The following is a 66,778-nucleotide window of genomic DNA, read 5'->3' as shown; positions in this document are numbered from 1 at the left end:
GCCACTGTGGCTGCCATGGCTGCTGGACATGGTGGCCCTGAGGCTCCTGGGGTGGCCCAGGAGGCTCCTGGTGTCCCCAGGGCCACCATGACCATGCAAGGAGGTCTTGGCACCCCCAAGGACCTGATGGCAGCGGTGGCAGTGGCCGAGGCGCTGTGGGACGCCAGCGCCCGCCTGGCCAAGGGCCACCTCCTGGAGACACTGCGGCTGGCCCGGGGACTGCTGGCCACCCCTGGCGTCCCGGATGCCACCGCGGCCACCACAGTGGCCCAGCGCTGTCGGGATGCCACCGCCGCCCTCCCAGGGCTGCTGCTGGGGGGACCACGGTAGGGGACGGTGGCTTTGTTAGGGACCAATGGCTTCACCGGGGACCAGTGGCTTCTTTGGGGACCAGTGGCATCAACACGTCGCTGCTGCAGTCCTGGTTCTGTGTCACTTTGTCCCCAACGCGTGCCACGCCCTCCCCCATCCCGTGTGTCCTTTGTCCCCAGGTCCTGTTCCGTGTCCCTTCTCATACCGGTGCCTCCTCCCATGTCACCTCCTACACGTCCTCTCCATGTGCCTATGTGTCACCTCTTTCATGTCCCTTCCATGTCCCCTTTTAAGTGTGCCCGTGGGGGTTCCTGGTGTCCCCCAATGCCATCATGACCACGTAACGGGGTCCTGGTGTCCCTATGGGGAAATCCGGTGTCCCTACGGGGAATTCCAGTGTCCCCAAGGCCACCACAGTGGCCCAAGAGGGTCCTGGTGTCCCCAGGGCCACCACAGCCATGCAGAGGGATCTCCTCCCCCATGTCCCCCTCCATGTTTCTGTCACCTCCCGTGTGTCCCCTCCCACGGCTCCTCCTGTGTCTCCTCCAATGTCCTCGTGTCCCCTCTTTGTTCCCTTATGTCCCCATGTCCCCCCAAAAGCAGGGGGCACTTGGGGTCCCCCACCCCTTGAGGGAGGTGACACCCCTGTGTCCCCCCCATGTCGCCCTCAAAAGGAGGATTGGGGTTTGCCACCCCACAACTCTGTGTCCCCCCAAAATGGGACACCTTGAGGGAGGTGACACCCTTGTGTTCCCCCCAAAAAGGAGGGCTTTGGGGTCCCCGAGCCCCACCAGGCAGGTGACACCCCTGTGTCCCCTCTGTGTGCCCCCAAAAGTGGGGGCCTTGTGGTCTCCCACCCCACCAGGGAGGTGACACCCCCTCATGTCCCCCTAAAGAGGCGGGGGAGGGGGTAGAGGTCCCCTACCTGGGAGGTGACACCTCTGTGTCCCCCCAAAATGGGGGATCTGAGGGTCCCCAACCCCACCGGAGAGGTGACACGCCCCAACAACCCCCCCAAAAGGGGCGGGGGGGGGGGATAGGTTGGGGTCCCCAACTCGATCAGGGAGGTGACACCCCCCAAAAGGGGGGGGAATTGGGGTCCCCCTCAACCCACCAGGGAGGTGACACCCCCCAAAATTGGGGGGGATTTGGGGTCCTCAACCCCACCAGAGAAGTGACACCCCCCAAAAGGGGGGGATTTGGGGTCCCCCACCCCATTAAGGAGGTGACACCCCCATAGCCCCCCCCCCCCCCAAAAAAAAAAACCCAAATCACTCTCTTTTTCACTGCCAAAAAAAACCCCTTTTATTGGCGGGTGGGGGGGGCCGCCGGCCGCCGCCGGGTGCCGGGGGGGTCCCGGGGGGTGTCCCGGGGGGGTCGTCTGTTCCTGCTACGTCCCCCCGTTACCTCCCCGGTCCCCCGAAGGGTCCCGGGAGTACCGGGGGGTTCCTGAGCATCAGCGAAGGGGTGAGGAGGGACCCCCGGAGGGGCCGTAGGAACCCCGGGGGGGGTCGGGGGTGACGGGGGGGTGGCGGGGGGGGGCAGGAGGAAGGGCTGGAGCTGGAGGCGCTGGCGCAGGAGCCCCGTCAGCAGCAGTTCGGCCGAGGCCAAGGGCAGACGGGCGCTCAGCGCCGGCCCCCAGCACCCCGCGTCCGCTGGGCACGAGATCACCAGTCGCCGCGGCTGTAAAAAAAAAAAAAAGGGGGGGGGGGACGGGACGGGACGGGACGGACAGACGGACGACAGGATGGGACACTTGGATGGGGTCGTTAACACCCCCCCCCCGCCCCCCTCCTCCTCCCCCGGAGCCGCAGGGTGCTTTGACACCCCCCCCAGGGGACCCCAACCCCACCCCTGACCCCTCAAACCCGGTAGGACAGCCCCCCCCCCCCCCCCCCCCCAGTTCTCCCCCCCCCCCAGGATTGCATCAAGCCAAGCGGGAAACCCCCGAGACCCCCAGGATATCCCCCCCCCCCCCAGGGGTCCTCAACCCCAATGGGGACCCCCAAGACCCCCAGGATGCCCTGACCCCCCCCCCAGGGCACCCTGACCCCCCAGGAGATCCCAGTGTGACCCCCCAAGACCCCCAGGATGCCCTGACCCCCTCCCCCCAGGGCACCCTGACCCCCCAGGACCCCCCCCCAGGAGATCCCAGTGTGACCCCCCAAGACCCCCAGGATGCCCCAAGCACCCCCTGGGCACTCTGACCCCCCAGGAGACCCCCCCCAGGAGACCCCAATGGGACCCTCCAAGACCCCTGAGATGCTCTGATCCCCCCACCCCCCCCCGGGTCACCCTGACCCCCCCCCCAGAGCCCCCCCCCCCCCAAGACACTCCAACCCCAATGGGGACCCCCTAAGACACCCGGGATACCCCGACCCCCCCAGGGCATCCTGACCCCCCCCGAACCCCCCCCCGGAAGACCCCAACCCCAAATGAGACCCTCATGACCCCCAGGATGCCCTGACACCCCCCACCCCCCCCAGGTCACCCTGACCCCCCCAGGAGACCCCAATGGGACCCCCCGAGACCCCCAGGATGCCCTGACCCCCCCCCCCCCCCCCATGTTCCCCCCAGTGGCTTCTGGACACCACCCACCCCCCCCCACTCCTTTGGTCCCCCCCCATGTCCCCTCATTCCCAACCCCGATGGCTCTGTGGTCCTCAAGTGTCCCTCGATGTCCCCTTTGTCCCCTCCCCACTGGCTCTGGGACCCCCATGTGTCGTCATCCCCCCCCGTCCCCCCCCGTCCCCTCACCCCATAGGTGTGGGGCATGGTGGGCAGGAAGGTGCCACCGCTGCAGGTGACGATGTCCCTCATGTGCTCGGGCTCAGGGCGGACGTTGGGGGTGACGTGGACCTCGTAGCCCTGGGGACACCAGCAGGGGGGACACGGAGGGGACACAAGGGGACACGTCCGTCAGTCCATTCTTGAGACTCTGGAATGTCCCCTGGGGCACAAGGACACCTTGGGGACACAGGGAACATCTTGGGGACAGTGTGAAGACACCAGGGGACGCTAAGGGACAGCAGAGGACACCCCTTGGGGCTGTCCCCGAGTCCACCACGCTGGACCAAGGCCACATGGGGGTGACACAACTTAGGGGAACAGGGTCACTCTAGGGGACAGGGCTACCTCGGGGCCACCTTGGGGACACCAGCAAAGGAGGGGACACCCCTCTGGTCATCCCTGAGTCCCCCTGATGGGACCAAGGCCACATGGGGGTGACACAACTTGGGGGACCAGGGTCACTCTAGGGGACAGGGCTACCTCGGGGCCACCTTGGGGCCACCAGCAAAGGAGGAGGACACCCCTCTGGCCATCCCTGAGTCCCCCTGATGGGACCAAGGCCACACGGGGGTGACACAACTTGGGGGACCAGGGTCACTCTAGGGGACAGGGCTACCTCAGGGCCACCTTGGGGACACCAGCAAAGGAGGAGGACACCCCTCTGGCCATCCCTGAGTCCCCCTGATGGGACAAAGGCCACATGGGGGGGACACGACCCAACTCAATGGGGAGCAAGGACACCTGGGGCCACAGGGCCACCATGGGGCCACCAGGTGACATTAGGTGGCATCAGGTGACACCTCCTGGCCACCCTGTGCTGAGTCCCCAGTGGGTGCCCCACTCGGTGGGGGGACGGGGACACCCGTGGGGAGGACAGGGCCCCTCGGGTAGGGTTGGGGACAGTTGGGGACGGTCACCTGGAGCAGGGGGTGGCTGCGGGCGCGGCGCAGGGCCTGGGCCAGGCTGAAGCCGAAGTGACGTTCCTGTTGGCTGTCACGCACCAGGAAGGGACCCGGCAGCAGGACACGGCCACTGCGGGCGCTCTGGGGACACAGGGGACACATGGTGGCACCCCCGACACCAGGGACTTCCCCAGGTCCTGTCCCCTCCATCCCCCCCCCCCCCCCATCCCCAAAGCCCCCATGTCCCCCAAACATCCCACTGCCTGTCCCCAAGGTCCCCCCCCTTGTCCCCAAGGGCCTCTTCTTTGTCCCCAAGGGCCACCATGTCCCCAAACACCCCTTTTCCTTGTCCCCCACAATGCCCCTAGCCCCAAGGTCACCCCTTTGTCCCCAAACACCCCGCTTTTGTCCCCAAGGACCCCTTTGTCCCCAAGGATCCTTTCTTTGTCCCCAAACGCCCCCCCTCTGCCCAAGGACTCAGTCCCCTGTCCCCACGGACCCCTACTTTGTCCCCTCGAATCCTCTCCTTTGTCCCGAACATTGTCCATGTCCCCAAAGATCCCATCCCATGTCCCCAGCGACCCCCTTCCCTTGGCCCCAAGGATGTCCCTGTCCCCAAAGACCCCCCTCCTTTGGCCCTGATGACCCCTGTGTCCCCAAGCACACCCTCCCCTGTCCCCAGGGACCATCATGTCCCCAAAGACCACCATCCCATGTCCTCAAGGACCCCCCTGTCCCCAGTGACCCCTCCCCATGTCCCAAAGAACCACCCTGTCCCCAAGGATGAACCTTGTCCCCAAAGACCCCATCCCTGTCCCCAAGGCCTTTGTCCCATGTCCCCAAGGGCTCTCATGTCCCTAAGGACCCTCTCCTTGTCCCAAGGACCCCCGTGTCCACAAAAACCCTCTCCTTGTCACCAGAGACCCCATGCCCTGTCCCCAAGCACCCCCATGACCCCAAGATCCTCCTTTCTGTCCCCAAAAACTCCCCGTCCCCAAGGTCCCCCTCCCCCTCGTCCCCATGGGACCTTATGGAGCCACTCAGGGGTGACGATGGGGACGCCGCGGGCCACCGCGCAGAGGAACTTGACGGTGCGTCGGACGCGGTCGGTCACCAGGTGGGTGCAGTCAAAGACGGAGGTGGCCATGGACCCTCCCAGTGTCTTCAGGGCCACCTCTATGTCTGGGGAGGCCACCACCCCTGTGAACAGCACCTGAGGACACGAGGACACCACGTGGACATATTGAGGACATCTCCGGGGAGGCCACCACCCCCATGAACAGCACCTGGGGACGTGGGGACATGCTGGGGACATCCCTGGGGAGGCCACCACCCCTATGAACAGCACCTGGGGACGTGGGGACATGCTGGGGACATCCCTGGGGAGGCCACCACCCCAATGAAGAGCACCTGGGGACATGAGGACACCATGGGGACATGTTGGAGACATTCTTGGGAAAGCCATCGCCCCCATGAAGAACATGTAGGGACACCATAGGGACATGTTGGGGACATCCCTGGGGGGCCACCACCCCTATGAAGAGCACCTGGGGACTTGGGGACACCATGGGGATATGTTGGGGACAACCCCGGTGAGGCCACCGCCCCTGTGAAGAGCATCTGGGGATGGGGGGGACACCACAAGAACATGTTTGGGACATCCCTGGGGGGGCCACCACCCCCACAAAGAGCACCTGGGGACTTGGGGACACCAGGAGGACATGTTGGGGACACCACTGTAGAGGCCACCACCCCCATGAAGAGCACCTGGGGACACTCCAGGGGGACCATGAAAGGACATTGGGACACTCCAGGGTGACACCAGGGGGGGACACACATGGGGACACCCCTCCGTGCTGCCCCCCCCACTTCCCACAGTACCTTGAGGGGGGCGGAGCCAGGGGTCCCCCGGGGGCGGAGCTGGGGACCCACAGCCTCTGCTGGCTCCTCCTCCTCCTCCTGGGGGGCGGAGCCATGGCATGAGACCCCGCCCCTTCCCAACAACCCCCACCCACCCCCTTTAACCAACACTCCACCCTGCGCTCCACCAATCAGCAGCCTGGCCCCACCCAGAAGCTCCACCCACCCATGCCCACACCCTGGACTTTGGCCACACCCACCCAGCACAGACACGCCCACGACCCTTAGGCTCCACCCACAGAGTACAGACCCCCCCCTCAAACCGCACCCCCACCCACCTGAGCTTGCTGCTGCGAGGGGGCGTGGCCTCCTCGCCGGGGGCGTGGCTTGGCCGGAGGGCGGGGCTCTACCTGACCCCGCCCCCTCGTGGCCGGCGGCTCTGGTGGAGGGGGCGGGGCCTGCAGGCGGGGGCTGCGCCGCACAGGGGCAGGGTCAGGAGTAGCTCCGCCCCTTGCCCTGCTGGCCACACCCCCGCCAGAAGCTCCGCCCCCTCGGCTCCTGGCCAGGCGCTGGCTGCGGCGGGGGCCCTCCCTTACCTGGGGGATTTGGGGGGGGGGGGGGTCAGTGCATACATTCCTGGGACCCCTTTTTGGGGCGTGGGGGGACCACCCCGACACCGGGGCCCCCTCGCACTCACCTCCCCGCCGGGGGCTGCTCTGGTCCCTGTCCCCTCCTGGGCTGGTGGCACCGGCACCGGCTCCGCTGGGGGGATCGAGGTGGCCCGGGGGGGCTCCGGGGGGGGCTCCTCCTCCTCCCTCGGGGGGAGGAAGGGCTGGGTGGGCTCCTCGGGGTCCCAGCCCTGGGCTGCCCTCATGGGAGAGCCACACTGGGGACGCAGGTGTCCTGGGGGGGGATGACAGGCATCCGGGGGGGCACGGGGGGTTTTCGGGGGGGGCTGCTCTTCCTCCTCCTCCTCCCTGGGGGGGAGGAAGGGCTGGGTGGGCTCTTCGGGGTCCCAGCTCTGGGTTGCCTTCGCGGGAGAGCTGTGTTGGGTTCCCAAGCGTCTGGGGGGGACACAGGCATCGGGGGGGGGCACCCAGGCATCCGGGGCGTCCACGGGGGGCTCTGGGGGGGGCTGCTCTTCCTCCTCCTCCTCACTGGGGGGAAGGAAGGGCTGGGTGGGCTCCTCGGGGTCCCAGCTCTGGGCTGCCATCGCGGGAGAGCCACGCTGGGGACGCAAGTGTCCTGGGGGGGGGACACAGGCATCCAGGGGGTCCCTGGGGAGATCCCGGGGGGGCTCCTTCTCCTCCTCCTCCTCCTCCGGGAGGAAGAAGCGCTGGGTGGGCTCCTCAGGGTCCCAGCTCTGGGCTGCCACCGCGGGAGAGCCACGCTGGGGACGCAAGTGTCCTGGGGGGGGGACACAGGCATCCTGGGGGTCCCTGGGGAGCTCCCGGGGGGGCTGCTCCTCCTCCTCCTCCTCCTCCTCCTCCTCCTTCTCCTCCTCCGGGAGGAAGAAGCGCTGGGTGGGCTCCTCGGGGTCCCAGCCCGGGGCTGTGCCTGCAGGAGAGCCATGTTGGGGACCCAAGCGTCCCAGGGGGGACCCCCATGCGTCCTGAGGGGTCGCAGGCATTCGGGGGGGGGGGGACACGCAGGTGTCTGGGCCACCTACCCTTGGCCACCGGTGGCAAGAAGCTCTGGGTGGGCTCCAGGAAGAGGTCGGGGTCTTCTGAGGGGGGGGGGAGGAGAGGAAAGGACCTTGAGAAGGGGTCCCAGGGGTCTGGGAAAGGGGACCCACGCGTCTGGGGCCGCCCCACTTACCCTCGGTGTCGGGGTCACTCTCCGTCACCGCCGTGGCCATGTCCCCACCAGGGGTGGCCCTGTCACTCCCGGGTCCGCCATCAGCATCGCCAGCCCGATTGGGGTCCAGATGTGGGGAGTTAGGGGTGGAAACATCTGGCGGCCCAGCTGGATCCCTGCCCCTCGCTGGGGTCCCCCCGAAGCGTCGCTGGGCCCCAACATCTGGCTTCGGGGCCAAAGCGTGACGGTTTGGCACCATCCCTTCACTTTTTGAGGGGAAACGCGGCCTTTTTGGGGACAAATTGCAGCGTTTTGGGTCCGCCTTCTCCATATCGATATTGCTGCTTGATGCGGGGCCCGCAACATCTGGATGGGGGGGATTTTGGAACCGGACTTGGCTCCGCAGGCCCCGAACATCTGGAGTGGGGGCCACCTCCTCCATGTCGGTGTCACTACTATCCAGGGGCCCCGCAGGAGGGGACACATCTGGATTTGGGGGTGTCATCGTCACATCTGGCTCACCAGGTGCCCCTTGACGGCCTTGCACTGGCCCGACATCTGGAATGTCACCATTGTCCTCAACATCTGTATCACTTTCCACATTCAGGACTGGAGAGTGGGCTTTGGGGCCTCTCACATCTGGATGTGGGAATGTCACCTTCACATCTGGATCATCATTGGTCCGTGACGGCCCCTCAGGGTCAACATCTGGAGCAGCTTCCACCTTAGCAACGGTATCCATAACCTCATGCGTTGTCCCATGAGCTCCAAAGTTGGGAAGGGCATCGAGGTCCTCCACATCTGTATCGCTGTCACCATTGGAGGCCACCGAGCCACGGCTGAGGCCACCAACATCTGGATTTGGGGTCTCCATCACCACAGTTGGGTCCTTCCGGGTGTTTTGGGGTGTTTTGTGGCTTTTTGGGTGAAGGACACGTTGACTCAGGTCGTCTTCCTCCACATCCGTCTCACTGTCCGCTTCCAGGTCACAACACTTATTTTGGGGGTTTTCAACATCTGGATTTGGGTTCCTTGCCTCTGCATCTGGAGCTTTGCGGGTTTTTGGGGTGGTTCTATGGGGTTTTTTACACCCAACATCTGGATTCACCCCATTCTCCTCCACATCTGTATCGCTGTCCACCACAAGCGTCCAATCTTCTTTCTGGGGTCCTTCAGCACGTGGATCTGGGCTCTCTGTCTCCACCAGTGGGTTTCTGGGTATGTTTTGGGTCGCTCGATGGGTTTTTGGAGTCCCAACATCTGGTTTGGAAGTGTCCTCCTCCACATCTGTATCACTGTCCACCATGAGAATCTGACGACCCTTTTGTGAACCTTCAACATCTGCATTTTGCATCTCCATCTCATTAATTTGGATTTTTGGAATGTGTTGGGATGCCCGATGGGTTTTAGGGTGCCCAACATCTGGATTGCCTCTATTCTCTTCCACATCTGTATCGCTGTCCACCACGAGCATCTGATGTCCCTTTTGCGAACCTTCAACATCTGGATTGTTGGTCTCCACCTCAATATTTTGGGGTTTAGGTACATTTTGGGTCGTTGGTTGTGTTTGGGGGATTCCAACATCTGGGCCGGCTCTCTCCTCTTCCACATCTGTATCACTGTCCACCATGAGCAGCTGGTGTCCATTTTTGGACCCATCAACAGCTGCATTTGAGCCCTCCAGCTCCACATCTGTATCGCTGTCTACCAGGGTCCGGCAGCCATTTGGGGGACCCCCAACATCTGGATTTGGGGTACGCATCTCTACACCTGGGGTTTTGGGCATGTTTGGGGGCGTTCGACGTATTTTTGGGCACCCAACATCTGGAAGGAACTCAGCCTCCTCCAGATATGTGTCACTGTCCACCACAAGCATCTGACGTGCGTTTTTGGCACCTCCAGCACCTGGATTCGGACCCCTTTCCTCCACGTCTGGTTTGCTGCTCACCACCAGGGCGGTCCGGTGACGGTTTGGGTGAAAAAGAGCAGTTTTTTGGAGCGCCTTGACATCTGTCTCGCTCTCAACATCAAGAGGCAGGTTGCTGCCTTCCAGATGTTTCACATCCGGATCCGCAACCTTGTCAGGGTCCAGAGAGTGATTCGGGGGCTGAACATTTGAAATAGCCACATCTGGCTCTGGGCTGGATCGGGGGCCGGAACGGCGCTTTTTGGGTCCCCTGATGTCTGGATCCAGGCAGGGCGTGGCCACATGCAGGCGGTGACCTGGCGCGGGGGTGCGACGGCGTTTTCGGCGGCCCCGAACATCTGGGCGCACATCTGGCTCCTCCGAGTCACTGCGGGAGGGAGATGATGTTGAGATTCGGGGTCTGCCTGATGGAGCCGGCTGTCCTGAACCCCCGCATCGAGGTCCCACCTACCTCTCCGGCACGATTCGGGGTGAGGCAGCGTCTCCGACCGCAGAGCCTGGAGGAGCAGGGCCCAGATTGTTATTGTAGGACCTACAGTAACTCCGGCGGGTCCTATCAGACCCAGGCTCACCCCCTTCCACTCCCCGCTTCTGCGTTGCGGTGGTTCCTACAATAACACGCCGCTGGTGGTTATGTAGGTCCTACCGTAACCATCACCCTGTTGTGTTTCTGTAGGTCCTACGATAACAGCGTGTTTCCCCCCCCCCACCTCCCGCCACGGTCCTCGCACACTCACGCCAGGGCAATTCGTCGTCCTCCGAGTCGCTGGCGAGGGGGAGCCCCGACTCCGACCTCCGCCCTGGGGACGATCCAGGAGTCTGGGGGGGCTGCAGGACACCCCACTCCACGGGGTTGTGGGTGTCCAGGAGCCCCCCTCCACCCCACCTCCCTCCAGAGGACCCACACATCTGGGAGGGGACCCTGATATCGGGGGATGGAGGGGAGGGGGAATCCGGGAGGGGAGGGGGGGGAACGCAAGGACCTACCTGTGCCCCCTGCGGTGCCGAGGCCTCGGTGGCGCCTTCGCTGCATGGCCTGAGGGGGGCGGGGAACAACTGCCCCACGGAAACAACTGCCCCCCAGCCCCAGCTGCCCCCCTTCAGCGATAACTGCCCCCCTCAAACGCCCCTTGGTAGTCACCACTGACCCCCCAACTGTCCCCCTGGGTCCAAAGGAAACCCCCAACTACATCCCCCATCCTCCAACTGCTGCCCCCAAACTGCCCCAGGGCTCCTGATGCCTCTCTGGCTTCTAACTGCCCCCCCCCACACCTCCCCCGCCTTGTATCCTGCCCCAGGGACCCCCAAACTGCCCCGAGGCCTGTCCAAACTGCCCCTCGACCCGCCCCAACTTCCCCAGGGACCCCCAAACTGCCCCAGGGACCCCCTAAACTGCCCCACACCCCTTGCAACTATCCCTTGAGCCCCCCCAAGTGCCCCAGGGACCCCCAAACTGCCCCAGAGACCCTCCAAACTGCCCCAGGGAGCCCCAAACTACCCCACACGGCCACCCAACAGCCCCAGGGACCCCCAAACTGCCCCTCAAGAGCCCCCAAACTGCCCCCTCGACCCCCGCAAGTGCTCCAGGAACCCTCAAAGTGCCCCAGAGACCGCCCAAAATGCCCCACAGGGCCCCAAACTGCCCCTCGACCCCCAAAACTGCCTCACAGGGCCCCAAACTGCGCCGAAGACCTCCCCAAACTGCGCCGAAGACCTCCCCAAACTGCCCCCCACCCCTCCCAACTGCCCCTCGACCCCCACCCCCCACCCCGGTGCTCCAGGGACCCCCCAAACCGCCTCACAGAGTCCCCGCACTCACCCCTCCCGCGCCACCGCCCCCATGCCCCGCCCTCCCGATCCTATTGGCCGCCACCGCTTCGCGTCACCGCCCATCAGCCGCTCCCATTGGTAGAGGAGCGCGTCCGTCCAGCGCGGACCATAGAGAGGGGCGCGGACGGTCCTCCGAGCGCGGCGGCGCCCGCCTCCAGCCATAGAGAGGTGGCAGAGCGCCCCCTGACTGGGGGCGGTGCAAGCCGAGCGGTGGGGCGAGGCCTCCCGCCCGCGCCGCCCAATGGGAGCGCGGCGAGCGGGCGGCGCCGTCCAATGGGAGCGCGGGGCCGGCCGCCGCCGCTTTGTCTATATGAGGCGCCGCGGGGCCGCGGGAGCCGCCATTGTCGCCGCTGCCGCGCTCGCAACAGCGCTCCCGCCTTAAAGGGGCCGCGCCATCGAATCGCCCAGCAAGACCGGGTGGGGCCCACCGCACCGACACCGCGCCCAGCCCGACCCGCGCCGCCACCATGAGGGAGATCGTCCACATCCAGGCGGGCCAGTGTGGCAACCAGATCGGGGCCAAGGTGAACAGCGGGCGGGCGGCGGCCGGGCGGCGGGGTGGCCCCCCCTCCTTCTTCCCTCCCCCCGCGGCGCGGCCCCCTTTAAGAAGCCCCACCCCCCCCCCGGCGCTTAAGACAAAGGCAGATCCCAATCGGGGCGATTTCAGCCTAAAATCGCTCCTTTTTCGCCCGTTTAGGGCCCAGAATGAAAAGCGCGGCCTCGAAATAAGGGGGTTCGGCTGCCAAATGCGGCGGTTCGGCCCCAAAATGGAGGTTTCCGGCCTCAAAATGGGGGCGCCCCGCCCCTCCCCCCCCCCTTCTTCTTCTCACGCGGCCCCAAAATGGCGGTTTCCCGCCGCGCCTGAGGGGATCGGCGGCGGGATGCGGTTTTTCAGCCTCAAAAGAGCACTTTTTACCACAAAAAAACGCTTTTTTTTTTTTTTTTTTTTTTTTTTGTCTCCCTAAAATCCCCCGTCACGATATTCGGCCCCAAACCGGCTTTTTTTTTTGGCCTCGATTCGGGAATTTTCAGCCCTAAACGTAGGTCGATTAAAGCCCAGCAATTAAGAGGTTTAGCCCCCGCATAGAGGTCCTCACACGCGCCTTCCCCAAGCGATGTTTTAAAAGCCGAAATTGTGCTATTTTTACCTCAAAATCGCGGCGTCCCGTCCCTTGTAGCTTGTTCTTCGGCCCCAGAATGGTGGGTCTTGCCCCCCCCCCCCCGGCCCCCCCAAAAAAAGGATTTTGCTCCCTTCTATTTAGCTCTTTTGACCACAAAATAGGTGCTTTCCGCTCTAAAGTGAGAGTTTTATGTCCTGAAATAAGGAATTTTTGCCTCCAAATCGGGGCGTGCCGCCCTCCGCATAATCGGCCCCAAAATGGGGGGTTCCCCGCCCCTAAAGAAAGGGTTTCTGAGCCCAAAATACGGCTTTTTAGCCCCAAAGATGGGCGTGCCGCCTCTCAGGAGGCGCTCTTGGCCACGAAATGGATGTTTTTCACCCCGTAAATGAGATCTTTGTGCCCCCAAATCGGGGCTTTCTTTTACAGACGTTAAAGGGGGGGGGGGGGGGAGAAGGTTTTTAAACCCCAAAATTAAGGGGTTTGGCCTCAAAATCGGTATTTCCGGCCCCAATATAAAGGTTTTCGGCCTCGAAACAAGAGCTTTGTTCCCTGAAAAGGAGTTTTCAGCCGTAAAATGGGGGATTTAGCACACACACACCCCCCCCCCGACTCTCTGGCATCGAGGGGGAGGTTTTTCAGTCCTAATATAAGATATTTTTACTCCAAAAGTGGATTATTTCACAATTAAAATGTGGCTCTCTGCCCCTATAAGGGTTTTCCAGCCCCAAAATGGAGGTTTTTTTTCAGCCTCAGAGTGTGATCTTTGTTCCCTGAATTGTCATTTTTCAGCCCCCACGTGTCTTTTTATTTCAGCCCCCAAATGGGGTTTTGAGGACCCAAAAAGCGATTTTCGGCCCCAAATAGAATGTTCTTAGTTGCAAATGGATTTATTTTTTATTTTTTTTTTTTCCCCACAACTAAACCGGGGGGGTTTCGGCCCCCAAAATGGAGGTTTCCAGCCTCAAAATGGAGGTCGTCAGCTCAAGAATAACATCTTTGTGCTCTCAAATGCCTTTTTTTTTTTTTTTTTATGCTGCAAATGAAGGGGCTCCAAAATTGATGGAGTTTTTTGACCCCAAAACAAGGGCTTTTTTGTTGCACAATGGCAGTTTTTGCCCCAAAAAGGATGGGTTTGGCCTCACAGTAGGCTTTTACTACGCCAGAATATTTTTCTTTTTTTTTTTTTTTTACTGCACAGTAGGATTTTCCCGCCCCTAAAGATTTTTTTTCAACCCCCAAAAGCATTTATCGTGGTACCAAAATCGGGCTTTCCGCACCCAAACGGCGATTTTGGTCTCAAAATGGACGTTTTCAGCCTCAGAAAAGGATCTTTGTTTCTCCAAACGGAGTTTTCAGCCCCCAGAATGGAGGTTTTCAGCCCCAGAATAGGAGCTTTGTTCTCCAAAATGTCTAAAAATAATAAAAAAAAAAAAGCTTTTCGACACCAAAAAGGAGTTTTTCTGCCCCTGAATATTTTTTTTAGCCCCGTATTAGCCATTTTTAGCATCAAAACAGCATCGTCCTACTGCAGAATTACTCATTTTCTGCAGCACCACCGTAGAGAGGTTTTTGGTTCCTTAAATCCACTTTTAAGTGCCAAAACAGAGATTTTCAGCCCCAGAATTGGTTCTTTTCCCCCTCAAAACGGACTTTTTAACCCAGAATTGATTTTTTTTATTTTTTTTTTTTAAGCCACGATTTTTCCGCACTGAAAGTGGATTTATTTTGAAGAAGAAAAATAATTGCCGAACTCTATGAATTGCATTTTTTAACTGCCTGTAAATGCAGCTTTCCAGTCTCCAGAATGACCTTTTTTAACCCAAATCGGCATTATTAACCCATTTCTCCACTTTCAGCCCCAAATTGCGGCGTTTTTGCCTGTTTTCACCCGCAGGGCGTGGCTCTGCCTCCCCCCCCCCCCCCCATGACCTTGGGGGGGGGCGGGGGGAGGGGGGTCCCCAGGGTGCCTGCCCCTCCCCCACTCTTTGTTCCCAGCCGCCCCTCCCCCGTAGGCAGAATTTTGGGAGAGGAAAATTCAAATTTTGGGGAAATCCTTGTTTTTTTGGAGGTGAGGCACGGATATTTGGGGGGGGGGGGAAGGCAAATTTGGGGTGTTTTGACAATTAAACGTTTTTAGAAGCGCCTCCGCGATTCAAACTCCGTTTCCGGTTCCCGCCCGGCCGTTTTTTTTTTTGGGAGGGGGGTGTGGGGTGGCGATAGTGGTGGCCACGCCCAAGTTTGGCCACGCCCCTGCGGGCTTGAGGCTCCGCCCCTTTGCAGGCGGGTCCCACCCATTGCCAACTGACCTCACCCTCTGGTTTGGCTCCTCCCCCTGGAGAAGGCCCCGCCCCCAGGGTTAGTGCTGCTCGGGTTGGCTCCGCCCTTGGGGCGTGTCTTCCTTTAGGAACCGCTTCTCTAATAAGGCCCCGCCCCCTGGGCTGGCTCCTCCAATAGGATCCCATGCCCTTTAAAGGCTCAGCCCAAGGGGTTGGTTCCTCCAATGAGGCTTCCCCTCCTCCTCCAGGCCCTGCCCCTTTGGGCACACCCCCAGACCAAGCTCCACCCCCTGCTTAGGCCCCTCCCACCCTGAAGCCCCAAGGGAGACCCAGACCTCTCCCACCCACAGAAGGGTATGGGGGAGGGCGGAGCCTTTCTGACCCCACCCCCTGTCCCCAGTTTTGGGAGGTGATCAGCGACGAACACGGCATCGACCCCACCGGCACCTACCACGGCGACAGCGACCTCCAGCTCGACCGCATCAGCGTCTACTACAACGAGGCCACCGGTACGGTGTCACCCTGTCACCCCCCCCTCTGTCCCCATCACCCCCCTCCCCGTGTCCCCCTCCCTCTGAGACCTGACACCCTCAGCTCACCCACTCCCCCTCCCCACCCCCATGGGTTTTGGGGTGGGATTCGAGGGTTTTGGGGGTGGGGGTGGTGACGCGGTGTTGTCACCATCACCCCCCCCTGCTGACACGGTGATGTCCCCAGGGGGTAAGTATGTGCCAAGGGCCATCTTGGTGGACCTGGAGCCGGGCACCATGGACTCAGTGCGCTCAGGACCCTTCGGGCAGATCTTCCGGCCGGACAACTTCGTTTTTGGTGAGTCCCTGTGTCACCTGCTGTCCTGTGGAGCCCCCTGTGTCTGTCCCCCCCCAACCCCTGCCATCTCCTCCTAGGTGACCTGGGGTTGGCCATCGTGATGGGGTGGCATTTCTCTTCATTTGGTGGCTGTGAGGCTCCTGGTGGTGGCCCTTCGGTGACCATCACCATGGGCTGGGGTGGTGGGTCTCCACTGTCCCCACTGTGGTGGCCCATGGGGTCTTGGTGGTAGCCCATGGGTGCCTGTCCCAGTGGACAACGGGTCCTTCCTTGGTGGCCCTCAGGTGCTTGTCACAGTGGGGTGGCAGGTCCCTATTGTCCCCTTCTTGGTGGGCAGGGTCTTTCCTTATGTCCCCAGAGCTGCCCCCCTTTTGATTCTGGGAGGGTTATTGAGGTCCCCAAAGAGGTTAGGGGTCCCCAAATCAGGGGGATGAAGGTCTCCTAGGGTTTAGGAGATGGGTGTCTGTGAGGAGCACAGGGTGCCCATGGGTGCATGGTGAAGGCCCACGAGGAGCTTAAGCTACCCAAGGGTGGGATGGAGGTCCCCAAAAAGGGTAACAAAGGGTCCCCAAGGTTCTTGGGAGTCCCCAAGGAAAGATAATGGAGGTCCCCAAGGAGCTTAAGGTTTCTAAGGACCAGCTGGAAGTCCCCAAGAAGAGAGATGGTGGTCCCCAAGAAGCTCAAGTGTGGACTGGAGGTCCCCAGGGGTTGGACAGAGGTCCCTGAGGTGTTCAGGGTGCCCAAAGGTGGCGTGGAGATGGAGAAAGGAGAGAGATGGCAGTCCTCAAGAGTGGCCTTGGGATCTCAAAGGAGGATGATGGGAGGTCCCCAGGGTCCTCTGGGTCCCCAAGGGTCAGGTGGAGATACTCAACAAGGGCGATGGAGGTGCTCAAGGTTCTTGAGGGTGGGATGGAGGTCCCCAAAGAGCTCAGGGTCCCAAAGGGTGTGCTGAAGGTCCTCTATGAGCTCAAGGGTGAGCTGGAGATAGGCAAGAAGAGCAACGAAGGTCCCCAAGGCCCTTGGGGACACCGAGGGTTTGCTAGATGTCTTCAAAGACAGGATGGATGTCCCTAAGGAGCATAAAGTCCCCGTGTGTGGGCTGGAGGTCCCCAAGGAGGGTGACGGAGGTCAGCAAGGAGCATAAAGTCCCCAAGGGTGGGTTGGAAGTCACTATGGAGGGTAACGGAAGTCCCCAAGGAGCTCAGGGTCCTCAGGGTTGGGATGGATGTCCCCAAGAAGGCTTATGGAGGTCCCCAAGGAGCTCAAGGGTGAGCTGGAGATAGGCAAGAAGAGCAACGAAGGTCCCCGAGGCCCTTGGTGTCCCCAAGGGTCTGCTAGATGTCATCAAAGACAGTGACGGATGTCCCCAGGGAGCATAAAGTCCTCATGTGTGGGCTGGAGGTCCCCAAGGAACCTAAGGTCCCCAAGGACAGACTGGAAGTCACCATGGAGGTTATGGAGGTCTCCAAGGAGCTCAGGGTCCCCAGGGTTGGGATGCACATCCCCAAGGAGGGTGGTAGAGGTCCCCAAGGGTGGGATCAATGTCCCCACAGTGATCAAGGTTGGTTTGAAGGTCCCCAGGGATGGGATGAAGGTCCCCAATGTACTCAAGTTGGCCTAAAAGCCCCCAAGTGCACAACCAAAGTCCCCAAAGACCTCAGTTTCTCCCAGGGAGCCCCTTCATGACATTCCCACCGTGTCCCCACCACAGGCCAGAGCGGCGCAGGCAACAACTGGGCCAAAGGCCACTACACGGAGGGGGCCGAACTGGTGGACTCGGTCCTGGACGTGGTGAGGAAGGAGGCGGAGAGCTGCGACTGCCTCCAGGGTTTCCAGTTGACCCACTCGCTGGGCGGTGGCACCGGCTCCGGCATGGGGACCCTCCTCATCTCCAAAATCCGGGAGGAATACCCCGACCGCATCATGAACACCTTCAGCGTCGTCCCGTCCCCCAAGGTGTCCGACACGGTGGTGGAACCCTACAACGCCACCCTGTCTGTCCACCAGCTGGTGGAGAACACGGACGAGACCTACTGCATCGACAACGAAGCCCTCTACGACATCTGCTTCCGCACCCTGAAGCTGACCACCCCCACCTACGGTGACCTCAACCACCTCGTCTCGGCCACCATGAGCGGCGTCACCACCTGCTTGCGTTTCCCCGGTCAACTCAACGCCGATCTCCGCAAGTTGGCCGTCAACATGGTGCCCTTCCCTCGCCTCCACTTCTTCATGCCCGGCTTCGCCCCCTTGACGTCGCGCGGCAGCCAGCAGTACCGCGCCCTCACCGTCCCCGAGCTCACCCAGCAGGTCTTCGACGCCAAAAACATGATGGCCGCCTGCGACCCGCGTCACGGCCGTTACCTCACGGTGGCCGCCGTCTTCCGAGGCCGCATGTCCATGAAGGAGGTGGACGAGCAGATGCTCAACGTCCAGAACAAGAACAGCTCTTACTTCGTGGAGTGGATCCCCAACAACGTGAAGACGGCCGTGTGTGACATCCCGCCGCGGGGCCTCAAGATGGCCGTCACCTTCATCGGCAACAGCACGGCCATCCAGGAGCTCTTCAAGAGGATCTCGGAGCAGTTCACGGCCATGTTCCGGCGTAAAGCCTTCCTCCACTGGTACACGGGTGAGGGCATGGACGAGATGGAGTTCACCGAGGCCGAGAGCAACATGAACGACCTTGTCTCCGAGTACCAGCAGTACCAGGATGCCACCGCCGAGGAGGAGGAGGACTTCGGTGAAGAGGCCGAAGAAGAGGCTTGAGGGATGGTCGTCCTCGCAGAACCCTCGTCCCTTCACTGCCATCATCATCGTCCTCGGAGAGCCCTCGTCCTTCGGCATTGTCCTCGGAGAGCCCTCGTCCTTCACCGTTGTCGTCTTCAGAGAGCCCGCGTCCTTCACCATTGTCCTTGGAGAGCCCTCGGCCTTCAGCAGCATCGTCCTCAGAGAATCCTTGTCCTTCGTCATCGTCCTCAGCCTTCATCAGTGTCCTCAAAGAGCCCTTGGTCTTCGTCATTGTCCTCGGAGAATCCTGGTCTTGTCGCCGGAAAGCACTTGGCCATCATCATCATCGTTGGAGAGCTCTTGGCCTTCCATCACCGTCTTCAGTGAGTCATTGTCCTTCACTGTGGTCTTTGGAGAGCTCTTGGCCTTCGTCATCATCACCGGAGAGTTCTTGGCCTTCATCATGGTTGTCCTCAGAGCCCTCGGCCTTCACCATTGTTACTGGAGATCCCATGGCTTTTGTCATCATCTTCAGCCTTCATCGGTGACCTCGGAGAGCCCTTGGGCTTCACTGTTGTCACCAGAAAGCACTTGGCCATCATCATCATCCTTGGAGAGCCCTTGGCCTTCGTCACTGTCTTCAGAGAGTACTTGTCCTTCACTGTGGTCCTTGGAGAGAGCTCTTGGCCTTCCTCATCGTCACTAGAAAGCTCTTGGCCTTCATCATCAAGCTCTTGGCCTTCATCATGGTTGTCCTCGGAGCCCTCGGCCTTCACTGTTGTCACTGGAGAGCTCTTGGCCTTCGTCATTGTCATCGTTCTCAGAGAGTCCTCGGTCCTCACCGGCATCATCGGCACCAGAGAGTCCCACCCATTCCTTCATCATGTCACCGAAGAGCCCTCCTCGTCCTTCACCATCGTCACCAGAGCGTCCTCGGAGTGTCCCCTGTCCTTCGACATCATGTTCAGCGCCAGAGTCCCCATCCCATCTCCGTTGTCACCAGATGACCCCTGTCACTGCAGAGCCACCATCCCCTCTGTGTCACCCCCCGTCCCGTCCCCCCGTCCCCATGTTCCCCCACCGCTGGGGGTGACATCACCACTAAATTATTGCAGCCCCCGGGCACCAATTCGCCCCCCTTTCCACCCAAAACCACCACTCCAGCTGCAGGGGGCCTCCCGGGTGGCCTTGTCCCCCCCGTGTCCCCAGCTGGGGGCTCTCCTGTCCCTTCCATGTCCCCTCTCCCCAAATCCATCCTGTTTTGGTTCGTTTTTTTCCCCTTTTAAAGCTTTTTTTTCCCCCCTTTTTTTTTTTTCCTCTTTTTTTTTTTTTTTTTTTTTTTTTTTCATATTGAAAAGCCGCCCCCGGGCGAGGAATAAACCCGGGATGTAAAGCCACCACCGTGTCCCTTGTCCCCTTCTTGTCCCCGTGTCCCTCCTGGGCTCCTTTAGGTCCACTTTGGGGTCCCCTCCGTGTCCTTTGGGGGTCCCCATGACCCTGGTGGGTTCCTGTGTCCCTTCTGGGGTCTCCCCTCCAGGGCCCCATGCGATGTCCCCACCTGTGTCCCCTCACCTCCAGATGTCCCCATGGGGGTCTCGGTGTCCCCTTTAGGGTTCCCCCCATGTCCTCGGGTCACATCTGCAGCCCCCCCCCCCCCAGGTCCTTTCTGTCCCCTTTAGGGTCCCTCTGGGGGTGGGGGCCCCTGTCCCCACTGTGGTCTTCTCTGTCACGTCCCCTTTGGGGTCTGCTGTAGTTCCCCGTGTCACCTCTGGTGTCCCCAAGTCCTCTACCTGGTGTCACGCTGTCCCACGAGGGTCCTCCTGACCTTGCCAGGGGGACACGTACCCTCCTGTGTCCCTGTCCCCAACAGGTCCCCCTCTGAGTCCCCTCTAAGAGTTGAGGTCCCCCACCAACACCACCACCACCACCACGAAGTCCCTCCACTGTCCCTTTTGGGGCCACCGTGTCCCTTTCTGGGGTCCCCAAACCCCTCCACCCCACTGACCTGAGGGACCCGGGTCTGCCCCGTGCAGACACAACTGCTTTAATGATTTGGGGACAGACACAGGGACGCGTCCCCCCCACTCTGGGGACACACCAGTCCCTGAGGAGTGGGGGAGGATGGTGGCACTGGGGGTTGGTAGCACTTTGGGGACAGAGCAGCTTTGGGGCAGTGACGCTTTGGGGGCACAGTGGCGGTGTGGGGTGATGGCATCACGGGGACACGGTAGCACAGTGGAGCGGTGGCACTTTGGGGACATGGTCGCACCACGGGGTGGGGGGGGACACATTAATACCAGGAAGTGGTGGCACTTTGGGCAAGACGGGGTGGGGGGGCTCTGGGAGTTGGTGGCACCACGGGGACAGTGCTCCGGGGAGCGGTGGCACCTCGCTGGCACGTCGGGGACACGGTAGCGCTGGGATGGGGTGGCACTTTGGCAAGACAGCGGCTACAGGGGGTTGGTGGCACCTTGGGGACAGAGCTCCGGAGAGTGGTGACACCTCGCAGGCAGGGTGGCACCGGCGTGTTGTTAGCGGCACTTTGGGGACACGGTGGCACTGGCTCAGGCCTGGCACTCGGACTTCTTCTGGGCAGCCTGTGGGGGGGGGGGGACGGACATGTGGGGGACTGAGGAGGGGACACGGGTGTCCCCGTCCCCACCCTGGGGACCCCGGTGTCCTCCCCTGGCCCCACCAGACGTCACGGTGTCCCCACACACTCAGATGACCTCAGTGTCCAGGTGTCCCCCCCCCCCCCTCCATACCTCCTCCAGAGGACCCAGAAGTGACACCGCTGTCCCCTCAAAGGACCTCAAGTGTCCGGACAGGGGGTGACAGGGGACATCAGGTGGGGGTGGGGTGACAGGGGACACCGGGCGGACCTGGGTGACGCTGACACCCGTCAGGGCCTCGACGGCGGCGGGCAGGCGGGTGACGACGTCCAAGATCTCCCCCGGAAGCCGCGACACCCCGATGTCACCGGAACCGCCGGCCACCAACGTCACTCGTCGCGTCCCCAACAGCGGCTGCGCCACCGCTTCCGCCACCTGGTTCCCCAAAACCAACGTTTTTCACCCCAAAAAATCTGCCACTTGGCAGCTCCGGATTCCGCCCCCCCCCCCCCCCCCCCCGCCACCCCCACCGGTTGTCGCTCGTTCCAAAATCGCCACGTTTCACCCCGAGGTATTCCCCCTCGGCATCCCCAAAATCCCCCCCCCCCCCCCCCCCCCCAAAAAATCTGTTGGTGGCACCTCCAAAATCCCCACATCTCACCCCAAAATCCCCAGATCCCCGCCCCCCCCCAATCCCTCCCCTTGCCCCCTGTTCTAAAATCGCCGTATTTCACCCCAAAAATTCACCTGTGGGCCCCCCCCCCCCAAATCCACTCACCCGCTCGCATCTCTGTCACCTGCCCCCAAAATCCCCTCGTTTCACCCCAAAACCTGTCTCTGTCCCCCCCCGAATCCTCTCCCTACTCAGCTGTCCCAAAATCGCCGTCTTTTACCCCAAACCCACCCTACTCCTTCCTTTGCCCCACCCCCAAATCCCCCCTGGGACCCCCCCAAACTGCCCCCTCCCCCTAGGAAGGACCCCAAATCCGGGGGGGGACCCCAAATCTGGGGGGGGACACCCCGCAATACCCTGTGGACCCCCAAAATACCCCACGGGGACTCCTGAAACAACTCATTGAGAGCCCCAAATCCCCCATAAGGACCCCCAAATTCCCCTGGGACCCCCCAAACTGCCCCCTCCCCATAGGAAGGACCCCAAATCCGGGGGGAACACCCCGCAATACCCTGTAGACCCCCAAAATACCCCCTGGGACCCCCTGAACTGCCCCCTCCCCATAGGAAGGACCCCAAATCCGGGGGGGGATCCCAAAATACCCTGTGGACCCCCAAAATACCCCACGAGGACTCCTGAAACAACTCATCGAGAGCCCCAAATCCCCCATAAGGACCCCCAAATCCCCCATGGGACCCCTCAAACCACTCCTACCCCATGAGAAGGGACCCCAAATCCGGGGGGGGGACCCCAAAATACCCTGTGGACCCCCAAAATACCCCACGAGGACTCCTGAAACAACTCATCGAGAGCCCCAAATCCCCCATAAGGGCCCCCAAATCCCCCCTGGGACCCCCCCAAACTGCCCCCTCCCCCTAGGAAGGACCCCAAATCTGGGGGGGGACCCCAAAATACCCTGTGGACCCCCAAAATACCCCACGAGGACTCCTGAAACAACTCATCGAGAGCCCCAAATCCCGCATGGGAACCCCCAAATCCCCCCGGGGACCCCTCAAACCACCCCCACCCCATAAGAAAGGACCCCAAATCCGGGGGGGACACCCCACAATACCCTGTGGACCCCCAAAATACCCCCTGGGACCCCCTGAACTGCCCCCTCCCCATAGGAAGGACCCCAAATCCGTGAGGGGGACCCCAAAATACCCTGTGGACCCCCAAAATACCCCATGAGGACCCCTGAAACAACTCATCGAGAGCCCCAAATCCCCCATAAGGACCCCCAAATCCCCCCTGAGACCCCCCAAACTGCCCCCTCCCCATAGGAAGGACCCCAAATCCAGGGGGGGACCCCAAAATACCCTGTGGACCCCCAAAATACCCCACGAGGACTCCTGAAACAACTCATCGAGAGCCCCAAATCCCCCATAAGGGCCCTCAAATCCCCCCAGGGACCCCTCAAACCACCCCTACCCCATAAGAAAGGACCCCAAATCCGGGGGGGACACCCTGCAATACCCTGTGGACCCCCAAAATCCCCTCTGGGAACACCCCAAACTGCCCCCTCCCCATAGGAAGGACCCCAAATCCGGGAGGGGGACCCCAAAATACCCCACAAGGACCCCTGAAACAACTCATCGAGAGCCCCAAATCCCCCATAAGGACCCTCAAATCCCCCCTGGGGACCCCTCAAACCACCCCCACCCCATGAGAAGGGACCCCAAATCCGGGGGGGACACCACAAAATACCCTGTGGACCCCCAAAATACCCCACGAGGACCCCTGAAACAACTCATCGAGAGCCCCAAATCCCCCATGGGGACCCCCAAATCCCCCCTGGGACCCCCCCAAACTGCCCCCTCCCCCTAGGAAGGACCCCAAATCTGGGGGGGGACCCCAAAATACCCTGTGGACCCCCAAAATACCCCACGAGGACTCCTGAAACAACTCATCGAGAGCCCCAAATCCCCCATAAGGACCCCCAAATCCCCCCGGGGACCCCCCCAAACTGCCCCCTCCCCATAAGAAAGGACCCCAAATCCGGGGGGGACACCCTGCAATACCCTGTGGACCCCCAAAATCCCCTCTGGGAACACCCCAAACTGCCCCCTCCCCATAGGAAGGACCCCAAATCCGGGAGGGGGACCCCAAAATACCCCACAAGGACCCCTGAAACAACTCATCGAGAGCCCCAAATCCCCCATGGGGACCCCCAAATCCCCCATGGGACCCCTCAAACCACCCCTACCCCATGAGAAGGGACCCCAAATCCGGGGGGGGGACCCCAAAATACCCTGTGGACCCCCAAAATACCCCACGAGGACTCCTGAAACAACTCATTGAGAGCCCCAAATCCCCCATGGGGACCCCCAAATCCCCCCTGGGACCCCCCCAAACTGCCCCCTCCCCCTAGGAAGGACCCCAAATCCGGGGGGGACCCCAAATCTGGGGGGGACACCCCGCAATACCCTGTGGACCCCCAAAATACCCCACGGGGACTCCTGAAACAACTCATTGAGAGCCCCAAATCCCCCATGGGGACCCCCAAATCCCCCCTGGGACCCCTCAAACCACCCCTACCCCATAAGAAGGGACCCCAAATCCGGGGGGGACCCCAAAATACCCTGTGGACCCCCAAAATACCCCACGAGGACTCCTGAAACAACTCATCGAGAGCCCCAAATCCCCCATAAGGACCCCCAAATCCCCCCGGGGACCCCTCAAACCACCCCATAAGAAGGGACCCCAAACCCATGGCGGGGGGTGTGGGGGGTGTGGGGGGGTGACCCCCCCCCCAAAATAATACCTGGGGCAGCCGCTGCAGCACCATGTCGACCACAGCCGCCTCCTGGTACTGCCCGAAGGCCTCCGCCTTCGCCGCCGTCTGCGCCGCCTCCGCCCGCGCCCGAGCGGCCACCGCCGCCGCCCGCGCCGCCCCCGTCACCTGCGGGAAACGTCACCTGCGTGTCCCCGTGTCCCGTCCCCCCCATCCCCCCACCACGGTCGTAGGGACCCCCGAATGCCTTTGACACCCCCCCTCCCCCATCAGAGGGTCATCCCCCACCAGCAGCCAAATAACCGGGTGCTACGGACACCGGGTGCCTTGTCACCGCTCCAGGGACACCGGGGTCCCCTTTGTCACCCCCCCCTTCCCACCAGGTCTCCTGTCACCCCCTCCCCAGACACTGGGGTCCCCTGTCACCCCCCCTTCCCACCAGGTCCCCTCTGTCACCCCCCCCCCCCCCCCAGGACACCGGGGTCCCTGTCACCCCCCCCTTCCCACCAGGTCTCCTGTCACCCCCTCCCAGACACCGGTGTCCCCTGTCACCCCCTCCCAGACACCGGTGTCCCCTGTCACCCCCCTCCCAGACACCAGGTCCCCTCTGTCACCCCCCCCTTCCCACCAGGTCTCCTGTCACCCCCATCCAGACACCAGTGTCCCCTGTCACCCCCCCACCTGGACACTGGGGTCCCCTGTCACCCCCCCCCCCCCCCCCCGAGACACTGGGGTCCCCTGTCACCCCTCCCAGACACCGGGTCCCCTCTGTCACCCCCCCTCCTAGACACCGGGGTCCCCTGCCACCCCCCCTTCCCACCGGGTCCCCTGTCACCCCCACCCAGACACCAGTGGCCCCTGTCACCCCCCCCCCCAGACACCGGGTCCCCTCTGTCACCACCCCCCCCCAGACACCGGGGTCCCCTCTGTCACCCCCCCTTCCCACCAGGTCTCCTGTCACCCCACTCCCAGACACCGGTGTCCCCGTCACCCCCCTCCCAGACACCAGGTCCCCTCTGTCACCCCCCCCAGACATCAGTGTCCCCTGTCCCCTGTGTCCCCCCCCCCCCCCCCGACTCACCCTCATGGCCTCGGCTTCCGCCTCCGCCTGCATCATCATCTGTGTCCTGTGGAGGGGCGGAGCTTAGAAGGGGTGGGTGGAGCTTCGAGGTGGGTGGGGCTTCAGGAAGGGGCGTGGCCTCCCAGCAAGGCGGGGCTCGGGTGGGCGGGGCCTCCCATGGAGGGTGCAGCCACGGTGATAAGCAGGACTCAGAGGTGGGGCGTGGCCTGGTGGAAGGGGGGGGCGTGGCTTCGCCAAGGGGGGTGTGGCCTCCCGCCAAAGGGGCGTGGCCAGAGCAGGAGGGTGCCTCCTGGAGGCGTGGCCTACTAGGGGGCAGGGCTCCCTTTTAAAGGGGCAACGGTCCCTTAAAGGGGCCATGACTGCCTGCCACGCAGTGGGGCACACCGGGTTGGGGGCGTGGCTTCGTGGAAGGGGGCAGGGCTCCCTGCCAAAAGGCCCCTCCCCCCTTAAAAAGGGCAGGGCTTCAGTGTGGTGGGGCCCAGCAGGTAGGGGCACAGTGCCCCTTTAAATGCAGCCACAGCTGCCCCCCCCCATGGGGGGTGTGGCTTCGCAAACAAGGGTGGGGCTCCTTTTTAAAGGGGCGTGGCTTCCCTTAAAGGGGTCAGGGCTTGACCCATGCTGGTGGGCCCCATCATGGTGGGGGGTGTGTGGCTCAATAAATGGGGTGGAGTCCCCTTTAAAGGGGCGTGGCTTCCCTTAAAGGGGGCACAGCTTTGCCCCTGGCCTTGGGCCCCACCATGGGGGGGTGTGGCTTTGTAAACGAGGGTGGGGCTTGTCCTTAAAAGGGCGTGGCTTCCCTTAAAGGGGTCAGGGCTTGACCCATGCTGGTGGGACCCACTGTGGTGAGGGTGTGGCTTGGTAGACGGGGTGGGGCTCCCCCCTAAAGGGGCATGGATTCCCTTAAAGGGGCCACAGCTTCACCCACAGAGGTGGGACCCACCATGGCGGGGGCAGGGCTCACCGCTGGGCCTCGGCCAGGCGCTCGAGGCGGTAGCGCTCGGCCTCGGCGGGTTTGCGGACGGTGGCTTCCAGTTCCCGCTCCCGCCGGCCGATCTCGTGCTCCTGCAGCTGCGCCTGCTGCGCCCGCTCCACCACCAGCACCTGCGCCCGCTGCTCCTCGATCTGCTGCTTCGTCCTCGCCACCTGCGCCCGCGCCACCCTTCAGCCCCAGACCAGCACCCTGGTGGGCGAGGGGGGGACCCCTGGCATCCAGGGGGGGCAGGGGGACACACACGACACCCAGGCGGATGGGAGAATCCGGGCATCCCGGGGGACTCAGGTGTTAGGGGGGGATCCAGGTGGTTTTGGGGTGGCAAAGTGTTGAGGAGACCCAGGAGTCGCGGGAACCTGAATGTCTGGGGGGGGGGGGGGGGGGACCCCCAGGAATCCAGGGGGGAACCCCAGACGTCTCGGTGGGTGGGCAAAAGGGGACCTAGGTGTCCTGGGGAGGGGACCAGGGCTCCAGGACCGTGTCATGGAGGGTCCCAGAAACATTTTGGGGGGTGCCAGATACCCTGGGGGGTTCCAAAGTATCTGGAGGGGGACGATCCAGGAATATGGGGGTGGGGGGGGACCCACACATCCTGGAGGGTGACCCCGGCACTGTGGGGGTGTGCAGAAGGGACGTGGGTGTCCTGAGGAGGGGATCCAGGCGGGTGGCACCATCACAGGGAGGGACCCAGGTATGTCCGGGCTGGGGGGGTCCCGCCGATATCCTGGGGGGGGGGGGGGGGGGGGGATTCTGAGACATCCTGGGGGGGTGCAAAGGGGACGCAGGTGTCCAGGACCACGTCGGGGAGGGACCCAGTTGATGGGGGGACCCTGGAGGATTCCCAAATACGGCGGGGGGGGGACGGGGGGGGACACCCCGAGGTGTCCGAGTGGGGGGAGCCAGATATCTGGGGTACCTGGAGCTGGTAGGCCAGGTCGGCCTGAGCTTTGCGGGCGCTGACGGCGGCGTCGCACAGCGCCTGCTGCACTTGGAAGTCGCGCTGGGCCTGCGCCATCGCCGTCTCGCTCAGCAGCTGCGCCGAGACCTGCTCCTGCCGCGCTCGCGCCTCCTGCGGGGACACGGGGACGTGGGGGACACCGGGGCGCACGGGGATGAGAAGGGACGCTCAGGGACACCAGGGGGCACGGGGACAAGGAGGGATGCCCGGGGACATGGCGACACTGGGGCGCACGGGGACAAGGAGGGATTCCCGGGGATGCGGTGACACCGGGGCACATGGGGACGAGGAGGGACGCTCAGGGACACGGGGACACCGGGGTGCACGGGGATGAGTAGGGATTCCTAGGGACGCGGGAACATTGGGGCGCACGGGGACAAGGAGGGATTCCCGGGGACACGGTGACACCGGGGCACACGGGGACGAGGAGGGATTCCCGGGGACACGGGGACGAGGAGGGATGCTCAGGGACAAGGGGACACCGGGGCACACAGGGACGAGGAGGGACGCCCGGGGACGAGGAGGGATGCTCAGGGACACGGGGACACCGGGGCGCAGTGACACTGGGGCACACAGGGACGAGGAGGGACAGGGGGACACTGGGGCGCACGGGGACAAGGAGGGACACCCAGGGACACCAGGAGATCGGGGGATGTGGGGACATTGTGGAATAGGGGGGGGGGGACACATTGGGACATCATGAATGAAGGCGGGGGACACTGAGGGGGGCGGACATGGTGACACCGTGGGACTGGACAGGTGTGGGGACATCGGGGGACGTGGAGGGACACTAGAGGATAGGGGGACACTGGGAACGGGGGGACATGGGGACAGCAGGTGACAGGGAGCTTACTGGGGAAACCACGGGCACGGGGACATTGAGGGGGGACACGTGGAGAAGCGGGTGGCCCAGGGACATTGGAGAGGGACACGAGAACATACGGGGACCTTAGAGACAATTTGGTGACATCGGGAACGCGCGGGGTGGGGGGACACTGGTGGGACCTAAAGACCTCAGTGAGGAAATGAGGGGGGAGGACGGGGACGTGGGCGCACGTGGGCCACGGGTGACCCCCAGGGGGACCCCGGAGGTGACAAAAGGTGACAACTCACGCGGATGCCGGCGTCCCGCTTGGCTTCGGCTTCCCCCACGCGGGCGTCGCGCTGGACCTGCGCCGTGCGACCCTTCCCCAGCGAGTGTAGGTAGTCCTGGGGACACAGGGGACGTTGTCACCTTTCCCCGTCCCTTCCCAGTTCCGGCCATCCCTCCCCCAATAAACGGTGGTGGCCCTAAAGACGACCCCATCTCTGTACGGGGTGTCCCACCCCACCCCACCCCCCATCTGGATGTCCCCAAGCTCTGTCCCCACCCAGGTGACCCCATTCCCACCATGGGACGCTCATCCTGTCCCCCTTGTGTCCCCGTCACCCTGGTGACACCCAACCATCACGGATGCCCTTCACAGTGTAGTTGACCACGTTGACATCCTTGTCCCCACTCTGTCCCCACCCCAGTGTCACCTGCTGGTTCTAGATGTTCTTCAGGGCGTAGCTGACCACGTTGACACCCTTGTCCCCACCCTGTCCCCTCGTGTGACCCCCTTTGGTGCCACCTAGTCATCACAGATGTCCTTCAGGTCCAGCTGACCACACTGTCACTCTTGTCCCCCACCCTGTCCCCATCTGTTCCTCTTCCTGGTGCCACCTGGTCATCGTGGATGTCCTCCAGAGTGCAGTTGACCATGTTGGCACCCTTGTCCCCAGCCTGTCCCCATCTGTCCCTCCTCCCGGTGCCACCTGGTCATCGTGGATGTCCTCCAGAGTACAGTTGACCATGTTGGCACCCTTGTCCCCAGCCTGTCCCCATCTGTCCCTTCTCCTGGTGCCACCTGGTCATCGTGGATGTCCTCCAGAGTGCAGTTGACCATGTTGGCACCCTTGTCCCCAGCCTGTCCCCATCTGTCCCTTCTCCTGGTGCCACCTGGTCATCATGGATGTTCTCCAGAGCATAGCTGACCACGCTGACACCCTTGTACGCACCCTGTCCCTCATCTGTCCCCTCTCCTGGTGCAACCTGGTCATCGTGGATGTCCTCCAGAGTGCAGTTGACCATGTTGGCACCCTTGTCCCCACTCTGTCCCCCCTCTGTCCCCCCCCCAGGTGCCACCTGGTCATCGTGGATGTCCTTCAGGGTGTAGCTGACCACGCTGATGCCCATGTTGACGAGGTCGGACGAGGCCACGTTGAAAACCTGCTCGGAGAACTTCTGCCGGTCCTTGTAGATCTCCTGGGGGCGGGGCATCATGGGGCGGGGCTTGGAGTGGGTGGGGTTATGGGGGGGGGCGTGGCCTCTCAGGGGTGGGGTCACCAGGGTAGGGCTTGGGCCAATGAGCAGTGCGCCCACTGGGGAGGGTCTTGTGGGGGTGTGGCCTAAGGTGGGCGGGTGTGGCCTCTGGAATGGGCGTGGCTTCACACGGCAAGGGGTGTGGCTATAGCTGGGGTGGAGCCTGGGGGAGGTGGGGAGGGCTTCAAATGGGTGGAGCCTCTGGGGTGGGGCACTCTGGGGCGGAACCTCAGGGGCAGGGGGTGGGGCTAATGAGTGGGTGGGGCTTGTAGGGGGCAGGGCTTGTCCTGGGGTGGGGTTTGCCCAGGGGCGGGGCTTACAGGGAAAAGGAGCTTCCAAGAGGGTGTGGACCTTTGCAAAAAGGGGCGTGGCCGGCCCCAAGGGGCGTGGCCGTCCCCACCTCCTTCTCCTCACCTCCACGGTCATGTGGGCCATGATGGCGCGCTGGTGGCCCTCCAGGGTCTCCAGGGCGATCTGGGCGATCTCGCTCTCTGACTTGCCCAGGAACATCTGGCAGGCGGCCGCCAGCATCTCCTTGTTCTGCCCCTGGATCTTCACCTGCACACGTGCACACACCTCCAGGCAACACCCGCTCTTGCACCCGCAGCCGTCCATCCCCCCCGGGTGGGTCCCACCTTCCCAGCATGGCCCTTTTAAGGAGCAGGCGAGTGTGACTTCACCCTGGCAGAGCCCTTTTAAGAGGGCGTCGCCCCCTCCCCGGTGATGCTTCTTTGAAGGGAGACATCACCCCTGGGGGTGGGGGCCACAGCTGATATTTTAAAGTGGCACTGTCCCTTTAAAGGGCTGGTGGGCCCCACCATGCCAAGCCCCTTTTAAGCAGACACACCCCCCCTCCCCCCCCCCATCACTGGGGGGGGGGAGGAGACACGCGCCTGTAACAAGCCCCATTTAAGTGGATTGATGGGGACCACTACACCAAACCCTTTTAAGGCCCCACCCGCTGGCGCATGGCATGGCCGTTTTAAGGGGCCCCACCCCACACGCTGGTGGGCCCCACCACCGCCCCTCTTAAAAGGGGCTGCGCCCTCGATGTTGGGGGGCAGCAGTGGAGACACGGGGGGGGTGACACGAGGGGGGTGGGGGACATGGGTGGGGTGTGACACGTTGGGGGGGTGACACAAAGGGGTTGAGATGGGAGGTGACACTTGGAGGGTGACAAGGAAGGGGTGACACAAGGCAGGGTGGCACGAAGGGGTTGACACGGGGGGGTGAGATGGGAGGTGACACTTGGAGGGTGACAAGGAAAGGGGGGGTGACATAAGGGGGTTGACCAGAGGAGGGGTGTGACATGGAGGTGGGATGACACGGGGTGGGGGGACGACGGGTGACATGGCGGGGGGGGGGGTGGGGGGGAGGTGGTGTGACAAGGGGGGATGGGGGGGGAGGTGACACGTACCTGGGCGATGCCGGTGACGGAGATGGGGACACCGTGGCGGGTGTACACCTTCTCACTGCGCACGTTGAGGGTCAGCGTGTTCAGGGAGATCCTGGGTGGGGGGGGACGGACAGACGGACACAACAGGTCACCCAGTGTCACCCGGGGTCCCCTCGTGTCCCCTCTATTCCCTCTCGTGTGCGCTCCCCCCCCCCCCCATGACCTTCCTGTGCCCCCCCCAAATCTGTGTCACCCCCCCATTACCCTGTGTCCCCATGTCCCCTGCCACCCACCCTGTCCCCACGTGTTGTCCCCCCCAGTGTCCCCTCACCTCTGGATCTGCTGCAGACACGGCACCACCAGCACCCGCCCGCCGGCCACCATCACGGGGGGGCTGCGGCAGAAACCTGTGGGGACAGAGAAGTTGGGGGGGGGGACACGGGACGGGGACACCCGGGTGGTCTGGGGGGTGGGGGACGGGACAGGACCCATATGTCTGGGGCGGGGGAACCCAGGTGACCATAGGGATACACAGGACACCCCCGGGGGGGGGCAACCCCATGGGGACCCTGGAGTATGGGGGGGACCCCCAGTTGACCATAGGGACCCCCAGTTGATTGGGGGGGGCACCCATGGGGGAAACGGGAGTTTGGGGGAACCCCAGTTGACCATGGGGACCCCCAGTTGATTATGGGGGGGTGCACCCATGGGGGACACGGGAGTTTGGGGAACCCCCAGTTGACCATGGGGACCCCCAGTTGATTGGGGGGGCCACAGGAGTTGGGGGACCCCCAGTTGACCATGGGGACCCCCAGTTGATTGGGGGGACACCCATGGGGGACACGGGAGTTGGGGGACCCCCAGTTGACCATGGGGACCCCCAGTTGATTGGGGGGGCACCCATGGGGGACACGGGAGTTTGGGGTACCCCCAGTTGATTGGGGGGGCACCCATGGGGGACACGGGAGTTTGGGGGGGACCCAGTTGACCATGGGGACCCCCAGTTGATTGGGGGGGGGCACCCATGGGGGACACAGGTGTCTGGGGGGGGACCCAGTTGACTATAAGGACCCCCAGTTGATTTTGGGGGCACCCATGGGGGACACAGGAGTTGGGGGACCCCCAGTTGACCATGGGGACCCCCAGTTGATTGGGGGGGCACCCATGGGGGACACAGGTGTCTGGGGGGACCCAGTTGGCTATAGGGACCCCCAGTTGATTGGGGGGGCCACCCATGGGGGACACAGGAGTTGGGGGACCCCCAGTTGACCATGGGGACCCCCAGTTGATTGGGGGGGCACCCATGGGGGACACGGGAGTTGGGGGACCCCCAGTTGACCATGGGGACCCCCAGTTGATTATGGGGGGGCACCCATGGGGACCAAGGAGTTTGGGGGGGGACCCAGTTGACTATAGGGACCCCCAGTTGATTGGGGGGGCCACCCATGGGGGACACAGGAGTTGGGGGACCCCCAGTTGACCATGGGGACCCCCAGTTGATTATGGGGGGGCACCCATGGGGACCAAGGAGTTTGGGGGGGGACCCAGTTGACTATAGGGACCCCCAGTTGATTGGGGGCGCACCCATGGGGGACCCAGGAGTTTGGGGGACCCCCAGTTGATTATGGGGGGGGGGGGCACCCAGGACTCCCGGGGGGGGGGAGGGGGATCCAGGAGAGGAGTCCCGGGGGGAGGCCCCGACTCACCCGACACCACCATGGCCTCGTTGGGGCCACACGTGAAGAACATCTCCGCGGAGAGACCCGGGACGGTACCCCGGGATCCGGTAACACCCCCCCCACCCCCCTTCTTCTTCTTCTTCTTCTTCTTCTTCTTCTTCCTCCTCCTCCTCCTCCTCCTCCTCCTTTTAACCCCCCTCCCCCCACCTTCTCAGCGGCCGCCGCTCAGGTCTTCCCGCTGCGGCCCAGCCCCACCCGCCGCAGTACCGCCACAATCCCGGCAGCCCCCGCGCTAGAAGGTTTGGGCAGGCGCCCTCAACAGACGTGGCCGCTCCGGCTTACACCAGCTCGCTCCGCGCCTGCGCCGTAGGCGGGACGCGCCTTCCTTTAAGTGCATGCGCAAAGAGCATGGCTGGCGGGCGCGGTGAGGGCGAGACGGGCGGAAGCGCGGCGTCTCGCGGGGAGTTTACGCATGCGCGACCGGAAGTGCTCTGCCGCCCCTGGATAAGAGGCCGGGAAACCCCGGCGAGGCCCTTTTTCTTCGCTGGAGCCGGTGCTGCCGCCATGTGAGTGCGGCGCGTCCGGTTGTTCCCCGGGCCTGGAGGGGGGCAGGGGCCCGGGAGGGGCTGTGGGGTGTGTTTCGGAGGCTGTGGGGCCTCTTGGGGCCGGGGATTGGGGATGGAGATGGCCCTGAAGTGAGAGCTGGGGGGCTGAGGCCTGTTGGGGGGCGGGGGGAAGGAGCTCTGAGGTGGGAGTTGGGCTTAGGCCTGGAGGTGGAGGGTTCTGAGGTGGGAGTTGGGGGGCTCCGGCAAGTTGGAGGGGTCCTGAGAGAGTAGTTGGGGGGCTCAGGCCCTTTGGGGGGTGTCCTGAGAGAGTAGTTGGGGGGCTCAGGCCCTTTGGGGGGTGAAGCCTTGAGGTAGGAATTGGGGGGCTCAAGGCCTATGGGGGGGATCTGAGGTGGGAGTTGGGGGGCTCAAGGCAGTTGGGGGGGTCCTGAGAGAGCAGTTGGGGGGGTCAGGCCTGTTGGGGGGGGTCCTGAGAGAGCAACTGGAGGGCTCAGGCCCATTGGGGGATGAAGCCTTGTGATAAGAATTAGAGGGCTCAAGGCCTATGGCGGGGGGGCTCTGAGGTAGGAGTTGGGGGGTCCTGAGGTGTAAGTTGGGGGGCTAAGGCCAGTTGGGGGCGTCCTGAGAGAGCAGTTGGGGGGCTTAGGCCTGGGGGGGGGAGGGCTCTGAGATGGGAGTTGGAGGGCTGAGACCTATTGAGGGGGGGCTTTGAGGTAGGGTTTGGGGGGGCTGAGATAGCAATTGGGGGGCTTAGACCTGGGGGGAGGGGCTCTGAGATAGCAGCTGGGGGGCTCAGGCCAGTTGGGGGGGGGGGTCCTGAGATAGCAGGTGGGGGGCTGATGTAGGAATTGGGGGGCTGAGACCTCTTGAGGGGGACTCTGAGGTAGGAGTTGGGGGGCTCAGGCCAGTTGGGAGGGTCCTGAGAGAGCAGTTGGGGGGCTCAGGGCTGTTGGAGGAGGTCCTTAGAGAATAGTTGGGGTCCTCAGGCTTTCATGGGGGGCTGAAATAGGAATTGGGGGGGCTCAGGCCTCGGGGGGGGCGCTGGCTCTGAGGTGGGAGTTGGGGGGCTGAGACCTCTTGAGGGGGGCTCTGAGGTAGGAGTTGGGGGGCTCAGGGCTGTGGGGGGCTTAGGCCTGGGGGGGGGGCAGGCCCTGAGGTAGGACTTGGGGGGACTCTTGAGGGGGGATGTCTATGCCTTTTGGGGGTGGGTCTATAGGGTGGGGGGGCTTAGGGGGTCTCCTGCTGTTGGGATGAGCTGGAGGGGGGTGTCTTCAAGGAGCTTGGAGCCTTCCTGAGGTGGGGGGGGAGCTGTTTTGGGGGGATCTGGAGGAAATTTGGGGTGTCCCTGGGCTGGGGGAGAGTCAAGGTTTCCCTCTCCCTCCTCCCAGTAGCTGTTTTTGCACTCACTGGTGGTACTGGGACTGTGCGGTTGTCCCCACACCGACCCCGTTCCTCACATTACACCCACAAACATGAGACACTGGGGGGGGGTGTCCCTCCTTGATGGGGACACTCCTCTGCGTGTGACGCTCTCTGAAGGCTCCCAGAGCCTTCCCAGTTTATACTGGGAAGGGCGTTTAACTGCACTGGGACGCAGAGATGCTTGGTTTTAGCTTTTAATTAGGAGAGAGGCGGTTTAGATTTTCTGATTTATGAGATTTGGGGAGAGGGATTGTGAGGGGAAGTGGGGGGGGGGGGGGGGGGGGGAGAGGGGGGGACGACAAGCGTCTCCTGACCCCCACCCTGTCCTCGTCCCCAGCATGACCGACTGGGAGACGGCCCCCGCCGTCACCGAGACCCCCGACATCAAACTTTTCGGCAAATGGAGCACCGACGACGTGCAGATCAACGACATCTCCCTCCAGGTATGATATTTTGGGGGGGAGGGGGGGGGGAAAGGGGTTGTTTTGTTTTGTTTTGTTTTTATTTCACATTCCTCCTCTCCGCGGGAGGGGTCTGATGCCGTACGACGTCATATCGCGATAGGATTACATCGCCGTGAAGGAAAAATACGCCAAATACCTGCCCCACAGCGCCGGGCGTTACGCGGCCAAACGGTTTCGCAAAGCCCAGTGCCCCATCGTGGAACGTCTCACCAATTCCATGATGATGCACGGCCGCAACAACGGCAAGAAATTAATGACGGTGCGCATCGTTAAGCACGCCTTCGAGATCATCCACCTGCTCACCGGCGAGGTGAGGAACTGGGGGGGGGAGGGGGGGCTTTTTTGGGCGCTGGGGGGGGTGGTAGGGGGGTTGGGGGTGTTTTTGGCCAGCGGGGAGATGGTTTTGGGCGCAGGGGGAAGTTTTTGGATGCTAGGGATGTTTTTTTTGGGGTGCTGGGGGGTTTTAGGGTGCTGGGAAGGGGTTTTTTGGGCACTGGGGGAAGTTTGGGGGTGCTCGGGATGGTTTTTGGGGTGCTGGGGAGGTGTTTTGGGCTGCTAGGGGTTGGGTTTTGGGTGCTAGGGATGGATTTTGGGTGCTGGGGGAAGTTTTGGGGGTGCTAGGGGGTGTTTTTGGGCAGCGGGGAGATGGTTTTGGGCGCAGGGGGGAAGTTTTTGGATGCTAGGGATGTTTTTTTGGGGTGCTGGGGTGTTTTAGGGTGCTGGGGAGGGGTTTTTTGGGCACTGGGGGAAGTTTGGGGGTGCTTGGGATGGTTTTTGGGGTGCTGGGGAGGTGTTTTGGGCTGCTAGGGGTTGGTTTTTGGGTGCTAGGGATGGATTTTGGGTGCTGGGGGTGTTTTAGGGTGCTGGGGAGGGATTTTTGGGCACTGGGGGAAGTTTGGGGGTGCTCGGGATGGTTTTTGGGGTGCTGGGGAGGTGTTTTGGGCTGCTAGGGGTTGGTTTTTGGGTGCTAGGGATGGATTTTGGGTGCTGGGGGAAGTTTTGGGGTGCTAGGGGGTGTTTTTGGGCAGCGGGGAGATGGTTTTTGGGGCGCAGGGGGAAGTTTTTGGATGCTAGGGATGGTTTTTGGGGTGCTGGGGAGGTGTTTTGGGCTGCTAGGGGTTGGTTTTTGGGTGCTCGGGATGGTTTTTGGGGTGCTAAGGGGTGTTTTTGGGCAACGGGGAGATGGTTTTGGGGCGCGGGGGGAAGTTTTTGGATGCTAGGGATGTTTTTTTGGGTGCTGGGGTGTTTTAGGTTGCTGGGGAGGGGGGTTTATGGGTGCTCGGGATGTTTTTTGGGGTGCTGGGGCTGTTTTAGGGTGTTGGGGAGGGTTTTTTGGGTGCTGGGGGAAGTTGGGGTGCTAGGGATGGTTTTTGGGGTGGTGGGGAGGTGCTTTGGGCTGGTAGGGATGGGGTTTGGGTGCTGGGGAGATGTTTTGGGGTGCTAGGGGGTGTTTTTGGGCAGCGGGGAGATGGTTTTGGGGCGCGGGGGGAAGGTTTTTGGATGCTAGGGATGGGTTTTTTTGGTGCTGGGGGTGTTTTAGGTTGCTGGGGAGGGGGTTTTATGGGTGCTCGGGATGGTTTTTGGGGTGCTGGGGAGGTGTTTTGGGTGCTGGGGAAATGTTTTAGGGTGCTGGGGGTGGTTTTGGGTCCTGGGGGGTTGTTTTGGGGGGGGTTGGGTGCTGGTGGGGCGTTTTGGGGTATCCTAGTGGGTGTTTTAGGGTGCTGGAGTGGGGTTGAATTTGGATGTTGGGAGGGGGAGTTTTTTGGGGGTGTCGAGGGGGTGGTTTTGGGGTGCTGGGGGGGTGTTTTGGGGGCTCTGGAAAGAGCGATTTTGGGTGCTGGGGGGTTGTTTGGGGTTCTCTTGGGATGCTGGAGGAGCGTTTCGGAGTTCTGGGGGGTGTTTTATGGGTGCTGGGAGGGGGAGTTTTTTTGGGGTGTTGAGGGGGTGGTTTTGAGGCACTGGGGGGGTGTTTGGGGCTCTGGAAGGGGTGATTTTGGGTGCTGGGGGTGGTTTTGGGGTGCTGGAGGAACATTTTGGGGTCCTGGGGGGGTGTTTATTCCGTGCTGGAAAGGGGAAGTTTTTTGGGGTGTTGAGGGGGAGTGGTTTTGGGGTGCTGGGAGGGGGATATTTTTTGGGGTGCTGGAAAGGGGGAGCTGTAGAGGGTGTGTGGGGGGTGTTTTAAAGTGCTGGGCTGGGTTTTTGGTTTTTTTTTGGAGGGGGGGGGGGGTCTGATTTCTCACCCTTCTGGCAGAATCCCCTCCAAGTCCTGGTGAATGCCATCATCAACTCCGGTCCCCGCGAGGACTCGACCCGTATCGGTCGCGCCGGTACCGTCCGTAGACAAGCCGTGGACGTGTCCCCCCTGCGCCGCGTCAACCAGGTACGTGTCCCCCGTCCCCCTCCCCCCCCCCCTCCCTTAAACCCTAAACTCAAGGGGCTGCCACCCCCCTCATCTCGATGTCCCCAACGTCCCTTTTTCGTGTCCCCCTCAAGGCCATATGGCTCTTGTGCACCGGTGCCCGCGAAGCCGCTTTCCGCAACATCAAAACCATCGCCGAATGTTTGGCCGACGAACTCATCAACGCCGCTAAGGTGAGGAAGGAGGAGGGGGGAACCACACACGACGCTGTCACCGCGTTGGGGACACAAGAGGAACCCCCTCCCCGGATTAATTTACACCCGTTTAATCCCCCCCCCCCCCCCCTCCCTCTCTCAGGGTTCTTCCAACTCTTACGCCATCAAGAAGAAGGACGAACTGGAGCGCGTGGCCAAGTCCAACCGTTAAAAAGCCACCGTTGTCACCCTCCCGGCAATAAAAGTCACTTGTTCCGTGTCCCCTCTTGGTCCTTCCTGTGCTGTATGGGGCTGGGGGGACGACATGCCATCGGGGGGGGGAGGGGGAGGGCGGTTTGGGGACAAATGTGGGTGGCTGTGGGTGTAGGTCGTCCCCATGGTGTCCCCTGCATCGTTCTTCCCCCCCTCTTTAGGAAAAGTTGCGGTGTCCGTCCTTCCCCCTCCCCCCCCCCCTTTTTTTTTTTTTTTTTCTTTCTATTTTGACTTTTTTTGGGAGGGGGAATTGGCACCTGGAACAGGGGAGGGGCAGAAGGCGGAAGAAAAAAAAAAAAAAAAAATCGGGATAAATAAAGCCGGGACGGATCCGGCACCTCCCTGGTGCGGGGAGCGGGATCTACCCTGGGAAACCAGCTCATTTTTTGGGGGGGGGCGGGGGTTCGGGACCCCTCTAAACCCCCCCCCAAAATTGGTTGGAGGGGGTTTCGGGGTTCTCCTCAAGCGTAAAGGGGGGGAGACGACGGGGGATTGCCCGTGTCCTGTGTCCCCTCCCCGGTTCACGAGGGCGGGGTGTGCCGGTGGCGGACGTCCTCGATCGCGGAGCCGAGCGCCGGTTGGCACCTCGGGGTGCAGGTGAGGAGGTGGTGGTGGTGGTGGGGGGGCTGAGCTTGAGTGTCTGCGTGTGTCCCCCCCAAGTTGGGGGGGGGGCAGGAGGTTGGGGGAGTCACTGGTTGAACTGGGGAGGGGGAAACGTAAGGGCTGTAACCTCCACCTTGAAGTGGAAATATATTTTTGGGGGGGTTTTGGTTTTTCTTGGGGGAGGGGGTTTGGTAGCACCGAGGGGGGGTTGTGGCACTCCATGGGGGGGGTGTGCATGTGACATGGATTTGGGGGCAATTCCTGTGGTTTCGGTGTTGTCCCCCACCCCCCCCACACACCCCAAACCTCGCGAATTGTCCTTATCGCTGCCGGGTAAACAGTGTCTCGTTCTTTTATTTTTATTTATTTTTTTTTTTTTTTTCCTGCTTGCCAGGGACGCTGCCGCCACTGCCGCCACTGCCGCCACCGCCACTGCCGCCACTGCCGCCACCGCCATGGCCGGGGACACCGAGACCGTCACCGCTCTGGACTGCGTCATCTGTTTCGCCCCTTACGACCGCCTCTTCAAGGTGCCCAAAGTTTTGGGGTGCGGTCACACCTTCTGCCTGGAATGTTTGGCCAAGGTCACCCTGGTGGCCCCCGACGCCCCCAATTTACTCTGCCCCGTCTGCCGTCGCCCCACGCCGTTGCCCCACCGCCGCGGACCCCCGGCTTTGCCCACCCGCGCCGATCTCCTGGCTCTCCTCCCACCCGGTCCCACCGCCTCCGTCCGCTTCAACCGCCTCAAGGGGCTCCTCTACGTCCCCCCCTCCCACCCGAAACCCCCCGATGAGGTCCCCACCGTCACCCTCAGCCTGGAATTGGGGCGACCCGACCCCCCCGCTCCCCCCGACCCACCCGTGGTCTCCGGCCGGTGGTCTCTGTACCGTGCGGTGATCCTGACGGTGGTCTTGACGGTGGTGGGGGGGTTGGTGTTCTGCGGGGTCTTCCTCTTCTTCCTCCAACCCGTGGCGTGTGACGAGGGGGGGCCCCCGGTGACAAACAGCACTTGGGGGGTGCCAGGCTGGCCCCCCTATTAAGAGGACCCCCCATTTTAAGAGCCCCCCCCCCATGTTGTGGACCTCCAGGGCTTCTTGGGGACCCACAACCTTCCCCCCCCCAGTGACAAGTCCTTGCCCATATGTGGCTTTTGAGGGGGGGGGGCACCCCATTTGGGGGGGGGGTCAGGATTTTGGGGGGGACGACGGAACAACAGGACCTGCCCTGTCTCCCCCCACCCCCATATTAAAACGGGGTTTTTCCTCGATGCCGACTGTATCCTGGTGCTTCTTTTCCATCATTGATGCCATGGGGCAAACCCCCCCCCCCTTTCCTTGTTTGTGTCCCCCCCCCCCCCCCCTTCCTTGTTTGTGTGTCTGTCTGTGTCCCCCCCCCCCCCCCCCAGGAATCGGGTCCTGTGGTTGCAGCCTGGTTTTGGGCTGTAAATCCCCGATTTTGGTCCACCGGAGAGAGGAACGGGGATCCCTGCCGCCGGCGTGGCTGGAATAGGGGGGTTTGGGGGTTATTTTTATTTTGGGGTGATGGGGTTAATTTCCTCCCCCCCCCACCCCCCAAGCTGGTGTTCCCCTCCCCTTGTCACCCTCCCATGGCGCCTGGCACAGCCACCGCTGTCCCCAGCCCCTATCAGCGCCGTTCCCGGTACTGGTGGCACGGGGTAGGGAGGGGTGTTTGGAGACGGGGGGGTGTGTGGTTTTGGGGGGGGGGGGGTTGGATGCGGTGCTGCAGCCATAGGGACCCCCCCCCCCCACCACCACCTGCATTGGGGTTGGGTTTTTTTTGGGGTGAGGGGTCTGGACAGACCAGATCCAGCCTGGGTCCCTGGGGTTCAGGATCAGCTGGATCCAGGACCAGCCTGATATTCCAGGATCAGGCCCCATTCAGGAAAAACCTGGATTTGGGATCATCCCAGATCCGGGACCAGCCTGGATCCAGGATCAGGCCCAATCCGGGATCAGCCCAGATCCAGGACCAAGCCCGGATCCGTGACTCAGAATTAGCTGGATCCAGGAACAGCCCAGATCTAGGATCAGCCGGATCTGGGACTGAGCAGCACGGATCTGGGATTCAGCATCAGCCGGGATCCAGGATCAGGCCCAATCCGGGATCAGCTGGATCCAGGATCAGCCACATCCAGGTACAGCCTGGATCTGGGATCAGCTGGGATGCGGGACCAGTCATATCCAGGACCAGCCTGGATTTGGGATTCAGATTTATCCGGATCCGGGTACAGCTAGGATCAGCCGGATCCAGGAACTATCAGCCAGATCCAGTACCATCTTAGATCCAGGATCGGGTCCGATCCAGGATCGGGTCCAATCCAGGACCAATCAGATCCAGGTACAGCCTGGATCTAGGATCAGCCGGATTCAGGATTAAGAATTAGCTGGATCCAGGACCAACCAGCCTAGATCCAGGATCAGGCCCAATCCGGGATCAGGTGGATCCAGGTACAGCCCGGATCTAGGACCAGCCGGATCTGGGAACAATCGGATCCAGGAACAGCCGGATCCGTGATTCAGAATTAGCTGGATCCAGGTACAGCCCGGAGCTAGGAACAGTTAGATCCAGGATCAGTCTGGACACAGGATCAGTCGGATCCAGGGACCCGACCTCTAGTGGGTGGGATACGGTGTAGTTCCCTTTCACGCGGTTAAACACCACAACAGAGACGTGAGAAGAAGCAGGGTCCGGTTGTCCACTAAAGTGCGACTGTACATATGAGAAACCAGACCCCGGATACAACAGTCTGCGCGTACAGGACCCGACCTTGCCCTTACAGCCCCAGCCACAGACTCTCCTCTGCCTGTGCTCACACCTCACCGCAGCCGGTTGTGAGCTACAGTCGGACGATACAGCATAAAAAAAACCCTGATTCCAGTTGTACCAACAACTGATCCCAAACCAGCCGTCGGCTACAGCCGGACCGTGCGTTACAGTAACCGATCCCAATGTGCAATACGATTTGATTGTACGTACAAGTTGTGCACTACAGCCTGACATTAAACTACAGGAATTGCTGCTTGCGATACAACTGCCTGCATCCCTGGGCCTCATCCTGCGTCCCCACGTTGCCTGTACCAACACCGGGCTACAATAACACTGTTACAGGGGGTTACCAGGGTGGTTGGTTGCTACACTGGGAGCTGGTTGTGCGCAACAGCTCAGGGACATGGGGGGGGTGTAGCAGGGACAGGTTGGAGGAGGCCATGTCAGCGGGACTGTCCAACTGTGTGCTACGGTTGGAGTGGAGAGGGAGACAGGACAGCTGTAGGGGAGGTGGGACAACTGTAGGGGAGATGGGATGACTGTAGAGGAGAAGGGGCGACTGTAGGAGACAGCTGTAGGGCAGACAGAGGATGGCTGTAGGGGTGGTGGGACACCTGTAGGGGAGATGGGTTGACTGTCGGAGATGGCTAGAGGAGGTGACTTCACTGAAGGGGTGGTGGGACAACTGTAGAGATGGGATAAATGTAGCAGATGGCTGTAGGGGAGACAGGACAGCTGTAGAAGAGATGGGATGACTGTAGGAGATGGCTGTAGGGGTGGTGGGACACCTGTAGAGGAGATGGGTTGACTGTAGGGGAGACAGGTTCACTGTAGGGGTGGTGGGACAACTGTAGAGGAGATGGGACGACTGTAGGAGATGGCTTTAGGGGAGATGGGACAGCTGTATGGGAGATGGGATGACTGTAGGGGACAACTGTAGGGGAGATGGATTCACTGTAGGGGTGGTGGGACTGCTGTAGGGGAGATGGGTTGACTGTAGGGGAGATGGGATGGCTGTAGGAGGAGATGACTAGGGGAGACGTGTTCACTATGGGGTGGTGGGACGACTGTAGAGGTGGGACGACTGTAGGAGATGGCTGTAGGGGAGATGGATTGACTGTAGGGGAGATAGAACAGCTGTAGGGGAGATGGAATGACTGTAGGGGAGAACTGTAGGGGAGATAGATTCACTGTGGGGGTGTTGTGGTGGCTGTAGGGGAGCGGGGGCGGCTGTAGGAGAGCTGGGTTGACTGTAGGGAAGCTGGGATGGCTGTAGGGGAGTTTGGGGGGGGCTTTCCGTGTTGTTAACTCAGCCCTCGCTCTCTCTGCTCACCCCCTCCCCCCTTAATTAAGACCCACACTTCTCCCTCACCCCCCCCCCCCCCTATAGTTTTCCACCTGACAACAGTCGGAGGGCGGGTGACACCCGGAGCCCTGGGGCCGGGGGTGGGGTGGGGGGAGCCAGGCCCAAGTCATGGTCCTCCAGGTTAAGACAGAGACGCGTTGTTTTTTTTTTTTTTAAAAAAAAAAAAAAAAAAATCAATAATAAGGCAAAGAGGCTCCACCCTCCCTGCCTAGCCCCACCCACCGACCCCACCCCACTTAGCTCCACCCCTCGGCTAATCGCCCCGCCCTCCATGGGGTGGGCGGGGGGGGGTGGTGGTCACTTATAGAGGAGATGGACGCGGCTACCGTCGCAGTTGCCCCGGCCGAGTTTGTCGGCTTGTTCCGACACCAGGCAGCGGACCAGGGGGAGGTTGGGTTGGTAGAAGGGGGCCGGGGGGGTCGGGGCGGCGCTCAACCCCGGGGAAAAATGGTTGTCAGCCTCGCGGGAAGGGTTGGACGACCGTCGGCGAGACCGGAGCTGCTGGCGGTCCTGAAGCTGTTGGCGGAGCTCCGATACGCGTTCCTCCTTCTGCCGGGTGACAAATTTTTTTTTTTTTTGGGGGGGCGGGGGGTGTCAGATACCGCCCCCAATACCCCTTATCGGTGTTGGCAGCCCCCTCCCACATCACACACACACCCCGTTGAGGTGTTGGCACCTCGGTGGTGATTTACCCCTCTTGGCACAATTAGTAACACCTTGAAGGTACAACCCCGAAGCTACAACCCACCTCTGGGGGGTGGCCATCCCCCCAAACCACGTTTTTTGGGGTGTGTGTCCCCCCCCCAACCCCCCACCTCTACCCACCTCGGCGATGATTTTCTCCAGCTCCCGGTTCTCCTTCTCCAACAGTCGGGATTTCTCCTCCTCGTTGTTGTTGGTGGACGAGCCCGTCTTCATGGTGTCCTGCTGCTCCGACTGCCACTCGCCCCGGGTGATGAGGCGTCGCATCTGTTAATGGTCCCCGGTTGTCAAAGCTGTGTCACCCCCGTCACCCCCCCCCAAAAGCAACACCCACACCCGACTGTCCCTTGCCAACTGTCATCGCCAACCCCATGACCCTACCAGAGAAGAAACCTCCACGTCTTGGAGGTTTCTTACCTCCAGACGCAACACCTCCAACCCTACAAGGGAGGACGTAGGATGACTGTTCCTCCCCACCCCAGAAGAAACACCCAGAACCCACCACCCCCCATCCCCACAGGCACCTTGGGGACGAAGAGGACGACCAAAGTGATGTAGGAGGAGAAGACGACGGCCAACGAGGCAAAGGCGAAGGCCGCGTCCTGTTGGCTGCTGAGGATCATGGTGACGGGCGCCGTGATGAGGCAGAGGACCTGTGGGGAGGAAGGGGATGGGTTTTTTTGGGGGGGTCACCGTATGGGATGTGGGGTGAAGATGGTGAGGGGAAGAACCACCATGACTTACCGCCACGTTGTAGATGGCCATGCCCACCGCTCGGTGGTCGTTGATCTTCTCCGTGGACACGCTCTTGGTCTCGTACGCCAGGAAGATGCCCAGAAGCAGCAGCAACCCCTTGAAGCCGTAAAATATCCCTGGGGAGATGACCGTGGGTGGTCAAAGAGGGACCTTCACGTGGTGTGGAGTGGGAGGAACCATGGGTGGTCAAAGAGGGACCTTCATGTGGTATGAAGTGGGGGGAGCCGTTTGTGGTCAAAGAAGGACCTTCACGTGGTGTGGGGTGGGGGGAGCCGTGTGTGGTCAAAGAGGGACCTTCACGTGGTGTGGGGTGGGGAGAACCATGGGTGGTCCAAGAGGGACCTTCACGTGGTGTGGGGTGGGAGGAACCATGGGTGGTCCAAGAGGGACCTTCACGTGGGGTGGGGTGGGGGGAACCATGGGTGGTCGAAGAGGGACCTTCACGTGGGGTGGGGTGGGGGGAACCGTGGGTGGAACCTTCAGCTGTTCTGTGCCCCCAACCTTGCCTGTACCCCCCCACAAGTCGAGCCCACGCCCTCAGCTCTACCCATCTCCCACTGCCCCCCAAGATCCCCCCGGTGCCCACCGAGCCACGTGTTCATCTTGGTGGAGCTGCAGTGCTCCAGCTGGGGCAGGATGGAGACGTCCGTGTCCGTCTTGGGTTCCTCCTTGGTGAACTCCTGGGAGGGGGGGGGGGACATGGGGTGGGAGACAGGGTGTGAGGGGAGATGGGGTGGAGCCAGGTGGGGGTGCTCCCCCCAAGCAGTGCCCCGATGTCAGGAGTGTCCCCCCCCGACAACGTGAGCATCCCCCCAACATCATGAACACCCCCTCAGCAGCACCTCAACCCCACAGACATCTCCCCCAGCAGCACCCCAACACCTTGATCATCCCCCAATGTCACAAACATGACCTCAGTAGCACCCCAACACCGTGAACATCACCCCAACATCACGAGCAACCCCTCAGCAGCACCCCGACACCATGGACATCTCCCCAACCCCATGGACATCTCCCCCAGCAGCACCCCAACACCTTGATCATCCCCCAACATCACGAATACAACCTCAGTAGTACCCCAACACCTCGAGCATCCCCCCGACATCACGAACACCCCCTCAGCAGCACCCGTGAACATCCCCCCGATGTCATGAGCACCCTACGCCCCCCACCCCCCAAAGCATTGCACCCCACCACCTCAATGGTGCGGTGCAGGGGGTCCACGATTTGCCAGATGATCAGCGTGACCACGTCCAGCCCCACAAGCAGCCCCACGGTGGCATACAGCTTCCACGGCTCCAGGGTCTGGGTGAGGGGACAACACGGTGTCACCGAGACCCTCCGCCCCCCACACCCCCCAGTGCCCCCCCAGGTCACCCCTCACCTTCCTCTTCTCCTTCTTCTCCTCCTTCTTCGTGAAGACGGTGTGGACCCACCAGATCTTGGTGAACATGCTGCCGTAGGCCAGGCTGAACCCCAACCCGAGGAGCCACAGCCGGGCCTGGGGAGGGTACGTGGATTGGGAAGAGCCGGTTGTACCCTCCCCATCCAGCTGTAGTCACCTCTGCTGCACCCCCATGGGGTGTACCCCCTCTCCCATGGACCTCCCTTGACCAACTCATCAGGAATTGCCCAGCTCTAATCTCCAACTGTTCCTCCTCCGACTGTCCCCGTCCCCTGGCTGTATCTCCAACTGTTCCTCCTCCGACTGTCCCCATCCCCTGGCTGTATCTCCAACTGTTCCTCCTCTGGTTGTCCCCGTCCCCTGGCTGCATCTCCAACTGTTCCTCCTCCAACTCTTCCCACCCCCTGGTTGTCCCCTCTCCGCTTGTACCCCCCAACACCCCACCAGCCCCATACCTGACAGACGAACGGGAAAAGCCCCGGCCCGATGTGGTACCCATCGAGTCCCAGGGGGAAGACGGCAGCGAGTGCCAGCGTGCAGCCCACAGCCGTCATGTTGTTCAGGTACGGCTGTGAGTTCTGGATGTACCTGGTGGGAGGAGGGGGAAGGTTGTTGAGGAGGTGGCACGTCACCCAGCCACCGTGCTCAGCTATCGGTGGCATGTGACGTTCAGCGGACCCAACGGGACGCGAGAAATGGGGACACAAAGTGAGATAAAGGGAAACCACGTGCTACAACCGGCCGCTTGGTATCACCCGAAGCTCCTACGCAGCAAGAACGGGCAACTGGGATATCTACTAACAACAACATTTTGTCACTGTCATCTTCTGTAGGAGGACGTGGGACCTTATAATCCCCCCCCCCTTTTTTTTTCCCCCCTCTGGGTGTTGCTAACCGCCCGCTGCTGAGGTTTTTTTAGCAGCTATGGAAAAGGAAAAGTGTGTTATTTCCCCCAAAACTGGGAAAACGGGGAGGAGCACTGACCGGACATGCCCGTTGTAGATGTTGAAGGCCAAACAGATGATGGCCAGGAGGATGCCCAACGAGGCCAGCACCGAGACGGAGATGAAGAGCTTCTGGGACAGGAATCGGAAGGTGGTGATGACCTTGGTGTAGTCGGCTGGAGGGGCACCTCCTGCAGAGCCCATGACACAATTAGGGGCCATGAGGGAGGTGGGAAGGGTCTTCCCAACCCTTCCCCATGGCAGTGACCCCACCCCACGCGCAGCGCTGCTCACCAATCCACTTGTCGTTGTTGTACCAGGACAGGTTGTCCTTGGTGCTGTCGTAGTAGCCGATTTTCTTGTAGACGCCTCCTGCAAGGACAACGGAGCTGGGTCAGGCGGGAGGGAAGGAGAAGCGACACCCCTCCACCGTTCGTGCATACCACCCCCCCCCAGGATCACCAGACTGGTTGGGGGTTGGGTTTGGAGGGACCTCTGGGGGTCATCTGGTGCAACCCCCTGCTCAAGCAGGACCACTCAGAGCCTGTTGTCCGTGACCACATCCACGGGGCCTTTGGATATCTCCAAGGATGGAGGCTCCACCACCTCTCTGGGCACCTTCTGCCAGTGCTTGGTCAGCTGTGCCATGAAAAAGTGGTTCCTGATGTTCAGCTGGAGCCTCCTGTTCTCCAGTCCCTTCATCACCTTTCGTGGCCCTTCGCTGGATGCTCTCCAGTAGCCATCTTTTACTGGGAAGCCCAGTACCAGCCCCATCATGGCAGGGGTGGCCTCATCAATGCTGAGCAGAGGGGAAGGATCACCTCCTCGACTGACTCCAGCGCTCCTCCTGATGCAGCCCAGGACACTTTTGGCCACCTTTGACACATTCCTGACTCACGGTCAACTTGGTGTCCACCAGTACTCCACGGACCTTTTCTGCAAAGCTGGTTGATCCCCTGCCTCTCCTGGAGTCGTTCCTGGGGAACTTCTCCTTGTTGAACCTCATGAGGTTCCTCTCAGCCCACTATCTCCAGGCTCTCAAGGTCCTTCTGGATGGCAGCGTGAAGATCTGGCACCTCAGCTGCTCCTCCCACTTTGGTGTCATCAGGAAAGTGGCCGAGTGTACTCTCTGGCACATCACCCAGGTCATTGATGAAGATGTTGAAGAGGACTGGACCCAGTATTGACCCCTGAGGAGCACCGCTGGTGACTGGCCTCCAACTGGACCTTCTGCCACTGGTCCTCACCCCTTGGACCCAGCCATTCACTCAGTTTCCAGTCCACCCCACTGTCTGCTCATCCAGCCCGGACTTCACCATCTTCTCATGAGGATCTTCTGAGACACAGCGTTGAAAGCCTTCCTGAAGCTGAGGTAGACAATGTCCACCGCTCTCCCCTCGTCCACCAAGCCAGTAGAAGATGGGTCAAGTCGGTCAAGCGTGTCTTCTCCTTGGTGAATCTATGCCGGACAACTCTTGATGACTTTCTTGTCCCAGGCTCCTTGCTTGTCCCCCAAAGCTCCTCCATCTCTGGACCTTCCTCTGTCACACGCAAGAGCAGTTGTGTGTTGGTGAGGCCTACACATCCTGTTGGACACGTGGCCAAAAGGGTGAGGAGAAGGGGGTTGTCCCCCGTGTGTTGCCACCCCCTTGAGAGGCTGTGCGGTGGTGGGACTCGTTGAGGTGCGCGTCTTGGGGTGGTTTGGGCACCGTTGTGAAGACAACATGGCCACAACGCCGAGCTGTGGCTGTTGTGCATGAAAGGGTGTTGCGGGATGCTCGGTGGTGGTCACCACGTGCAACACAGTGACAGTGTCACCCTGATATGGCTCCTACCTGTCCTCACTCACCTTGCAGCTGCTCAATGAGCGTCCAGGCCATGCGGGAGCCGCTGGCGTCGAAGACAACGTGTCCCTGTGGGGTGGGATGGAGATGGGTGTTGGGGACCTGTCAGGTGGCAGGACCACGTCCCTGGAGGGGTGTTGGGAGATGGTTATCTCTGGGAGTTTTAGGGTAGCTCATGGGGGCACCCTTGAGAGATGCCTTCAAGGCACCTTCACCACAACCTTGAAAGTGGAGGAGTTGAGGACATGGGAGACCTTGTCAGGGAGAAGACAACACGCAGGGGCTCAGGTGTGGGCAACGCACCGAGACGCCCTCGAAGGCAGAGGAGTTGAGGGCCCGGTAGATCTCGTCGGTGATGTTCTTGTTGTTGTAGTTGAAGTCCTCCAGGCGCAATCCCTTCTTGACCAGCTCGGCTGAGGTCTTGTTGAGGGCCAAGGCCAGGGCCCAGATGGCGTCGTAGGCCAGTGGAGCCTCCTGGAAGCCGCCTGTCTCCTCAGGGTTCTTGCCCAGCCGCTTCTGCAGCTTCTCAATGAACTCCTGGGACGTCTGGGACAAGGAGCAAGACGGTGGTGAGGTGGTGGGCGGGATGGAGTTGACCCCTCTGGGGGTTCCATGTGTCCTCCCATCCTCCCCATACCATGTTGGAGATGCTGCGGGTGTTCTCAGGGTTGAGCATGACGATCTCGGTGGTGACGTGTCCTTCCACGGCCTCGGCCATCTCCGCCTCGGTGCAGTTGATGGCGGGATCTTTGATGCGGAACCAGTTGTCGGCGTACCAGCCGATGAGGAACCAGACGTACTTCTTGCCGTACAGCTTCTCCTTGTAGACCTGTGTGGGCCAAGGGGCAGTAGCTTTACCCTTCACCCCATCCTTCTGACCATCACTCTTCACCCCATCCCACCCAGTCACCCGTCGCTCATCTAGCGCTCTTCTGCCCACCATATCCATCCAGCCGGACCTGTGTCCATCTGCTTTTCACCCCATGCCTCTCCTCAACCTTCCCACCATCCCACCCGCCCATCCTGTCCATCCAGCTGGACCTCCGTCCATCCGCTCCTCACCCTGGGCCTTCACTCAACCGTTTCCCTTCCCACCATCTCACCTGCCCACTCATCCATCCATCCATCCATCTGTCCATCCGTCTGTCCATCCATCCATCCATCCATCTGTCCATCCATCCATCTGTCTGTCCATCTATCCATCTGTTCTACCACACTCCCATCTACCCACACTTCCACCCTAACATCTTCCTGCCCGCTCAACCACACGTCCCACCACCCTTCACTCCATCCCACCATCCATCTCCCCACCCTCCCAACTGCCCCACGTCCACCCACCCTTCTCTACCCTGCGCCACCCAGTGGTCCCGTCCTCCCTGCATGCTGCCCCCCGTGGTGCCCCCCCCTCCCCCCAGGTCCCCCCTTTCCACCCCTCACCTCGCAGAAGACCTTACGCGCCTCCGTCTCGTAGAAGAGCCCCACGATGATACGGGCGTCCTGGCGCTGTAGGGAGACAAGTCACCCTGAGAAAGGACTTCTGCTGCCCTTTGCTCCTAGATGGTCAATTCCACCCATCCTCATTTGCATAACTTTGCATAGGGGTGGTGAGGAGGACCAGAACCTTGGAATTGGCACCGCCAGGTCATGGACTTTGCACCCCATCTCCCGGCTGGAGGAGATTCGCTGTTGACCTTGGGGTGTCTTCACGCGGCGCCACCTTCAACCCCGATGGTTGCGGGTGCCGCGGGGGAGGACTTGGTGGGGACGAGGACCTGGGCACAAGCGAGGTGGACTCACCTTGAGGTTACGCACAGGCGCGGCGGGGTCGGAGAAGAAGCTCTGGCGGAAGGTGATCTCCAAACCGGCTTCCTTCACCCGTTGGTCCAGGTCATCGAGGGTCTGGTGGTGGGTGGGCAGGAGGGGTGGGGGGAGCAGGCGGCGGGGAGGGGGGGGGGGGCAGGCAGGGAGGAGGGGGGAGCAGAGGGGAAAGAGAGTGCAGAGTGAGTCCGGGGGGGACGGCGGGGTTGGGGGTCACCAAGCAGGGGTCGGGGAGGTGGGTTGTTTGCAGGGGGGGGTCAGCGTTCCGCAGGGCGGGAGAGGATTGAGGTTGGCCCCAGATGTCAGTGGGTCCAGGACGGGGTTGGGACGAGAGGTTGGGAGAGGATTGAGGTTGGCCCCAGATGTCAGCGGGTCCAGGACGGGGTTGGGACGAGAGGTTGGGAGAGGATTGAGGTTGGCCCCAGATGTCACCGGGTCCAGGACGGGGTTGGGACGAGAGGTTGGGAGAGGATTGAGGTTGGCCCCAGATGTCACCGGGTCCAGGACGGGGTTGGGACGAGAGGTTGGGAGAGGATTGAGGTTGGCCCCAGATGTCACCGGGTCCAGGACGGGGTTGGGACGAGAGGTTGGGAGAGGATTGAGGTTGGCCCCAGATGTCACCGGGTCCAGGACGGGGTTGGGACGAGAGGTTGGGAGAGGATTGAGGTTGGTCCCAGATGTCACCGGGTCCAGGACGGGGTTGGGATGAGAGGTTGGGAGAGGATTGAGGTTGGCCCCAGATGTCACCGGGTCCAGGACGGGGTTGGGACGAGAGGTTGGGAGAGGATTGAGGTTGGTCCCAGATGTCACCGGGTCCAGGACGGGGTTGGGACGAGAGGTTGGGAGAGGATTGAGGTTGGTCCCAGATGTCACCGGGTCCAGGACGGGACGAGAGGTTGGGAGAGGATTGAGGTTGGCCCCAGATGTCACCGGGTCCAGGACGGGGTTGGGACGAGAGGTTGGGAGAGGATTGAGGTTGGCCCCAGATGTCACCGGGTCCAGGACGGGGTTGGGACGAGAGGTTGGGAGAGGATTGAGGTTGGCCCCAGATGTCACCGGGTCCAGGACGGGGTTGGGACGAGAGGTTGGGAGAGGATTGAGGTTGGCCCCAGATGTCACCGGGTCCAGGACGGGGTTGGGACGAGAGGTTGGGAGAGGATTGAGGTTGGCCCCAGATGTCACCGGGTCCAGGACGGGGTTGGGACGAGAGGTTGTGGGAGCTGACTGGCAACGGCAGGATGGAGTTGGGGTGGGGTGGGGTAGGGTGGGAGGTCGTGGGGCCCGCGCGTACCGAGGTGAAGACCTCCGTGGTCTGCTGGATGGTGGCGATCTTGGTCCAGCCCCACTTCTTGAAGAGCTGGACGCGGGTGGGGTTGTGCAGGGTGGCCGAGGGGTGGGTGCGGAAGAAGGTGGGGAAGCGCTGGCGGTTGGAGAGGGCGGGGGAGCTGGAGCCGTAGGAGAGCTGTAAGGTTTGGAGGGGGTGTGTGTGTCAGTACGCAACAGTCGTCCGTCGTCACCCCCCTGGCTGCCTGGAACCCATCATCAACCGCTCGAGCAGACCACGGGCGGCTGAGTGGGTACTGATGGCAGGAATCGCAGCAGGTGTAGGTACAACCGGAGAACAGCGGTTACAGCCGGACGCGCCGCAACACCGGCACGTGTCAAAACCCCCGAGCGCCTGGTGACAACCGTCTCGACACGGCTACAGTTGTAGCGACGGCCACAGAGGGAGCAACAAGCTGAGAGCAACAACCGCCCAGGCAGCGAGAGCCGCACAGGTAGCAATGACCTGAGAGCAACAATCACACACGTAGCAACAACCACACATGTAGCAACAGCTTGAAAGCAACAGTCACACAAGTAGCAACAAACTGAAAGCAACAACCCTATGGGTATCAACAACCTAAAAGCAACAATTGACACATGTAGCAACAACTTGAAAGCAACAGTCGCACAAGTAGCAACAACCACACACAGAGCAACAGCTTGAAAGCAAGTCAGACAAGTAGCAACAACCTGAATGCAACAACCGTAGGAGTAGCAACAACCTAAAAGTAACAGCCATACAGGCAGCAACAACCACACATGAGCAACAACCTGAAAGCAAGAGCTGAACAGGCAGTAACAGCTGCACACACACCCCAAAGACTGCACACGTAGCAACAACCTGAAAGCAACTGCCACAGACAGAGCAACAGCTGCACAGGTAGCAACAGCCGCACAGGCCAGAACAATGACACATGTCACAACAACCTGAAAGCAAGAGCTGCACACAAAGCAACAACCACACACCTCACAAAGGTCGCACATGTACCAACAATCTGAAAGCAACAGTCACACAGGCAGCAACAACCACAGATGTAACAACAACCTGAAAGCAAGAGTTGAAGAGGCAGCAACAGCTGCACACACACTCCCCAACAACTGCACACATAGCAACAACTTGAAAGCAACAACCACACACACCTCAACAATCACACACGTAGCAGCAACCTGAAAGCAACAGCCGCACACACAGCAACAGTTGTCCATGCAGCAACAGTTGTCCATGCAGCAACAGCCGTATTTGCCCACAGCCATGGCAGGACACAACCGCACCAGCAACAACACCCGCTCCCCCAGCAAACAACCGTAGCTACAGCCATGTATTTCACCACCATTTCGCTGCACACCCCACTGCCTCCAGGCAGGTACCACCCCTACGATGACACCCCCCCCTCGCCCCAACCACCTCACGGACACCGAGACACAACCCAACCCCAACACCCCCTCCCAGTACACCCCCAAGAGGCAACAGCGCTCCAAGCACAGCTGTGTCACCGCCATCCCCACCTCGGTCTCCCCCCAACCCAACCTGCCCCAGCGCGGTTCGGGGCAGAAGACAGGAGCGAACCGGGGGGTGGTCCTACAGCTTCCACACCCCACACACCCCCTCCCCAGGACCCCCGTGACCTTGGGGACATCTCGGGGGACGAGGAGGTGGTTCCTCACCACGATGAGGTTCCACATCCGGGCGGCCTCGGCCACCAACGTGGAGACGCTGCTACAACCGGGCATGAGGATGATCTTGATGGGGTCATTGTAGAGAAGCTCGTAGAGGTACTTGGTGGCCTGGCCGGGGTCACACTGCGGGGGGGGGGACGGGGACACGGGGACACAGGGGGGTTGAGGACAAGGGGAGGTGGCTGCTGGTGCCCATCTCCTCCCAGTATAACCCACTGTTTCCCCCCCCAGCTCCATCCCAAAGACCATCCCAGGTGTCCATGGGGTGACCCATCAAGCTCAGAGGACAGAGGTGTCCCGGACTGGGGTGTCACATGTCACACTGGGGGGGGGACATGGGGACACAAGGGGGGTTGAGGACAAGGGGAGGTGGCTGCTGGTGCCCATCTCCTCCCAGTATAACCCACTGATTCCCCCCCCAGCTCCATCCCAAAGACCATCCCAGGTGTCCATGGGGTGACCCATCAAGCTCAGAGGACAGAGGTGTCCCGGACTGGGGTGTCACATGTCACACTGGGGGGGGACATGGGGACACAAGGGGGGTTGGGGACAAGGGGAGGTGGCTGCTGGAGCCCATCTCCTCCCAGTATAACCCACTGGTTGCCCTCCATGGGGGACCTGGGTGTCCGGGCATCCATGGGTTGACCCATGGAGCTCAAAGGACCCCAGTGTCCGGGATCAGGGGTCACACTGGGGGGGGGGACACACACACGGGGACACAGGGGGTTGGGGACAAGGGGAGGTTGCTGTGTCCCCGTGTCCGTCCCCCCCCCTTTCCCCTCCCCCTCCCTGCCCTTCTCTTTCTTGGGGGGGGGTCCATGAATAATTCAGGGCACGGAATGGTCCGGAAAAGGAGCCAGGCACCGTCGCCATGGTAACCCAGTGGCAGACCCAGCAGCATCCGTCGCCATGGCAACCATGGCAGTACCAGTGGGGGGGGGGGGGGGGGGGGGGCAAAGAAAAGGGGGATTTGGCGGTGGGGGGGAATGGGACAGACGGACGGCCATAGGGATAAGGGACGAGGGGACGGACGGGAGCGGCGGTCAGTGGGGCAGGGGAGAGTTGGGGGGGGGGGTGGGGGAATTTTTTTTGGGGGGGGTGATGGATGGGGGGGGCAGAGGATGGACAGACAGACCTGGAGGGGGGGGGGCAGGATGGATGTGGGGCACAGATGGGGGGTGGGGGGTGTCGTGTGTCGTCCCCCCCCCCTCCCCCCATAGCAAGGCCCGGGGCCCCTCCCTGCCCCCCCCCTCGCCCCCCCCCATCTCCCCCCCTCCCTCCTGCCTGCCCCTGCCTTCACCTTGAGCTGCCCACGCCGCCTCTGCCCTCCTCATCCTCCCCACATCCCCCCCCCCACCCCGGCCCCATAACCTCCGCCCCTATGCTCTGCCCCCCATCCCCATCACCCCACAGCCCCCCCCCCCCAATCTCCCTCTGCCCCCCAACTTCCCCCCTTCCCCCACCACGCAACCCAACCTAAACCTGTGCCCCCACCCCCAAACATAGCCCCTGTGCCCCATAGATCTGCCCCACAGCCCTATGGAGGCCCCTCAGCAACCCCCCCAGCATGTCCCCTGCCCCCCACCAGTGCCCTATATACCCATCTGGGCCCTCCCTGCCCTATATATCTGCCCCCCCCTCCCCCCCCCCGCCTTAACACCTCTGCCCCACATGCCTGCCCCATCCGTGCCCCACATATCTGCCCTACTCCCCCGGTGCCCCTGCCCTATATATCAGCCCCCCCTCCTTGGCCCCGCTGCCCTATAGAGCTCACACCCTGCCCTATATCCCTGCCCCATGCCCCTGCCCCATATATACCCTGCCCCAGCCCCACCACCTCTTGGTGTCCCTCTGCCCCATCCCACCACCCATCAACGTCCCCCCCGCCCCATTCCTGCCACCCCTCGGCGTCCCCCTGCCCCATCCCTACCACCCCTTGGTGTCCTCCTGCCCCACACATGTCACCTCTTGGTGTCCTCCTACCCCATCTCCATCCCCTGCCCCATCTCCACCACCCCTCAGTGTCCTCCTGCCCCATCATCACCACCCCTTGGTGTCCCCCTGCCCCATCCCCACCACCCCTTGGCGTCCTCCTGCCCCATCCTACCACCTCTTGGTGTCCTCCTACCCCATCCCACCACCCAGCCCCATCTTCCTGCCCCATCCCTACCACCCAGCCCCATCTCCACCACCCAGCCCCATCTCCACCACCCCTTGGTGTCCTCCTGCCCCATCCTACCACCTCTTGGTGTCCTTCTACCCCATCCCACCACCCAGCCCCATCTCCACCACCCCTTGGTGTCCTCCTACCCCATCCCACCACCCAGCCCCATCTCCACCACCCCTTGGTGTCCCCCTGTCCCATCTCTACCACCTCTTGGTGTCCTTCTACCCCATCCCACCACCCAGTCCCAGCCCCCTGCCCCATTCCTACCACCTAGCCCCATCTCCACCACCCCTTGGTGTCCTCCTGCCCCATCCTACCACCTCTTGGTGTCCTTCTACCCCATCCCACCACCCAGCCCCAGCCCCCTGTCCCATTCCTACCATCCAGCCCCATCTCCACCACCCCTTGGTGTCCTCCTGCCCCATCCCACCACCCAGTCCCATCCCCACCACCCGTTGGCATCCTCCTGCCCCATCCATGTCACCTCTCGGTGTCCTTCTACCCAAGCCCACCAACCCTCATCATCCCCCGCCCCATCCCTACCACCCCCAGGTGTCCCCCCCACCCCCCCCCATCCCAATCCACCCCATCCCTCCGCCCCAATCCCCTCTCTCACTTTACTGTCGTGATGGATGAGCCGCAACTCGTAATCGGGCAAGATGTCCCTCCGACTGTTGATGTCCTCCAAGGCCATCCGGACGGCGGGCAGGCAGGCCTGGCCCCCCGGCCACCCCCCGCTCATGGGGAAGAGCGCCCCGACGTGTACCGCCTTCTTGCCTGTACCCGCCGACGGGCGCGACACCAGCAAGACGCTGAGCGCCACCAAAAGCCAACGAGGTGGCTCGGGTGACACCGGGGGACCCGCCATTTCCCGGGGTCAAGACGTACGGATGGCGGAGGTTCGGTTGGCCATGGCGTAAGAGGGATTTGGTGGCGGTGACGGCGGCGGTGGCGGCGGTGGGGGGTGAGGTTTGATGTCACCGGGCTCCAGCGGTGAGGTTGGAATGGCGATGAGGTGGGGAGGGGAAACAGGGAGTGGTGGGGAGGGAAGGGAGGAGGGACGGGGAGGGGAAAAGGGCGACGGAGAGACGGACGGAGGGACGGAGAGGGGGAAAGGAGCGGGATGGGGAGAGGAAATAACGGGAGGGGGGGAAATAACGGGATGGGGGAAATAGTGGGATGGGGGAAATAAATAACGGGATGGGGGAAATAACGGGATGGGGGAAATAACGGGGTGGGGGAAATAATGGGGTGGGGGAAATAATGGGGTGGGGGAAGTGATGGGATGGGGGGAAATAACAGGAGGGAGGAAATAACCGGAGGGGGAAATAACTGGAGGGGAAATAACGGGAGGGGGAAATAATAGGAGGGGGGAAATAACGGGATGGGGAGAGGAAAATAAATAGAGGGAGATGGGAAAATAAATAGAGGGAGACTGGAAAATAAATAGAGGGAGACGGGAAAATAAAAAGGGAGAGGTGGGAAAAATAAGAGGGAAGGGGACGGAAATAAAGAGGGATGAAGATAACGGGATGGGGAGAGGAAAATAAATGGAGGGAGATGGGAAAACAAGAGGGACAGGGAGCGAAAATAACGGGATAGGGATGGAAAAAATAAAAGGGATGGGGAGCGGAAAATAACGGGATGGGAGAGGGAAATAAGAGGGACGGGGAGCAGAGAGACGGAGGGATGAGGGTGGAAAATAAGAGGGATGGAGGTGGGAAACCAGAGGGACGGGGATGGGAAAATTGAAGGACGGGGAACGGAAAGATGGAGAGCGGAGGAGACGGAGGGATTTGGGGCGGAGAGGATGGAGGGACGGAGCCGGGAAGAGAGGGAGGGACGGAGCCGGGAAAAGACGGAGGGATGGAGATGGGAAGAGATGGAGGGATGGGGAGCGGAAAATAAGAGGGGTGGGAAATAAGAGGGATGGGAAATAGAGGGATGGGGATGGGAAATAAGAGGGATGGGGATGGGAAATAGAGGGATGGGGAGTGGAAAGACGGAGGGATGGGGAGGAAGGGATGGAGCCGGAGCTCGGTGCCGGGGAGGGCTGGAGGGAGAGGGAAGGGGGGGGTGGGCTGGCAGGAGGGGAGGCAGGGATGGAGGCAGGGATGGAGGCAGGGATGGAGGCAGGGAGGCGGGAGAGGGGAGGGGAGAGGGCCACAGGCGGTGGGAGGGAGGGAGGGATGGAGGCAGGGAGGGGGAGGAGGAGGAGGAGGGAGAGGGGGCGGGGGAGGGAGGAAGGCTGGGAGGAGGAGGTGGGATGGAGCGAGGAAGGTTGGGAAGAAGGGGAGGGAGGGGGGAGGGGAGGAAAGGGGGGAGGAGGAGGGAGAGGGGAGGGAGGAAGGCTGTGAGGAGGAGGAGGGAGGGGTATGAATGGGGGAGGGAGGAAGGCTGGGAGGAGGAGGAGGGGACAGATAAGACGGGGGGGGGGGGGGGGGGGGGGGGGGGTGTGGAGGAAGGCCGGGAGGAGGAGGAGGAGGGAGGGAGGGAGGATGGGGGGTGGAGGGAGGAAGGCTGGGAGGAAGAGGAGGAGGAGGGAGGGGGATGGATGGGGGAGGGAGGAAGGCTGTGAGTAGGAGGAGGAGGGATGGAGGGAGGAAGGCTGGGAGGAAGAGGAGGGGACAGATGAGACGGGGGTGGAGGAAGGCCGGGAGGAGGGGGAGGGAGGAGGGGGGGTGGAGGGAGGAAGGCTGTGAGGAAGAGGAGGAGGGAGGGGTATGAATGGGGGAGGGAGGAAGGCTGGGAGGAAGAGGAGGAGGAGGGAGGGAGGGAGGGAGGGAGGAAGGCCAGGAGGAGGAGGAGGAGGAGGGAGGGGGGATGGATGGGGAGGGAGGAAGGCTGTGAGGAAGAGGAGGAGGAGGGAGGGGGATGGATGGGGGGGGAGGAAGGCTGGGAGGAAGATGAGGAGGGATGGAGGGAGGAAGGCTGGGAGGAAGATGAGGGATGGAGGGAGGAAGGCTGGGAGGAGGAGGAGGAGGAGGGGACAGATAGGGGGTGGAGGAAGACCAGGAGGGAGGAGGAGGAGGGAGGGGGGATGGGGGGTGGAGGGAGGAAGGCTGTGAGGAAGAGGAGGAGGAGGGAGGGGGATGGATGGGGAGGGAGGAAGGCCGGGAGGAGGAGGAGGAGAGGGGTGATGGAGGGGTGGAGGAAGGGGACTTCAGTGCCATGTGGGGCTGGATGGGGGGAGGGGGGAGAAAGGGGGGGTCCCAGAGTGTCCCCATGGCCCCCCCCGGGGTGGGGCCACACGACATGGGGGGAGGGGACACGTGGGGACATACTCACCTGAGAAAGGGCGACGCACTGCGGGGGGGGGGGGGGGGGGGGGGAAACTGAGTCACACAGAGACACCCCCACCCCCAACCCCCGGGACCCACATGGGGGTCTGAACCCCCACTTCAGGGACACCCCCAACCCCACAGATACCCCATGAGGACCTGAAGCCCCACCCCAGGGACCACCCAACCCCATAGACACCCCATGGAGATCAGATCCCCCACCCCAGGGACCACCCAACCCCACAGACACCCCATGGAGATCAGATCCCCCACCCCAGGGACCACCCAACCCCATGGATGCTCCATGGGGACCTGAAGCCCCACCTCAGGACCACCTAACCCCATAGACACCCCATGAGGACCTGATCCCCCACTCCATGGACCACCCAACCCCATAGACACCCCATGGAGATCAGATCCCCCACCCCAGGGACCAAACCCCATGGATGCTCCATGGGGACCTGAAGCCCCACCTCAGGACCACCCAACCCCATGGATACCCAATGGAGACCTGAAGCCCCCACCTCAGGGACCACCCAACCCAACAGACACCCCATGAGGACCTGAAGCCCCACCCCAGGGACCACCCAGCCCCACGGACACCCCATGGAGATCAGATCCCCCACCCCAGGGACCACCCAACCCCATGGATACCCCATGAGGACATTAACGCCCACCCCAGGGACCACCCAACCCCACAGACACTCCATGGAGACCTAAACAGGGACTCCCAACCCCATAGACACCCCATGGAGACCTGATCCCCCACTCCATGGACCACCCAACCCCCCAGATACCCCATGAGGACCTGATCCCCCACTCCAGGGACCTTCCCGACCCTTCAGACACCCCATGGAGACCTGATCCCCCACTCCATGGACCACCCAACCCCCCAGATCCCCCATGAGGACCTGATCCCCCACTCCAGGGACCTTCCCGACCCTTCAGACACCCCATGAGGACCTTAACCCCCACACCAGGGACCACCCAACCCCACAGACACTCCATGGAGACCTAAACAGGGACTCCCAACCCCATAGACACCCCATGGAGACCTGATCCCCCACTCCATGGACCACCCAACCCCCCAGATACCCCATGAGGACCTGATCTCCCACTCCAGGGACCTTCCCGACCCTTCAGACACCCCATGAGGACCTTAACCCCCACACCAGGGACCACCCAACCCCACAGACACTCCATGGAGACCTAAACAGGGACTCCCAACCCCATAGACACCCCATGGAGACCTGATCCCCCACTCCATGGACCACCCAACCCCCCAGATCCCCCATGGAGACCTGATCTCCCACTCCAGGGACCTTCCCGACCCTTCAGACACCCCATGAAGACCTCAACCCCCACCCCAGGGACCCCCCAACCCCACAGATATCCCATGGGGACCTGCTCCCCCACCCCAGGGACCACCCAACCCCACAGACAACCCATAAGGACCTAGACAGGGATCTCCAACCCCCCAGACACCCTCTGAAAACCTCTCCACCCTCACCCAGACACCCCTCACCCCCCACCCCACCCCCCATATACCCTCTCCCACCCCTTGGGGACCCCACTCACGCTCGCAGATGGGTTTGGGGGTGCTCCAGCGCCCCAACTTGGTGCAGTTACTGCGGGCGCTGCCCACCAGGCGGAACCCGGGGTTGCAGCTGTACTCGGTCCACGTCCCCTCCACCGGCACCCGCTCCATCGCCCGCGCCACCGCCTGCCCGTTCTCCAGGCTCAGGTGCATTTTGGGGCAGGTCCTCACTGGTTGGGGGGTGCAAAGGTTGGGGGGTGGGGTCAACTCCACATCCTTCCCAAGGTAACCCCTACCAACGTGGTGGTCGGGACCTCCGGTGATGGTAACGGGGATGGGGATGGTGAAGGTGATGGTGATGATGGTAGTGATGGGGATGGTGATGGTGACAGTGATGGGGATGGTGATGGTGACAGTGATGGTGACAATGATGGCAATGGCGATGGTGATGCTAATGGTGACAGTGATGGGGATGGTGATGCTCACGGTGATCACGATGGTGATGGTCATAGTGACGGGGATGGGGATGGTGACAATGGGGGGATGGTGATGATGATGGTGACGGTGACAGTGATGGAGATGCTGATGGTGACAGTGATGGTGACAGTGATGGCAATGGTGATACTAATGGTGACCCTAATGGTGACAGTGATGGGGATGCTGATGGTGACAGTGATGGTGACAATGATGGCAATGGCGATGGTGATGCTAATGGTGACGCTAATGGTGATGCTAATGGTGACAGTGATGGGGATGGTGGTGCTCACGGTGATCACGATGGTGATGGTCATAGTGACGGGGATGGGGATGGTGACAATGGGGGGATGGTGATGATGATGGTGATGGTGACAGTGATGGGGATGCTGATGGTGACAGTGATGGTGACAGTGATGGCAATGGTGATACTAATGGTGACCCTAATGGTGACAGTGATGGGGATGGTGATGGTGACAGTGATGGTGACAGTGATGGGGATGGTGATGCTCATGGTGACCACAATGGTGATGGTAATAGTGACGGGGATGGGGATGGTGACATCGATGGGGATGGTGATGGTGATGGTGACAGTGATGGTGACAGTGATGGCAACAGTGATGGGGATGGTGACAGTGATGGTGACGGTGACAGTGATGGTGACAATGATGGCAACAGTGATGGGGATGGCGACGGTGATGGGGATGGTGATGCTCACGGTGATCACAATGTTGATGGTGATGGTAACAGCAATGGGGATGGTGGGGATAGTGATGGTGACAACGGTGGGGATGGTGACGATGACGGTGACGGAGAGGGTGACACTCACAGCAGCGGCTGGGGTGGCCCATGGCGGTCCAGGTGCCATCGCGCTGGCACTTGCGCACCTTGGGCCCCACGATCTCGCGGTCGGGCCGGCAGACGTACTCGATCTCGTAGTCGAAGGGGAGGAACCGAACGCTCTGCACCTCCTCGGGGGTCAGACCCCGGTACCGGATCCCCCCGTCCCGCGGCGGGTGGATGATTTGGCAGCCTGGAGAAGGGGGGGAGGGGAGGGGAGGGGGTGTCACGCGCCGGTGGGGCGGTCGCACGCGGGTGCCGGCGCGCGCCCGTGCCCCGCGGCACGTACCTTCGGTGAGGTTGACGTGGACGGCCGCCCGGTTGGGCGCCGCGCTCAGCGCCAGCAGCAGCAGCGGCAGCAGCATCTATAGGGGAGGGTGACAACCCCACACTTATGGGGAGGGATGGATGGACGCGGGGGGGGGGGGGGGGGGGACACACACAAAGGTGTCCCGGTCCCCCAACGCCTGTGTACACCTCCCCTGCCCGCTCCGTCCCCTGTAGGGTACACCCCGTATGTCCTGCGTCCCCTATAGGGTGCATCCCCTATAGAGTACACCCCGTATGTCCTGCATCCCCTATAGGGTGCATCCCCTATAGAGTACACCCCACATATACCGCATCCCCTATAGAGCACACCCCACAACAACCACTTGCGCACCTACAGTGCCATCTACACCCCACTTACACGCTCACAGCGCAACCTACACCCTGCTTGCACACTCGCTGCAACCTACACCTGACTTACACGTTCACAAGGCAAACTACACCCCACTGACACACTCAGTGTAACCTACACCCCACCGGCACGTTCACAGTGCAACCTACACCCCACTTGCACACCCACAGTGCCAGTTACACCCGTTTGCACACACAGGGCACATGCTACAGGCGCTCACACGTGCGCTGCGCAACCCACACCCCGTTTGCACACTCAGCACAACCTACACCCCACTTCACGCTCACAGTGCAAACTACACCCCACTTACAAACTCAGAGTGCAACTTACACCCCACTTACACACACACCGTGCAACCTACATGCCTACACCCCGCTATACACACCCACAGTGCAAACTACACCACACTTGTGCACTCAGTGCAACCTACACCCCACTTGCACACCCACAGTGCAACCTACACCCCACTTGCACATGTACACTGCAAACTACACCCCGTTTACACACTCACAGTGCAACCTACACCGTTTGCACACTCAGTACAACCCACACCCCACTTCATGCTCACAGTGCCACCTACACCTGTCTTGCACACCCGTAGTGCAACCTACACCCTATTTACACACTCAGCACAACCTACACCCCACTTACACAGTCACAGTGCAAACTACACCCGACTTACACACGCACTATGCAACCTACACCCCACTTATACACTCCGTACAAACAACACCCCACCTACGCACCCACAGTGCAAACAACACCCCATTTACACACCCACAGTGCAAACAACACCCCACTTGCACACTCGGTGCAAACTACACCCCACCTGCACACCAGCAGTGCAAGCTACACCCGATTTACACACACACAGTGCAACCTCCACCCCACTTGCACACTCGGTGCAAACTACACCCCACTTACACACCCACAGTGCAACCTCCACCCAACTTGTACACTCAGTGCCACCAACACCCCACTCGCACACCCGCAGTGCAAACTACACCCGATTTACACACCCACAATGCAAACTACACCCGACTTACACACGCACAGTGCAACCTCCACCCCACTTACACACTCATAGTGCCACCAACACCCCACTCGCACACCCGCAGTGCAAACTACACCCCATTTACACACCCACAATGCAAACTACACCCGACTTACACACGCACAGTGCAACCTACACCACACTTACGCACGCATAGTGCCACCAACACCCCACTCGCACACCCGCAGTGCAAACTACAGCCGATTTACACACCCACAGCGCAACCACCACCCCATTTACACACTCGGCGCAACCCACTCACACCCGCGCCTCTGCGGCACACGAGTGTGCAAACCCCCCGCTACACCCCTCCCCCCACCCCCCTCCCCCGGGGCCGTATTCAGCCCCGAAAAATCTTTTAAATTTACTTTTGATATTCGTTTGAAATTTATTTTGATTTCCCCCCCCCCCCTTTTTCTTTTTTTTTTGGGGGTGGGAATATTTTTAAAAAATGTTGTTTTTTTTTTTTTTTTTAAATTCTTCCAATTTTCTTTCTTTTTTTTTTTTTTCTTTTCTTTTAAATTTTTTTTTTTAAAGAAAATAAAAAATTTAATTAACGAAGAATGACTTAACGGGGTCGAAGGATTTCCCGGTTGGCGCCACCGGGTGGGCCCGATCCTGGCTGGGGGGGGGGTGTGTGGGGGGTATTTTTCCCCCCTCCCTCCCCCAAGATACCCCCACCCCACCCCCCCAACCAGACCAGGGGGTAATTAACCCGGCTGCTAATTAAGGCTAATTAGAGGCGCTAAGGCGGTTGCTTGGTTACTGCTGAGCTCGTAGGACGCAGGCGTGCCCCCCCCCCACCCCCCCCCGCCCCCATATTGCCCCCCCCGACCCCATAGCGGCCCCCCAACCCCATATTGCCCCCCCTCCCGGCCCCATAGTGCCCCCCCCCCCCGGCCCCATATTGCCCCCCCCCGGCCCCATAGTGCCCCCCCCAGACCCATATAACTCCCCCCCCCCCCCCAATATGGGGTTGGGGGGAGAACTGGGGGGGTCCAGGATGGGGGGGGGGTTTGTCCCAGTATTGGGGGGGTATCCCAGTATCGGGGGGGGGGGGAGGAGGAGGGGGGGGGGGTTCTCCCAGTCGGGGGGGGGTATCCCAGTATCGGGGGGGGTGTCCAGAATTGGGGGGGGTCCAGGATGGGGGGGGTTTGTCCCAGTATCGGGGGGATTCTCCCAGTACCGGGGGGGGGGTCGCAGATTGGGGGGGTCCAGGATGAGGGGGGGTTCTCCCAGTATCGGGGGGGGGGGGGAGAGGGGGGGCCCACAAAAGGGGGGGGGTGTCAGTGCCCCGCCCTTCCCCCCCCCCCCCCCGAGCTCTCCCTCCCCCCCCCCCCCCCATTTCCACCCCCCTCCCCAATTTTCCACCCCACCCCTCCCCCCAGCGTGGCCCACCCCCCCCCCGAAAAGTGGGGGGGCCCTAATTGGGGGAAGGGGGGGCTTATTTTGGGGGGGGGGGGGGGCGGCTGTTGTCTTACCTTGGCCGGGGCTGGTCCGCCGGGGGGGGGGAGGGGTGGGGGGGAGGAGCTTCGGGGGGGGTGGGGGGGAGGGGAGCCGAAATGGGGGGTGGGGGGTGGGGGGAGGGGCAGAAGGAGATGGGGGGGGGGATGAAATGGGGGAGGGGGGGGTCGGGGGGATGGGGGAGGGGGGAGTGAAATGGGGGGGGAGGGGAGGGTGATGGGGGGAGGGGAGGGTGATGCGGGGGGAGGGGAAGAGGCTGCAGGGGGAGGGGGCGCTGCTGATGGGGGGGAGCGGAGGTTTTTGGGGGGTGGGGGGAGGGGGGTCGCGGAGGGGTGGGGGGAGGGGAAGAGGCTGAAGCGGGAGCGGCCGCGGGTGGAGGAGGGGCGAAGCGGCGGTGATGGAGCGATGGGAAAAAAAAAGGGCGGGGGGGGGGGGGGAGGGGGTTGGGGGGGGAGGGGTGGGGGGAGGGGGGGGGATACGGGCGGACAGACGGAGGCGGGGGGGGAAGGGGGGTGGGGGAGGGGAGGGGGTTGTCACGTGTGTGTGACACGCGGGGGGGTGTCACACACACAGACTGACACACACTCAGTGTGACACACTCACTGTGACACACCCCCACTGTGACAGTCGCACACTCAGTGTGACACACTCATCGTGACACATTCACTGTGACACACACAGTCACAGACCCACTGTGACACACTCATTGTGACACACAGTCACACACTCACTGGGACACAGTCACACACACAGTGACAGTCACACACACACTGTGACACACTCATTGTGACACACACAGTCACACAGTCACTGTGACACAGTCACACACACAGTGACAGTCACACACACACTGTGACACACTCATTGTGACACAGTCACACACTCACTGTGACAGTCACACACTGTGACACACTCATTGTGACAGTCACACACTCACTGTGACACAGTCACACACACTGTGACAGTCACACACACTGTGACACACTCATTGTGACACACAGTCACACACTCACTGTGACAGTCACACACACACTGTGACACACACATGACAGTTACACAGTGTCACACTCACATTGACACACACCCACAGTTCCACCCTGTGTCACACACTCACACCCCCACAGTTACACCCCCGCTGTTACACACACCCGCAGTGACACACTCACCACAACACACACCCGGTTACACACCCAGAGTTACACACACCCACTGCGACACCCCCCCACAATTACACCCCCACAATGACAACCCCCCACTGTGACACCCCCCACTGTGACACCCCCCCAGTTACACCCCCACAATTACAGCCCCCCATTGACACCCCCACTGTGACACCCCCTCACAATTACACCCCCACAGCAACACCCCCACACAGTTACACCCCCACTGTGACACCCCCCCCACAGTTACACCCCCACAGTTACACCCCCACAATGACACCCCCCCCCATTGACACCCCCCACTGTGACACCCCCCCACAATTACACCCCCACAACGACAACCCCCCCAGTGTCACCCCCCCCAGTCACACACACACACACACACACACATGCGCACACGCGTGTGCACACGCAGATAATCCGGGGGGGGCCTCATCCTGCCCCCCCCCCCCGCCGGCGGGGATTAACGGGGGGGGGGATAATCCCCCATCCCCCCCCCCGCCCCCACCCCGCGTAGGGAGGAGGCAGAGTGCAGGCAGGGAGCAGGCAGGGAACAGGCAGGTGCAGGCAGGGAGTAGAGAGGGTGCAAGCAAGATGCAGGCAGGGCGCAGGCAGGGCGCAGGCAGGGTGCAGGCAGGGAGCAGGCAGGGAACTGGCAGGGTGCAGGCAGGTTGCAAGCAAGAGGCAGGCAGGGCACAGGCAGGGAACAGGCAGGGTGCAGGCAGGGAACAGGCAGGGAGCAGGCAGGGAACTGGCAGGGAACAGGCAGGTGCAG

The 66,778-nt window shown here is 61.9% G+C and overlaps 8 protein-coding genes across 9 annotated transcripts in view; 4 read left to right on the top strand and 4 right to left on the bottom strand.

Moving 5' to 3' along the window:
* Nucleotides 1-563, top strand: part of LOC309682785 (uncharacterized protein) — a 2,717-nt gene extending 2,154 nt beyond the window's left edge. Inside the window, exon 2 of the mRNA XM_082496902.1 lies at nt 1-563. This exon is cut by the window's left edge and continues 786 nt beyond it. Coding sequence (XP_082353028.1) covers nt 1-330 — 330 coding nt within the window. The 3' untranslated portion in view covers nt 331-563.
* A 1,034-nt stretch (nt 564-1,597) lies between these two features.
* Nucleotides 1,598-9,697, bottom strand: MDC1 (mediator of DNA damage checkpoint 1). The gene is made up of 9 exons (XM_082496900.1): nt 7,683-9,697; nt 7,534-7,590; nt 6,562-7,421; nt 6,203-6,460; nt 5,886-5,963; nt 5,032-5,217; nt 4,020-4,145; nt 3,070-3,180; nt 1,598-1,995 (listed from the first exon to the last, which is right to left on the bottom strand). The coding sequence occupies exons 1-9, from the start codon at nt 9,535-9,537 to the stop codon at nt 1,618-1,620; spliced, it is 3,909 nt and encodes a 1,302-aa protein (XP_082353026.1). The 5' UTR covers nt 9,538-9,697; the 3' UTR covers nt 1,598-1,617.
* Nucleotides 9,698-11,780: 2,083 nt separating this feature from the next.
* On the top strand, nt 11,781-18,754 carry TUBB (tubulin beta class I). Its single transcript, XM_082496856.1, has 4 exons — nt 11,781-11,942; nt 15,216-15,324; nt 15,533-15,643; nt 17,355-18,754. Exons 1-4 carry the CDS (start codon nt 11,886-11,888, stop codon nt 18,410-18,412), a joined length of 1,335 nt encoding a protein of 444 aa, XP_082352982.1. The 5' UTR covers nt 11,781-11,885; the 3' UTR covers nt 18,413-18,754.
* Nucleotides 18,755-20,331: 1,577 nt separating this feature from the next.
* FLOT1 (flotillin 1) lies at nt 20,332-33,007 on the bottom strand. The gene is made up of 12 exons (XM_082496857.1): nt 32,869-33,007; nt 31,494-31,569; nt 31,184-31,274; nt 30,181-30,324; nt 29,590-29,709; nt 28,536-28,631; nt 27,381-27,533; nt 26,435-26,616; nt 25,474-25,519; nt 24,423-24,560; nt 21,256-21,420; nt 20,332-20,970 (listed from the first exon to the last, which is right to left on the bottom strand). Exons 1-12 carry the CDS (start codon nt 32,909-32,911, stop codon nt 20,938-20,940), a joined length of 1,287 nt encoding a protein of 428 aa, XP_082352983.1. The 5' UTR covers nt 32,912-33,007; the 3' UTR covers nt 20,332-20,937.
* A 354-nt stretch (nt 33,008-33,361) lies between these two features.
* Nucleotides 33,362-38,128, top strand: RPS5 (ribosomal protein S5). 2 transcript variants are annotated; one of them, XM_082496850.1, is made up of 6 exons: nt 33,362-33,407; nt 35,167-35,272; nt 35,394-35,603; nt 37,545-37,673; nt 37,787-37,885; nt 38,010-38,128. In XM_082496850.1, the coding sequence occupies exons 2-6, from the start codon at nt 35,168-35,170 to the stop codon at nt 38,076-38,078; spliced, it is 612 nt and encodes a 203-aa protein (XP_082352976.1). In that variant the 5' UTR covers nt 33,362-33,407; nt 35,167; the 3' UTR covers nt 38,079-38,128. The 2 variants fall into 2 exon arrangements, with proteins under 2 accessions (XP_082352976.1, XP_082352977.1); XM_082496851.1 differs by lacking the exon at nt 33,362-33,407 and adding an exon at nt 33,452-33,474.
* Nucleotides 38,129-39,113: 985 nt separating this feature from the next.
* Nucleotides 39,114-39,983, top strand: RNF225 (ring finger protein 225). The gene has a single exon (XM_082496880.1). The coding sequence runs from the start codon at nt 39,178-39,180 to the stop codon at nt 39,760-39,762; it is 585 nt and encodes a 194-aa protein (XP_082353006.1). The 5' UTR covers nt 39,114-39,177; the 3' UTR covers nt 39,763-39,983.
* Nucleotides 39,984-42,910: 2,927 nt separating this feature from the next.
* On the bottom strand, nt 42,911-56,463 carry GABBR1 (gamma-aminobutyric acid type B receptor subunit 1). Its single transcript, XM_082496901.1, has 19 exons — nt 56,403-56,463; nt 56,131-56,291; nt 53,336-53,470; nt 51,636-51,806; nt 50,324-50,425; nt 49,964-50,029; nt 49,164-49,355; nt 48,830-49,072; nt 48,532-48,595; nt 46,977-47,054; nt 46,723-46,873; nt 46,194-46,326; nt 45,718-45,834; nt 45,531-45,638; nt 44,920-45,013; nt 44,322-44,449; nt 44,102-44,230; nt 43,701-43,844; nt 42,911-43,424 (listed from the first exon to the last, which is right to left on the bottom strand). The coding sequence occupies exons 1-19, from the start codon at nt 56,425-56,427 to the stop codon at nt 43,173-43,175; spliced, it is 2,493 nt and encodes an 830-aa protein (XP_082353027.1). The 5' UTR covers nt 56,428-56,463; the 3' UTR covers nt 42,911-43,172.
* Nucleotides 56,464-61,237: 4,774 nt separating this feature from the next.
* On the bottom strand, nt 61,238-62,011 carry LOC309682782 (gamma-aminobutyric acid type B receptor subunit 1-like; the record flags this gene model as incomplete). Its single annotated transcript, XM_082496899.1, has 4 exons — nt 61,238-61,249; nt 61,297-61,519; nt 61,632-61,839; nt 61,936-62,011. 4 exons carry the CDS (start codon nt 62,009-62,011, stop codon nt 61,238-61,240), a joined length of 519 nt encoding a protein of 172 aa, XP_082353025.1.
* Between the last annotated feature and the right edge of the window lie 4,767 nt (nt 62,012-66,778).

This window comes from Vanellus vanellus, assembly GCF_965231255.1.
Source record: "Vanellus vanellus genome assembly, chromosome: 32".
Taxonomy (NCBI): Eukaryota; Metazoa; Chordata; class Aves; order Charadriiformes; family Charadriidae; genus Vanellus; species Vanellus vanellus.
Note: the sequence above shows the minus strand (reverse complement) of the source record. Positions and strands in the feature narration are given on the sequence as shown.

Bases quoted from the DNA above. Each gene is read 5' to 3' on its own strand.
- MDC1 (XM_082496900.1), bottom strand. From the start codon at position 9,537: ATGCTTGTGGTGGACAGTGACACATATCTGGAGGAGGCTGAGTTCCTT. The intron at 3,181-4,019 runs GTGACCGTCCCC...TGGTGTCCCCAG, and splicing joins GCAGCCACCCCCTGCTCCAG to GGCTACGAGGTCCACGTCAC. The intron at 1,996-3,069 runs GTGAGGGGACGG...TTTTTTTTACAG, and splicing joins CCATGCCCCACACCTATGGG to CCGCGGCGACTGGTGATCTC.
- TUBB (XM_082496856.1), top strand. From the start codon at position 11,886: ATGAGGGAGATCGTCCACATCCAGGCGGGCCAGTGTGGCAACCAGATC. The intron at 11,943-15,215 runs GTGAACAGCGGG...CCCTGTCCCCAG, and splicing joins GCAACCAGATCGGGGCCAAG to TTTTGGGAGGTGATCAGCGA. The intron at 15,644-17,354 runs GTGAGTCCCTGT...TCCCCACCACAG, and splicing joins GCCGGACAACTTCGTTTTTG to GCCAGAGCGGCGCAGGCAAC.
- FLOT1 (XM_082496857.1), bottom strand. From the start codon at position 32,911: ATGTTCTTCACGTGTGGCCCCAACGAGGCCATGGTGGTGTCGG. The intron at 25,520-26,434 runs GTGAGCCCTGCC...GCCCCTCCACAG, and splicing joins CGCCTGGCCGAGGCCCAGCG to GACACAGATGATGATGCAGG. The intron at 24,561-25,473 runs GTGAGTCGGGGG...CGTTTCCCGCAG, and splicing joins CGGAAGCCGAGGCCATGAGG to GTGACGGGGGCGGCGCGGGC.
- RPS5 (XM_082496850.1), top strand. From the start codon at position 35,168: ATGACCGACTGGGAGACGGCCCCCGCCGTCACCGAGACCCCCGACATC. The intron at 35,604-37,544 runs GTGAGGAACTGG...CCCTTCTGGCAG, and splicing joins TCCACCTGCTCACCGGCGAG to AATCCCCTCCAAGTCCTGGT. The intron at 37,674-37,786 runs GTACGTGTCCCC...GTCCCCCTCAAG, and splicing joins CCCTGCGCCGCGTCAACCAG to GCCATATGGCTCTTGTGCAC.
- RNF225 (XM_082496880.1), top strand. From the start codon at position 39,178: ATGGCCGGGGACACCGAGACCGTCACCGCTCTGGACTGCGTCATCTGT.
- GABBR1 (XM_082496901.1), bottom strand. From the start codon at position 56,427: ATGGCCAACCGAACCTCCGCCATCC. The intron at 53,471-56,130 runs GTGAGAGAGGGG...CCCCCCCCGCAG, and splicing joins TCATCCATCACGACAGTAAA to TGTGACCCCGGCCAGGCCAC. The intron at 50,030-50,323 runs GTGAGTCCACCT...GTCTCCCTACAG, and splicing joins CGCCTGTGCGTAACCTCAAG to CGCCAGGACGCCCGTATCAT.